Below are 61,690 nucleotides of genomic sequence, written 5' to 3'. Positions count from 1 at the left end.
CCTACATAGACAACCTAGGTGTCTAAAGTTTCGTCTTGGTAGCGATTGAGTTGCTTCTATTGGGATTTACGTTCCGTTGCATGGTTTAAGTGGAAATTAAGTTTTTGTGGCGAAAAGTGAAGCTAACGGTGGCTAACTTGCTAGCCACAGTCAATGACGCTACTTACGTCACTAACGTCACGAAAACTCGCGTGACTACCTCTAGCAGAACATTAGTTTAGCAGCTCGTTAACTTCTGGGAGATAGCTAAGCTAACTGCTTTACTGCAAGGCAGCTGCAGAAACGCCACAAGCAAAGAGGCCAGGGTGATAAGTATTTACTAATTTTACATTGTGATATGACACACAATTGTGACGTGTAATGTACAATATAAGCTGATTTTATTAAGGAAGTACATCTACTTTCGGAAACAGTAGTCTACTATGTCACTGAAGTATTAGCATCATGACATTAGCCTCTGTTGCCCGGGCAACACATACTACAGTGGTCTATGATGCATATGTTTTCAATCGTTAAAATAAACATTCCTCACAAATACATTTTCGTTGTAGGATTTATTATGACATTACATTACAAGTAAACGATTTGTGGGTGAAATTATAATTACCTGTGGTTTCAAACCAGTGTTGCTCACTGCAACGCTGTAGCCTACCCGAGACACTACAAAAACATCTACACAGCTGTAGGAAGTCAAACGGCGACAGAACATGTTCGGCACTCCCCTTACTTAAACCAAAAGTCTATCTAACTACTAACCTTAACTTCATTGCCACAGCCTAAACTTTGTCAATCTGTTCATGAAAATAATTAATTTCAGCCTAAACCGTACAACGGAACGTTAAATCCAATTCAACCAACGCAATCGCTACCAAGACGAACGAACACAGGAGTAGTCTAGTACTGTACCGTAGTACCGGGGCAGCTTCTCCACACAGGGCTATATCGCACTTGGCGTTGTTACTGACAATGATCGCTACCACTGAGCTTTTTATGAAAGCGATTTTCCACTAAATAAATGTCAAGCTTATTTACGTTTTTGGGGGCATATTTTCAGTTAGCAGATGGTACTGTTTGAATCGCGATTCCATCTTCTACTGCCGGTAACGTCGTAGAATAATCTTCAAAGGGGGTTCTTTATTCATGAATGAATGCAATATGAGTAGACTAAATTCCTTAAAATATCACGAGAAGGGAAAAACTTAAAAGGACGTTTAAGTCATAGAGATTAGGTCAATTTTTACACCGGTCTCCCAAATGTATTCGTTTTGATTCAACGATGAGGCTGCCTCTTGCAGGGGAAATGAGAAGACATCTATTTCATTCTACACTTCACTCGTATTTTCAGTTGTAAATGAGCAGCAAAAAAAAAAGCTTTTAAATCTATGTAATCTTTATAAATAATAAGTATGAATTTTTATATAAAATATACAGAAATATCAGTTGTAAAAATGTCATTCAAAAACGGACCCCTGTGCAACCGACGCAAGCAAGCACACCCTACAATTTCCCCAGAAATTGTACCCTCTCTAGTTATTGGGTGTGCTCAAGCCTTCGGCGAGAGCACAACCTTTGTTCTCTCACATATATATTATTGGGTGTGCTCAAGCCTTCGGCGAGAGCACAACCTTTGTTCTCTCACATATATATTATTATTGGGTGTGCTCAAGCCTTCGGCGAGAGCACAACCTTTGTTCTCTCACATATATATTATTATTATTATTATTTTTATTTCTTTTTGCCCCCCTAAAACTCAGTGAATATTTGGCCTACATAGACAACATAGGTGTCAAAAGTTTCGTCTTGGTAGCGATTGAGTTGCTTCTATTGGAATTTACGTTCCGTTGCATGGTTTAGGCTGAAGTTAAGTTTTTGTGGCGAAAAGTGAAGCTAACGGTGGCTAATTTGCTAGCCACAGTCACTGACGTTACTAACGTCACTACGTCACTAACGTCACGAAAACACGCGTGACTACCTTTGTCAGAACATTCGTTTCGCATCTGTTAACTTGGGAGATAGCTAGGCTAACTATAGCTTTACTGGAAGGCAGCTGCAGAAACGCCACAAGCAAAGAGGCCAGGGTGATAACTATTTATTACTTTGTGATATGACACACAATTGTGATGTGTAATGTACAGTATAAGCTGATATTATTAAGGAAGTACATCTACTTTCGGAAACAGTAGTCTACTATTTCACTGAAGTATTAGCATCATGACATTAGCCTGTGTTGCCCGGGCAACACATACTACAGTGGTCTATGATGTAGCGTTATCTGTTTTCAATCGTTAAAATAAACATTCCTCACATATACATTTTCGTTGTAGGATTTATTCTGACATTAGTAAACGATTTGTTGGTGAAATTACCATTACCTGTGGTTTCAAACCAGTGTAGCTCACTGCAACGCTGTAGCTTAAGCGAGACACACGACAAAAACATCTAACTTACACAGCTGTTTAGGAAGTCAAACGGCGACAGAACATGTTCGGCACTCCCCTTACTTAAATCAAAAGTCTATCTAACTACTAACCTGAACTTCATTGCCACAGCCTAAACGTTGTCAATCTGTTCATGAAAATAATTAATTTCAGCTTAAACCGTACAACGGAACGTTAAATCCAATTCAACCAACGCAATCGCTACCAAGACGAACACAGCAGTAGTCTAGTACTGTACCGTAGTAGTACAATTTACCGGGGCAGCTTCTCCACACAGGGCTATATCGCATTTTGCGTTGTTACTGACAATGATCGCTACCAGTGAGCTTTTTATGAATGAGCGATTTTCCACTAAATAAATGTCAAGCTTATTTACGTTTTTGAGGGCATTTTTTCAGTTAGCAGATGGTAATGTTTGAATCGCGATTCCATCTTCTACTGCCGGTAACGTCGTAGAATAATCTTCAAAGGGGGTTCTTTATTCATGAATGAATGCAATATGAGTAGGCTAAATGCCTGAAAATATCATGAGAAGGGAAAACTTAAAAGGACGTTTAAGTCATAGAGATTAGGTCAATTTTTACACCGGTCTGCCAAATGTATTCGTTGATTCAGCTATGAGGCTGCCTCTGGCAGGGGAAATGAGAAGACATCATATTTCATTCTACACTTAACTCGTATTTTGAGTTGTAAATGAGCAGCAAAAAAAAGATGCTTTTAAATCTATGTAATCTTTATAAATAATAAGTAGGCCCTATGCATTTTTAGATAAAATATACAGAAATATCAGTTGTAAAAATGTCATTAAAAAACGTACCCCTGTGCAACCGACGCAAGCAAGCACACCCTACAATTTCCCCAGAAATTGTACCCTCTCTAGTTACACTTCTTCTGCCATTGGAGTCTATGGCAGCCCCTAGAACCGTATGGTAAAATTTGGCACACTCATTAAGCACAGTCCCCTCTTTATATTCACCAAGTTTCATGTCTCCCATTGGAGCACTCTAGCGCCACCAACGGGTCAAAGTTGGACTTGTGTTTACACACGTAACTTTTGAACCGTATGACCGATTTTCAAAAATGAGGTACCATTGGATTCCCTGGGTCAAGACGAGTTCAACACACCCTATGGCGTCAGATTTTCCTCCATTTCCGGTTTTATCGAAAACCTTTGAAAGCCTACTCCTCCTACAATTCTTCTTTAATCTTCCCCAGAATTGGCACACATCATCACAAAGACACAAAGATTTTTGATTTTCAAATTTGATTGGTACAGCCAATCAAAATTGGCAACAAAGCAACCAAACAGGAAGTTTGGTCATATCTCAGCAAATCCTTGAGAAGTCAACACCAAACTTGGTAGGATGACTCGGAACCCTCTTCTGAGGATGTCCAATCAATTTGGTGTCATGTGATCACTGGGCGTGGCCGCAGGAACCAAAAATGTGTTTTGGCCAATAACTGTTGATTTGTTTGCCTTTATTAAGTGATTCCTTTGTCTCATGATATCTTGGGACATCCCGTGTGTGACACATGATAATTTGTGATAACAGCCGGATTGATGCGGCCGCCATTTTGAATGACAGAAAAAACACTTTTTCTCCACTCCTCCAACAAATGTTGTCCAATCTTCACCAAATTCGGCAGATATTATCTTGAGACCAAGCCTCACAAAGCCCATTACAAGTTGTTTTGATTTTCGAAACCGTTTGCCCGTTACAGCCAATCAAAATGTGCAGTTAAGCCTTCAAACAGGAAGTTGGGTCGTATCTCAGCAAATCTTTGATGGATGAATTTGATTCACACCAAACTTGGTATAGGGACTCAGAACCCTGTTCTAATGATGTGTAAAATGTTTTATGGGTCATATGACTGCTTGGCCACCTCATTGCTGCTTGCAGCTATATTTCTCTTTCTTTCTCTTTCTTCTTCTTCTACTTATTTTCTTCTCATCTCTCTTTCACAACAGTATGTGTGTTCCAGTGGCGGCTGCTGGTCTTTCAAACAGGGGAAGCTCATTTTCGGCCTACATCATATACATTTTCAGTTCACTGGCTAGTTCACCCCTACGACACTAGCCTAGCCTACTGTATGAATGAATGAACGAACGAACGATCTAACCAAAAAATATTTAAACCCGAAGGAAATATGGGAATTAGGTTCAACTGAAACAAGGAATGTGATGCATAATTGTATGAAATGTATGATGAAAATTGGCTAGCAATTTCGCCAAGCAAATACCAAGAAATAGGTTGCAGCCGTTTGTCTTTCAACTACAGTTGCAAAATCCGTGATGGGACTGAGCTTGAATAGCTTCGGCGACTTTTTATAGTACAAAATCGCTGTCAATCAAAAGGAGGCGCAGTCTTTCGACAGACCCTGCAATCATCACGCGGAAGCCCAGCGTCCAGGCCAGCCCACTCCTCCATTCACCCCCAGAGACGCTGAGTGTCCAGGGCGGGACATAATCGCAGCATTTATCCAATGCCCGTATAGTTTCGAAGCACTGAAAAAAACTGTTCAACGCAGCCCCATTGAAGTCCATGGAAGCTGAGCTTCAACAGGGAAATGCACTGTGAAGCTACAGGAATGTATGAGAAGGAAATCAGTCAGTCGACCTGCTAATATATGTAGCTGATTCTGAACAAACTCGTCTTCGATATGAACGTGTTCTAACGCATTTAAAATGTTAACACAATAGTAAATATTTGACCATTAATTTTTTGAAATGTTAGGGGAAGCTGAGCTTCCCTTGCAGTCTTAAAGAAATCGCCACTGGTGTGTTCTACTGAGCAGGGGCCTTGGGAAACTGACTTTGACCTGTCCAACTCCTGTCTGTCGTGGAGCCTCACACACACATACACACACACAGACTGCTGCTTTTTTTGGTGTGCAGTTGAGGCCTTGAGAGCAGACTGTTGAGGAGGAGTGTCTCTCATGCTAGCTGTGTTCTGGTGACAGAGGCAGCTCCCACTCTGGCCAGTCTCAGGACATGAAAGACACCTTTCATCACTTTTCATTACTTTTATCAGGGCCAAGGGCCTATCTGTATGAGAACAGAAATGCTTCACACTTCACAGTTTTTGTGTGTGTGAGAGGACATCACTCAGTATCGATGCTATCCAGGGTCCTGGGGTGTTTTGTGGGGACAGAAACTAGGATGGGAGAGAGAGGGAAAGAGAGGGTGCAAGAGAGAGACTCTCTCAAAAGAGAATCTCTCTTTTGTCTGGTTGTCTCTCTCTCTCTCTTTCTCTTTCTGTCCTTTCTATTTACCCCAAGCCCATGCATACATCAGACAGTCTTAGTCTGGGCCTAAACAAGGCCATTTGGCCACAGTCATGCAGCAGTAAAATAAATCTTAAACCAGGACTCCCTTGGTCACATCAAGGTTAGAGTACAGGCTAAATTAAAGTGACTGAAACACTGAGTGAGTCCGAGGCCAGAGAGGGTTACTGAGCTCACCCCAACACACATACACACAGATACAAGCAAACACACAGAAACACAAACACACACACACACTGACCATCCATCCAGTGTGTTTGGTCAGGGTGAAATCCATTCGTTCTACTAGACTTATCAACGCTTCAGCACCATTCAGAACTGTTGCCAGGCAATGAATGGAGGTAGCTTGCTCACTCCAAACTGCTCTCCAGTTAAACGAACGCAGAGCTGAGCTCACAAAAACAGAGATCTCTATGAATACATGAAAACAACATCCTAACAACAACATATTTATCACAGCACAACTAGGTTGGTCATTGTTATTATTAACGTACACAAAGGCTGCTGTTAAAGTTGAGTGCTGAGGAGAAGGGGAGAGCTGGTGTGTGTTAGTGGTGTTCCCCTGGCCTAGTACTGGTCTGAGAGTCTGAGATAGTGACCATGCTCTCTATACAGTGTAAGCACTCAACACAAAGGCCCTTCCAAAAATCCATGATATGTCTAAAATATGGGCTTGGCTTAAGGATATTTAAAGATATCCAGTACACAAGCCCTGACAGGAAGAGACATTCGAGACTGAATGACATTCAGCATGACCTTTAAGACCATTTCAGTAAATGTTATGGTAAGAGTAAATAGACAGTTTGAATTCTCATGTGAAGAAAACCTACAGAAACACACCACACACACACAGTCAGAAGCCCTCCCCCCAACACACACACACAACCAGCCATGTGTAAAAGGAGGAGAATGAAGCCCAACAGACACATGGCTGTTCTCTGTCACACCACGCAGACCTCAGCCCTTAGAATACTACAGTACAAAGACACACACACACTCACAAACAAACACACACAGGACAGGATGTGGTTTCCTCTACCTGTGGGGGAGGGAGGCTCCAGACCAGGGGGGGCCGGGAGAAGGGGCCACAGCACTGGAGAAAGACTGGCTGACTGACAGCTTCATGTGGACGCCCCTACTCTGTAAGTCCCTCTGAGATCGGCCCTGCTCCACTCAGGTCTGGTGTATGCTCCTCTCTACTCCGCTCCACTCCGCACTGCCCCGCTTCACCACTCAGCTCTGCACTCCCCATACGGCTCCAGCCGCAGCTCGCTAGCTAGCTCACACGCGCTCTCTCTGAGCCTGACTGGTGAATCTCCCCCCAGCCAGCCAGCCACACACACACACATGGAGGGGAGTGGCTAAGCACACCAACTCTCTCTGCAGACACACACATACTGTACACACACATACACACTCACAGAGCATACACACAATCAAACAAGCATGAACTCACTCACTCTCTCTCACACACACGTGCATACGCACACACACAGAAACACAGTATTAGTGTAATCAGAAGCCAGTGCTGAGTTATGCTGGGAGGAACTTCAAACAGTTACTCAGTCACTATTTTGTAGCAGACACAGTGGCATTCTACACATCAAGCCTTCCTCTGATCTCAGATCAGCCGTAGCTTTGAGGCTCCTCGGAACAGACACACCTTAGACTTGCTCCAAGAACAGCTTGTCTGAGAGTATCCAAAGCCCCACATTTCCTACTAATAAACAGCTTAGTCTTATTTAGCCAGGTGGCTTGTGTGTGTATGTGTCTGAGGGTGTCTGCTAAGTCAACAATCCCAGGATGCTGTTGGTTGGTTGGCTGGCGGGGTCTCCTCCGGAGCCAATCTTATTTGTACATTCCAGACGGGCTCATTCTCTCTTCCTGGTTCCTCTGGTGAGGGCTGCTACGGGTCAACTCCTCCGGGGTCAAAGGTCAAACTTTAAAGCGTTGAGTCACAGGAGCTTTGCCAACAATCAACATCAACAGCAATAAATGAAACCATTCCTCTTTAGGAATGACCTCAGTGGTCCTGAGAGTGACAAGAATTTCTGGTGGAACACAGAACTGATCTGGATCCTTCCACAACTTGACAGGGACCGTCTCTAGGGAACACTTCAGACACTAACACTGACCCCATTCTGAAATCGCCTCATAAGCGAAACCAGAGTAACCGGTCACACATATAGCACCGCCATAGTCAGCGTCTGGCCACCAAAGCTGTTAAACGCAAACAGGCATAGAATATAAAAGCAGCTGGTGTATTTAGAAAGTTAGTGGTGTTTCTGACATCATAAAGAGAGGCAGCTACAGGCAGCAGAGGAGACCAGCATCAGTTAGATGTAGATTAATTGTTTGAATTTAAAAAATGTTGATGAATATAGTTAGGTCTTGCCTAAAAAATTATCTTTTATTTTGTATGATGACCAAATCTGATTAAATCCGAATAATATACTTTGACAAGTTGTGTCAACTAGCCCCAGTCTCCCCTATTTAAAGTGTGAGAGGCAGCTATACATTTAGCTACACAGACAGTATGGAGGCAGTTTGATAGCCACATTCCTGAGCAGCACACCAAGCTTCCGCAGCCAACTGTGTGTGTGTGTGTGTGTTTGTGTGTGTACTGACATGACTTCTGCCTCAAAGCCAGAAGAGGGTCAGGAATTCAGAGCAACAAATCTCTCTACAGACACACACACACACTTTCCACCTCTGTTTGTCTCGCACAACAGTCTCTGCTCACTGATGGAGGGGGATTTAAAGAGGTGACACCGTTTCCACTGCCTGTGTGTGTACTCAGCTGCTTGGATGAGGACATTCCACTACTCAATCAATTAGTTACGAATGAAAATCACATTAAGACAAATCAAAACCTAGTTGCGAAGTTGTCCCAAGTGATGTAGCTCAGAGGCTGTGCTAGCCAGGGGGACCATGACCTGGTGTAGCCTGGTAATTACTTAGTTATCTAGTTAATTATATACCAGACCTGTAGTAGCCTGGTAGTTATATGTTTATCTCTCCAGACCTGTAGTTGTTAGTTATTTAGTTGGTTATATATATCTCCAGAGCTGTAGTAGTTAGTTGCCTAGTTAGTTATCTATCAGTCCAGAAGCTTCCCCAGGCCCAGGTCAACCATATGTTGGGATCTGATGTCCCTGATGTGATCTCAGAGTGTGTGTGTGTGTGTGTGGGGGGGGGGGAATTAGCTGGCCACACACACACATACAATCGCATGCAAACACACACAAACAGGCTTGAACGCACATGCACACACAGTACAGTCCATCCACGTTGTCACACATTGCGCCAATTCAAAAGGCACTCATTCCCATGCCCATGTGAAGGCACTTACACACAACACACACAAACACACACACACAACACACGATCCAATTTCAAAGGCGTCTCACAAACTCACACCCATGACAGGATATGCCTTTGTTGTCACAGATGTTGATCATTTCAAAATTTGCATTTAGTGCTTGCTCTATTGTCATCTCTCCCTAAGAGAGACAGGAAGAAAGAGTGAGAGAGGGAGAGAGAGAGCAGAGTGACAGAGCCATGAGGAATAATTAGATAATAGAACACTCATCCTTCCTTCCATTCATTCTAATCCCCTTCTCTCCAGCTCCTGTGGTTCAGTTAGGGTTTCAGTTTTAGAGGCTAGCGAGGTGACATGAATTCATTCTTCCTCCCTGCTTCCCTCCGTCACCTCCTTCCTCACACCCCCTCATTATCATACCAATGGCCAGAGGTTTGGGGTGTTAGTCCTCTTTGGGGGTAATTAAGGACTATTGTCTAAAGCTCTCAATTACCTTAGAGGAGGGTGAGAGGCAGCTGTACTCAGACCAGCCTGAGGAGCTGGAAGACAAAGCTGCTTCTCACAAGCATGCTGGGAGGCCTGAAGAGGAGGTTGCTCTTCTTCTGAGCACGAGGTCCACGGGTCGAGAGCTGTTTTGTAGAGGCCTTCACGTTTCTCTCCACAACACAGAACATATCTGACTGTAGCTTCTCACCCTGGGTGGACAACCATGCTTGAATAACATTCCTAATGAAGCTACAGTGTTTGTAAAATCTAGTCTCTTCAGTATATGTTTATAGTGTCTCTTTATAAGCTAATCTGAGTTTGTCTGGCCGAGGGTCATGCTACTTAAAGTTTCCAAGAGGATTCTGGGAGTTGTAGTGTTCCTGATAAGAATACACTTTTTTCTCTAGAGTAGTTTCTCTCCCTACTCTAGAGTAGAGCAGAAGAGAGTAGAGCTGAGCCAACAGTAGGCCTGGGGGCAGGCAAGCAGAGAGGAGGCTGACAGCACCACAGCACTAATTCACTTTATAAACACTCTCCGTGTTCTGGCTCTCTGAGTCCTCCTGCACAAAGGAACACTATTCTGCATGTTTTCTTTGACTGTAGTGTCTGTCTGACCAGACTGTTGTTCACTCCTGAGAAAACATTGACCTCTCTAGAGTTCATAAGATAGACTTTATACACCACTGTTATATTCACCACACAGTCACAATCATGCCTGCCTGCCTGCCTGCCTGTCTGTCTAACAGACTGCCTCTAGTAGGAGGAGTTAGGGTCTGTGCTAGACACAATATCAACACACAGATGCACCACTTATGTTCAGAAACACTTTCTCACACAATGTATCCAGTACTGAAACACAAAACACTTACTTGACAGACTATAATAAAAGCTCCAGTTCTCAGTGGACGCCAGTCCTCATCTGGTTCCTCACCCGTGTGTGGTGTGTGTGTGTGTGTGTCCCTTGTCCTCCCTGAGGTAAACTCCTCCTCCCTGCCAGTCAGTCCCAGACTTGAGCTGCAGTCAACAGGTACCAGACAGTCTGGACACTGAACACCTCTATCAGCATCCTCATCTCTCCTCTCATATCTCCTATCCTCTTAAGTCTTTGTCTTAATCTCTTTTTCCTCTCTCTCTTTGTTTTCTCTCTCCCTCTCTCTCTGCCTCTGATTCTCTTTCCTTTTCTATATATCTCTTCATCTGTCTCTCTCTCCTCTATCTGTGTTCCACCTCTCCTGAGCCAGACTCAGACACAACAGGAGGACCCAAATCTACCAGCACACTGCCGCCCACATTGAAGCCTCTCCTTACACACCTCAGACTGGGTGTGCTGTAGGGCTGTGTGTCTGTCTCTCTCTCTTTCTCTCTCAACATGTGCTCTGCATCCTCTGTCTCTTGCTCCTCTATAAATGCCTCTCACTGATCATCATCATCTGAATACTAATGTGTATTTGGCCAAGGGCCCAGTCTCCTGGTCCTAGTCACACCCCCCCCCCCCAACCACCACCCACACAGACACACACACAAATATTGCTCCATACACTACAATAGGTACCAGTGTGTGAAGTGTAGGAGGATGTGTTACATGTGCTAAATACAGAAACAAAAGAACAGAGAAAGAGAGTGAAAGAGAGTGATGGAAAAAGAGATACAAAGGGATACAGTAGAGAGATACAGTAGAGGGCAGTAATAAATAATAATGTCAGGACTATGTCCAGCCTAGACTCTATGACAGTGTATGTCTCTACCTCAGCACAGTCAGACAGAGCTGACAGGACGGGGTCTTCAGACAACGTTAGCATGTGAAAGACTGGCTGGCTGTGTGACTGTAGTGTCTCCTGTGACTGGGAGATGGGAGCATAGCCTGTCTGTAGTGGCGAAGGGGATCAGGTTACCTGATTACCACATCCCTGTCCCTGTCTGGAGCACTGCCCCAAGGCTGGGACCGGTCTGCATTCATACACACCACCACACATAATCTACACACTCTGATTACTCTGAACCAAGCCTGAAAGACACCCCGTCATACACACTCACACACACATATTTAAACACACGCACACAAACACACATTCCCTTCCATTCTTCTTACCCTGGAAATTACCTCACTGTGTGTGTGTGTGTGTGTGTGTGTGAGTGTGTGTGTGTGTGTGTGTGCATATCTTTGTAATGGTATTCTACATGCCTGAGGGTAGAGAGAGGCAGACTATGTCCAGACAGGTCGGACAGCATAGAGCTGCAGGGCAAAGCTGATGTCCTGAGAGGCAGAGCACCTACACACACACACACACACACACACACACACACACACACAGGAACCCCCCACCACACACACACATACAGATTTCTACACTCACACAGGCATCCACACATACACATACACACCTGCTGAAAGATAAAGAGCAGTCTGTACCCAGGCTAATGTAAGTAGCACTCGAGGTAGCCTGAGGAAGCAGTTCCAGGTGGACCATATCTCCCACAGGTGAGCACATGCCACACACCACAGGTATGCTGTCCTGCTTATTCATGTCCATTTGACTAGTATCCTGCATGGAGGAGAAGGCAGGATTGTGCTTTCTGAAAAGATGTTTTCGCTATATTTACGCAGTTTAATCCCCAAAAACACAGAATGACAATATCTCCCACCTCAGCGCCTGGAGCCTCCTTTTGATCTCTCTGCAGCACACACAGTCCAGCATGGTGCTTTCTGTGGGAGGCCACACCCTGTCAGGCTCTATCTGTCTGCAGTCTGTATCCTCCCCCATGACGCTAACAGAAGCAGACAGCCGCATTAATAAGTCAGGGCAGCCCCGTTGTTTTGTCAGTAAGCAGGAGACTGTCTGCCTTTTGTTTGGTGGAGCGTTGGCCTATCCTCTCCATCAGACAGAGAAGCCCCACAGAGCGCTGGGAGGTAGAGCAACTCTGGAGTACCTCAGACAAGAGTCCCTCAGACTGCAGTACCTCAGAATGCTGTATCTCAAACTACAATACCTCAGACTGCAGTCCCTCAGACTGCACTTCACCTGAAACCCCACTAGGGGGATTCGCTGCACTTCCCATCAAGGGAGATTAAAGTTTAAGTGGAGCAATGCTAGGAAATGTGTGTGTGCGTGTGTGTGTGACAAGATCTAACGCCTGTAGCACTGTATGCAGAGAAAAACAATCACTCTGTTTTCACTCAGTCACCCAACAATGACTGCTCTGTTTGCTGCCTGTCCCTGCTGTGATCCTATTGGTGGAATCAACATTCTCCTGGAGCACTTGGCAGGCCAGGGTTCTAATCCACAACAACACAAGGTCAGACTCACTGGTAATCTTTGTAATCTCTCAAAGGTCCAGAGCACTGGTGTGGACAGGCTAGACTGAATTCACTGTTGATCTGTCCAGTCTGAGATTTAGTATGAGTAGTTATGACAGGACCTTCAGCTGCCTTAAAGGGTGTGTGCTTGTGTGTAGCCTTGTTTAACTATTCTTGTGGGGACCGGAAGTCTCCTGAATGATACTAAACAAGGATAATTCATTTTTTTGGGGACATCTTCTTTGTCCAAGAACTTGGACAAGTTCCAGTGTTATTTCTCTGAGGATTTAAAGGGTTCAAGGTTAGGGTTAGAATTAGTGCTATGATTAGAACCATAGTATGGGCTGGGGTTAGGAGTTAGGGATAGTTTTAGGGTTAGGAGCTAGGGTTAGGTTTGGGGTTCAGGTTAGGTTTTTGGGTTATGGTCATGGTTAGGGTTGAGTCAGGTCATGTGACCTACCTGTCTGTGTCTGCGTGGCTCGTAGTGGTGTGCTGGAGCACCTCTTTGTTGGCCGGACGCTGTGTGTATATACCCCCCCCGCCGGCCGTCATGTAGCTGAGAACACACGCACACATACAGACACGCACTCATACATACACATACAAAGCATACATCCCATGCACACACATGAATATGCAAACACGCACACACACACACATACACTGCTGTCAGTCTATCGAACAACCTACACAACAACCCAAACAAGCCTCTAGGTTTGTCCCACTTCACAAAGGGTCACCCTCTGTTTCCCCAACAGAGCAGCAGTTAGAACCTGCATGAACCTGAATAAACCTGCGTGAACCCAACCAGAGCCTTCAGTTAAGCAGAATGAACCAGTTGAATGTTCCGGAAACTTCCCTGTTCTGAATACAGAAGGTGTAGGTGATCTCTTTCAAACCTCTCCAGTTACGTATCTGTCAACATGGACTCACCCACCACTGTTTACCCTCCTCAGTCACCTGCTTTGGTGTCCTGTTACCATGCCCCCAGATCAGGGATTACCAGGTTGGGATTAGAGTAAGATTAGGGCAGAGCCATTCATGTCTTGATTGGTGTAATCTGAAGCACGCTACACCAGGGTGACCCAGCTGGCATTGTCATGGAGTTGCACAGTGGTTCTAACCTGTGAAAACTCATTAAGAAGTCTGGTTCAGAGGTACTACCTGTAGCTAACACACAACTGGACAGGAAACCAAAACTAAACATCCAAAGATGGACTATCTCCTCCAAACAGATAAATATAGAACCAGTCACAGTCAAATCATCATGCACATCATTGTATAATCTCATGCTACTAATCAGTCTGGTCATATTTCAATTCCATTGACCATATGACCATTTCTAAATACCTCTGTGTCTGTCTGAAGATCCTGAAACATGCAGACCAGGACAGGCTGTGGTGAAGCACTGACCACAAAACAAGATGGTCATCCAACTAGTTCTTTCTTTCCATCATTCTTTCTTTCTCTGCTTACTCTTTCTTCTCTCTTGCTGTCTATCTTTTTTTCTCTCTCTTTGAATCTTTTCTCTGGCTCTCTCTCTATTAGTGTTTCTCTCTCTGTTTCTCACTCTGTCTCTCTGATGAGAGAGACAGAGTGAGAAGCCCTCCCCCACCTCCCCCCTCAGCCCTCCCCTTCATATCCCCCGTTATGGTGAAGGGGAGGGCTGATGGGAACTCCCCTGGGGTGTGTGTGTGGAGGGGGGGGGAAAGCGGGGGTCAGTGTGTATGTGTTTGTGTGTGTGTGTGTGTTGGGGGGGGGGGGGGGGTAGAGATTAGAATAGGCAGCACTAGCATGAAGTCAAGCCAGCTCTACTTCCTGTGATAAGAACAAGCCATCCCCCTTCCCTCCCTCCCTCCCCACTCCCCCCTCCATTGCTCCCCCGCCTTTCTATCTGCCTCTTTCCCCCTTCCTCCCTCCAACTTTCCCTTCCTCCCTCCCTACCTTCTTGCATGCTACCTCTTTCTTTCCCAACCTGCCTTCCTCACCCCCTCCCTCCCTCCTCCCTGCCAGCCTATATTTCTGTGTGCCTGTATATCTACCTCCCTCCCTGTTTGCTGAATCCTCCCCCAGTGCTGACTAACCTGCCCGGCAGGTAACAAACCATGATCTTTTAAGGGTGTGCTTGTGTGTGTGTGTGTGTGTGTGTGTGTGTGTGTGCTAGGTTTTCCCTGTAAACAAACCACAACCCTCCTGTGGGAAACACTGGCTAAGTATGATAATGTGAGATCAACCTTCTTTCCCAATAGACACACCAGAGGTGACTCACAGCACAGCTCATTTAGTTGAATGGCAAACTGTTGAATGTAGCTCAGTTGTAGAGTGTTTTACTTAGAGCAAGACGTAGTATAATGGAATTTCCCACTGTGTGTTGCATTGAATAAAAGTGTCTGCTAAATTAAAGATTTTTTTTAATGATAGTGGTAATAACCACATTCTCTTGCAGACATGTAGGTGACCAAACTGGAACATCAGCCCTCTTGATGATAGCAGGATGAGGACAGGCGAGGGAAAACATCATCGTGTCTCTAACCGTCTAATGATCCGATGTTGATGTTTCTGTTTCAAGGATGAAAGTCCATGAGTTATAGTCAATAAGTTGCAAGAGTACGCTTATTGTGTTGTTTATGTGTTCACATGTGTTCATGTGTGTGTGTTCACGTGCGTGCGTTCAAGCACGTTCATGTACGTTTCTGTGTGTATGTGTTCATGAGCGTTTCTGTGTTTGTGTTTGTTCAAGGCGTTTTGGTGTCTGTGTGTGTGTGTGTGTGTGTCTGTCTGTCTGTGGTCTGTGTGCGGGTGAGTTAGTGTGTTCAGGTTTACCCATTAACCCTAGTCACTAAACAGCAGGTTGGTTCGTGCAGCTTCAGAAGGCTGTTTACATTACAACCACAGACCCCTATGGGCCCTGACCTCTGAGGGCCATGGCTGAGCACACACGACCTGGCTCAGGTTAAAGGTCGCAGCTTGGCATCCTCTGTGGCGTCTATACTGTATCTGTCCTGTACTAATGAGTAGCTATGCTGGCAATTGACCCCTGGGTTGTGTCATACAGAATGTAGACCTATGGTATGTAGCTAGATACTGTAAGCAAAAACACAGGTATAAAAGCCTTGTCAACCACTAAAACATGACTTTGTTAGTCGCATGATCTTCACAGTTACACAGAACCTGGAGGGTTGTTGTCGAGCTAATAATGTGTTTATTTAGCAGACGCTTTTATCTGAAGCGTTATACAGGAGGGGATTCAAATCTGAACCCACTTGATCTACAGTCAAATGCTCTACCACTGAACTATACCCAGTGCAAGCAGGCAGGCAGGCAGAAAGGAAGGACAGTTACACAATTACACAAATGCTGGGGGGTTGTTATTGGGGTAAGCAGATACAGTCACACAAATGAGCTGCCTGTTTGAACATGACCACAGATGTGCAAGCAAATTATACCACTTATTGTGTCCCATCAGCATAGTGTGTGTCTTACTGCAGGTAAAATGTGTGTGTGTGTGATGACTATCTACAGACACATCCTAACCTGCTTTTAAATCTCCATTACATGATTCACCTCACTGTGGGGATTCATATGAACCTTTTAGACACCTGGGGATATGTAGACCTCTGTCTATCTTTCTCTTTCTCCCTATACTTCTATCCCTCTGTGCATGTCTATATCTTTCTCTTTCTCTCGTTGTCAGTCTCATATATACAGTATATACATAGTAGTTAAACAAAGAATGTATGTAAGTGTGTGTGTGTGTACAGCCTCCAGCTCCACTTCTGCTGGTGGCACAAAGGCAGAGGAAAGCAGGAACTTCTCTCTGTGTGTGAGTGTTGAGCCCTGGTTAACAAGGGGACTCAATACAGTATGTAAGTATCCCAGTACCCTGAGAGCTCGGACAGTCTCACACTCATCTCAGGCCACAGAACATATTTCCCATGACCCCCTTCTCTCCGCAGCACAAAGGCCAGATTATTTATAAATTCAATACCCTGTCTACTCTCCTTAGTGCACACATACACTTTTCTACCATATCTACACCCTCTATCTATACACTCTATCTACACCCTCTATCTACACAGTCTATCTACAAACTGTTTCCCCAGAACTCCTCTTGTGACAAAGACAAAAATAGGTTGATAATCCATTTTGTATTGAGCACGCTCCACACCAGTGTAAACATGGCTTAACATGCCTACAGCGTCCTGAGAAACATTGACACGCCACAGAGAGAAGCTCCAGTTTGCCTTTGTGTCACTAGCAGAAGTGGAGCTGGAGGCTGTACACACACGTACACACACGCACATGCACACTCACATGCACACACTCCTGGGTCAGCCCCGGGCTCGTAGGTCACACAGAACCTGTACTTAACTAGCAGTCTGACATTGGTCTCAAACCTGTTCCAGTAAGGTCCACCATTAGACCAAGAAGACTTGTTAAGTAACATGTAAGTAAGCAAGTAAATTACTTTGATAGGAGGTTTTTGAGCTGAAGAACTAGGGGTTTGTGCAGCGGAAGAGGCACTTGGACATAGTGGACCGACGTGAACCTGTTTGTGCCAGTTCAAGCCACCGTTACTTGATGTCCCAGTTATATGTATACTGCATGCATCAGGGCATATTTGCAAGGGCAGTTACAGTTCAAAGTACAAAGTACAAAATATGCATGACCCAGCCATTGGGTATTGTACTATCAGGATGAACTGTGAATAACAGGGGAGAAACAAGTGAAAAGGAATCCGCAAGATGCATTAGGATGGAATATGTATAAACACTGCCACCTAGTGTACTGCTATTACCAGAAAAGGACAACGCACTTGCCAGAGTATTTAATCAGTGGAGCTGAAGATACACTTAGTTATTTGTGCATATCACTGCTCCACTAACTAATAGAAACACAGATGATGGAATGCCTACTGATCCAACATTTATCACAATAGTGACAAAATGCATCGCCATAGTGACCAGGTGTGAGACCACAGCAGTGTCAGACTCACCCGCTAGTCATGTGATCCATCCTGGCGTTCTTCCCCAGCAGTTCCCCGTCGCTAACGTACCCCGTTGTCTGCACGGTGATACCTTCCAGCTCCTCCATCTTATCTGCCAAGAGGAGGGCATGGCCGGGGGTGAGGTCATCTATGTCCCGCCCCGCTGGCCAGTGTCTCCGCAGGTACCCCCCCTTAGGGGTCAGAGCGCGACTAACTCCACCCCTCGCCGCCACCCCGTAGCCGCCTCCTGTTGAAGGGGCGTCGCCCGCCTGGAGACGGGGGCTGGACCCACCAAGTCGCCACGGTAACGTGGAGGCTGGGCGAGGGGGCATGTTGAGGATAGCCTTTCCCCCTCTGCTGATCTCCGTGGTTACGCTGTCGTCAAAAGTGGTCTCCAGAGTGCTGGGGGGACACAGGAGAGAAAGAGATGGGAGAGAGAGAAGTAGAGGGGGAGCGAAGAAAGGGGGAAGGAGGAGAGGGAGAAATGTTAGAGGGAAAGAAGAAGAGGAAGAGATGAGATGAAGGGAGTGTGAGTCTTGCAACCATCTGACAGCTTTGGCAGTGAACCCAGCCAGCCAGCCTGCCAGACACACACCACCCCCTGCTGCTAGTCCTCCCAGCCCACAGAGAGGAGACATTTCTGTCACTGTAAAGAGAAGGCAGTTCTTTTCATAGCATCCCACCATAACAGCTTTCTATTCTTTATTTTTTATCATTTCTTTATTAAACCTTTTTTTCATCCTTCCATCATCGACATGGGGTGGGGACTCCTCCTGTAGCCCAGTGTCAGGTGACTCCAGGGGGCCGGCTCACGCAGGACCGTGAAAAGAGGTCCAGGATGTGGGCGTCCCAGAGACACTTCAGACTCATCAGGGTCAGAAACAAAGCAGGACACCCGGCCCCTCCGTTCCTGCCTCCCTCCACCCCTTTAGACACACACACATACATGCACATCTGATCCCCCGGTCTAGCTGTCAATCACCCAGGAGACTTGTGGAGTCCCCCCCCCCCCCACCTGACTGGCTCATGTTAACTGTTCTAGAGCCAAAGGCTGACACCAACAACAAAACAAACGCGTTTTAAAATGCTCCTTTCCCACATCAGTCTGAATTAATGTCATGTTGAAACTTCCCCCTTCTGCTCCGCCACTGTCCTTCTTGACTGGTGGGTCACTAGGTGAATTTGGGGCTGCGCTGGCTTTGTGTGACCTAAAGGGGGTGACATTCATTCTAAAAATAAAGAATGGGCAGAAGTAAAAACACTTCAGTGCGCTGAGAAGTCTCTCTTCAGGGTTAGATAATTTTAGATCCTTAAGTTGGACCTTTCCCAGCATTAAAATCACTGTTATTCTAAAAGTGCAGGACACATACACACACAAAACTCATGGGTGCTGTGACAACCAGAGATTCAGATGGCTGAGCCCTCTCTCTGAGCCCTCTCCAATCTGACTGTAGAGACGGAAACTATTCGTTACAAATTGCCGCCCACGCCTGGGCTGTCAGGCAGCTTGGACTGCTGATCCTGGTCTGACCCTCTGAGGATGTCACAATGCACAGATACACACACACGCACACACACACACACAAGCTCACACAGGCATACACAGACACACACACACAGGGGCCTACCTGTGGCTGATCTGCGTTCCTCTCAGACAGGACATGGTCTCCTCCAAGTTCTGTCTCAGGTCAGCGATGTTCTTCACAGTCCGCAAGCGACGGGCCTCCGGATCCTCACCTAGCAGTAGCAGGTAGAACCGCTTTTAGAACATGCTAGAACACACGCCAAATCCATGGCTCTGTTCTGATGTTACAGCATCCTCCCAGCTCCTGTAGAAACTACAACTGCAGCACCATCACACACAGGACCGCTGTGAGAATGTGGAACAGCAGCGGCCGATGGATCAAACACCTGACAGGCTTGTCCAGACATTTAGTATGTGAGCTTCCTCTGAAAAGAAAACTATTAACACTCAAAGTAAAACACAAGCCTGTCCATGGCTTGGATAGAGCATAAACTACACAGTACTCCTTCAGGGCAACAAAATCAAAACTTCTTTACGACGCTGCAAAATTGCCACATTGCATATCTCTTCTGAAGAGCAACGCTGTTTATATACATTTTACATTTACAAAATTTAAATGTAAAATTTATATTTAGACGCTCTTATCCAGAGCGACTTACAGTAAGTACAGGGACATTCCCCCCGAAGCAACTAGGGTGAAGTGCCTTGCCCAAGGACACAACGTCAATTGACACGGCCGGGAATCGAACTGGAAACCTTCAGATTACTAGCCCGACTCCCTCACCGCTCAGCCATCTGACTCCCATATATAGGTCCATAAAATACCTTTGCAAACAAGTTCTTGTTCCCCGTGCTGTAGAATTAAGCCCTCAGGCTGAAAAAACGGTAGGGCTGCTAATCACCAGAGCTCCTAACACACATGAGGTGTAGGTGAGAGGAGGGCTTGGCTGGGGAGATTAATATGTACTTTCCTACAATGAGAGGGGAGGAGGGAGCTTCCAACTACATAAACACACACACACACACCACATACATTCATGGACCCCCCACACACAAATATTAAGCTGTACTGGCTTGGCTCCCATAGTGGCGTGGAAAAACTGTGTAGAGTGGTGTCCTGAGTGTGTGTGCTTAGTGTCGAGTGTCTGTGTGTGTACGTGTACATGTTTGCGTTTGTGTGAGTGTGTGTGTGTGTGTGCACTCCCTGTGCAGGCATTCCAGGAGGCTTGCGGAGCACAAACAGCTCCTTTCACAAGGCTTAACCTGCCTTTTGCAACACAACTAAACCCTGCTACCAGACAGGCAGCAGGCTGGGGGAAAACTGAGATGGAGAACCTCTCGCTCCTCTCTCTCTCTCTCCTGTCTCTCTCTTATCCCTCTGTTGCCTGTTTCTCTCACTCGGATCTTTCTCTGGATGGTGTCACTGTGGGAGTGGACAGATAGAGAGAGATTCTTACTGTCGTGTTTCTCGTAAATATCCAGGACAGTGAGGAGGATGTCCTGGTTGATCCGAGCGATGCCGTCCCAAGCACACATGTGCTGTAACACACGTGTGTGCTGCAGGTGCACCTGGAACACACAGCTATGACTGGACCAGTCTTCCAGCTCCTCCTCCAAGGCCACCTGATTGGTCCTGGCCCTGACCCCTGACCTGGCAGTCTCTGACAGGGTCTCAAGGTCACCATGAATCCCTTCACCATGATTCCTCTCCACACCCCTCCTTCCCTGCCCCCCCAACAACTTCCTCCAGTCTCGCCCCAGACCAAGCTCAGGTGGTTCAATCCCAGTTGCTTCAGTATCCTGGGGAACACACTCCTCATAACCCTCCCCCCTACCCACACACCCTCTTACTGAAGTCTTTTCAGACCAGCCTAGTCCTCTGACTCTGCTTCCTCCTACCCCTCCTCTTGCTTCTTTTCCTCCTCGTCCTCCTTCTCTTCCTCCTCCAGGCTGGCTGGCCCATCCACTGGCACTGGCCCCTCTCCCCATCACCCCTCTTTCCGTCTCTCCCACACAGCAAATTTCAAAATCCAGATCCGATTCCCAAACTGTCCCACAGCACAGGTCTTGGCACTGGTCCTGGTCCTGGTTCTGGTCTTGGTCCTGGTCCTGATACAGACTGGACTGAGCCCGACTAACAGTTCCCAGAGCTAGGCTGCTTGTAGCACTAGTTCTGGTTATGTTGTGCCCTACCTCTTCTTCCCTGATTTGGCCATCTGATGGGATCATCTTCCTTTCAGAAAGCATCTCTGGATGTAGGTCCCGGTTCTCCAAAGGACTAATATTTCCCAAACCCTGTCCTGGTGATGTTAGATCCTGCAGAACTTGACCTGGGAACATTATGAGCATTGGTCTTCCTGGGAACCTGTCAGTCCTGTGTCTTATTGAGGAAGAGGAGGAGGCTGGTACAGCTTCCTCTGCTGCAGCTATGTTCTGCCTTCACAGCTATCTTACAGAGAAGAGAAAAAACTTCCAGTCCAGTCACCCTCGAAATGAAATACATGAACACACACACAGTGACACACACACATACTCACACACAGTCACACTAGGAGCCTTGGCAACTTGGTGACATCCATAGCCTTTAACATGTAGATGAGCTTTCTCGTTCCATTCAGTCAGACCCAGCCCCCATGCCCTCTCTCTTTTTCTCTTTCCTTCTTGCTCTGTCCATCTTGCTCACTCCCTTTCCCCAATAGTTCCTCTTTCCTCTTCACCCCTCTCTCTTGCTCTCTTTCTCTCTTTCTTGGTTTGAGGCACCTTGGCACAATGTTACCAGCTAAGCGTCAACAGTCACTTCCACAGTCAAAACAAACCTCTCACCAAAGGCTGACCCTTCTCAGCACAGCCTGATTTCAACACTTATGGTTTGCTTCAACTAGTTTGCCATGCGCTACAGAACTAATGGGGTACTGCCAAGAGTGGCAACTGGTGTGTCTTTGTTCAATCAAACACACTTTCAGTCTGACGCACACAGTACACCACTCCATCGGAAAACAGGATTTCACATTTTTCTAAGAGCTCTTTTTCTCTGTCAATGCATGGCAGCCATCTTCAGTGTGCAGTGTTCAAAGCAAGGATACCTGCAGCACCATTCCACTGCTGCAGAGTCTTACTGGTTAGAGTCCCCTGAAGCTGGCCTGAGGTTTTTGAGTTGTTGTGTGAAAGGCTTGTGACATTTAAATACTAACAGGTGACTCTGCCTTACCTGTGAGGTCCTCTAGAGAGTTGTGTGCTGATTGGCTGAAAGCTACAGGCCTTCCATTCCCCTCCTGTGATCCTGCCTCCAAGAGTATCGCCTCGGTAACGTCTGGCTGAGACCTTAACACCAGAGACAAGAAGGAAGATTACTCATGCTGCATCTCTCTTTCTCTCTCTCTCATTCCTTTTGCCTCTGCCTCTCTCAATATCACTTATTCTCTATGCCCTCTGAGTCTCGCTTTCTCTCTGTCTCTTTTTCTCTGTATGCAAACTACAATGAGATAAATTGTGTCAATACTCCAGAATATACAACATAGAGTACATATATTGTTTACAGACACATCCCCTCAGCAGGTGTACCTGTACATGAAGGGAGCCACCGTGGCGGTGTTGGGGTGACTGTGGAGCTGCTGAGGACGAGGCAGCTGGATGCTGGAGGTCATCAGCGTAGCACCCTCACTGGCCACCAGGGGCACTGCAGCCCCACTGAGGTGGTGGGGACACCGGCTTTCTGAGGAGCCCAGGCTAGAACAAGGGCTGGAGCTCCTGCTCTCTACATGAGCCCTGTGGACAGACAGCCCGCTGCTGGCTCTCACTCTCCCCCGCAGTTCCCCGTCTCTGCCACCAGAGGGAGCGCCGCAGCCAGAGGCCTTCCCTGCCTTGCCTCCAGGTTTGGGGATGCCAGTCCCGGCCAGGGCTGAGCTGGGACTGGAGCTCTCTTTCGTAGTGCTGCCGATCTTACCACCCTTAGGGATGAGACTGGAGATCTTGGTGTTCTTCTTCTCTGCCTCAGAGCCCACCCCCTCCAGCCTGGCCCCCTCCCCAGGTCCCTCTTCCTCAGGCCCAGCCCCGGCCCTGGAGCTGCCCCCTCCGGCCCTGGAGCTCCCCCCTGCCTTGTCCCTCTCCTTGGGCCTGGCCTTGTCCTTCTCCCCAGGCTTCAGGGAGCTCCTTCTGGGGGTGAGGGCTCGGCTGAAGGTCCTCTGAGCAATGCCTTTCAGGGCCAGCTTGGGGCTGGAGGCGGTGGAGGAGGTAGAGGTGGGGGTGGTGGACCTCGCTATGGCGCTGGGGGGCCTTGAGTTGCCCTCCACCTCCAAGTGTAGCTCTAGGCCGGGGCAGCTTTGGCCCCTCTGCCCCCTCTCTGGGTCCAGGCCTGGTGGGGTTTCTGGCCTGGCACCCACACTGCTGCCTCCTCCCTTAGAGCCTGACTTACTGTTAAACAGCTTCAGTTTCTCCAGCATGGACTTCTGAGCAATGACCTTGGAGGGCACCTCCAGGGGGGCCTGATGGGGCGAGGCCTGTGGGGGCGGGGCTTGGCAGGGCGGAAGGTCCTGTTTGACGGAGAGCAGGACGGAGGTGGAGCTGTGCTTGGCGCTGAGGGACTTGCTTCTCCAGGCCTTGCTGCTGATGCTTGCATTGGCCTGGGAGGAAGAGGAGGAGGAGGAAGAGGGAGCTGGAGATGGAGCCAGCTCTGTCATGATAGGAGAGGCGGTGGTGCTTCTCTCTGTGGAGATACACACACAAGTACGTGCACACACACACTTTAACATATCTAAATACTACATACTGTACATATACATGCATGTCTGCATTTCTGTAACATGTCAGAAATAGTCAGACAAAAAATATAAAAATCTGCATCCGTTAAACATTTACATTTACATTTAGTCATTTAGCAGACGCTCTTATCCAGAGCGACTGACAGTAAGTACAGGGACATTTCCCCTGAGGCAAGTAGGGTGAAGTGCCTTGCCCAAGGACACAACGTCAATTGACACGGCTGGGAATCGAACTGGCAACCTTCAGATTACTAACCCGATTCCCTAACCGCTCAGCCACCTGACTCCCTGTAAACATCCATGGTTATTCAACTCAAAAACACATGCTAATGCCTCACAAGGTACATTTACCAGACGCTCTTATCCAGAGCGACTTACAGTAAGTACAGGGACATTCTCCCCGAAGCAAGTAGGGTGAAGTGCCTTGCTCAAGGACACAACGTCATTTGGCACGGCTTAGAATCGAACTGGCAACCTTCAGATTACTAGCCCGACTCCCTCACCGCTCAGCCATCTGACTCCCTAACTTACAAATTATAGGTAACTTACAAATTATAATATACAGAATTTAAACTCCATTAGTATACAAATGTTTTAGTGTGTATAACCTCCATAACACCAAGCACAGTAAGTACGACAGACATAGTATTCCTCACTTAGCAGACCTCAGTGAAATGATCTCTCCCAGTCAGAGACCTGCCCTCCAGAGAGATCATCTCTCCCAGTCAGAGACCTGCCCTCCAGAGAGATGATCTCTCCCAGTCACAGACCTGCCCTCCAGAGAGATCATCTCTCCCAGTCACAGACCGGCCCTCCAGAGAGATGATCTCTCCCAGTCACAAACCTGCCCTCCAGAGAGATGATCTCTCCCAGTCACAGACCTGCCCTCCAGAGAGATGATCTCTCCCAGTCACAGACCTGCCCTCCAGAGAGATGGTCTCTCTACAACAAACCTGCCCTCTAGAAATATGGTCTCTCAAGAGACCTCCAAAAAAATCTCAAAAGATACAGACCTCACGGATGTAACACAAAAACTCAAGTGAGAAAACATGACCTGCTGCTGACAGCTGCACACCAGACAGATTCAGACCCTAACTGCCATCTGAGGGCCGGGAGTGTTTACAGTTGGAGTGCAGTTAGATAGAGCCTTGCCTGTCACTCATGCAAAATGGTCTTTTCAAACTACTGTAGTTAATCATCACTTACTACCCCCCCCCCCCCCCCCACACACACACACACACACACACACAGACACACACAGAAGCACACGTATACAATTTTATACATGCACACACACACACACACACAATATACACACAGAACACACTCACTCCCTCACACACATACACACCCACACACATACATAGACACACACACAAACCCACACCAACAGACACATACTCATATATACCTGCACAATACACACACACCCTGAACTAAGTATGTAGACGTTTGTGCAGACCAGTGTCAGCATTCCTATGATAAGTGACCATCTAGATTTTAAAATATTTAATAATTTATACCTTACCTTCCCAACACCCTAAGGCTAGGAAAGGAACTCAACCACCTCTCCTAAACAAACCTACACATTAACAGTCAGAGGTAAATCAACAACCACAACAAATAAACATAAGCGTTCACCTACCAGTTAGAGGTTTGTTTCTAATGACTCAGCAGTGCAGCTGTCTTGAAGAGTCTGAACCAGAGACTGTTAACACAGTCATCTACTTCATCTACAGCACTCTGGTAGTCATGAGACGTTCATCTGAGACTCACTCCCCTACAGCCTACTCCTCTCTCATTCCTTGTATCTCCTCTCTCCATTACTTTTTCTCTCTCTCTTTCTCACTCCCCCCTCTGTTTCTCTCTCTCTTTCTATCTCTCTCTCCCTTACTCTCTCTCTCTTTCTATCTTACTCTTTGCTTCTCTTCCGGAATCTTGCTCTTCTTCTCTTTTTCTCACTCTTCCAACCTCAAATATCCCTCTCTTTCTCTCCCACTTATATCTCTCTCTTCTCTCTCCCTCTTCCTTACTCTCCTCTCCTCTCACTCTTTCCCTCTTTTAGAACAAGAGGGTTCTGTTTCTTCTAACACACTCAAAAGACATAAACAGTCATCATAACAGCATGTCAACAGAAGCACCCTGAAGCTGAAGTCTCTCCTCTCCCTACTCAGAGGACTGTGGTCTCTCCTCTCCCTACCCAGGGGCTGTAGTCTTTCCCTGCCTGGGTGGATGATGTGTGTGTGTGTATCCAGTTCTCTGAGACAGGCCGAGGGCACCAACACACTGCAGAACTTCTGTAAATATGGCAGACACCAGACGTTATGTTCTCAGACAGAGAAGTATTTTCCCCTCTTTATTATGGATCTGTATCAACATGAAATGATCCTGCTGACAGCATCCTCGTGATTTCTAGTGTTCCCTGGGTCTATACTGTTATGACATTATTGCCAGATAAGATAGCTGGTAATTACACACCTGTAAGACATTACTAACATATAAGAACCATTCTGTGTACTCACCTTCCAGACTGTCCGGTGATTGCAAGATTAAGAAATTCTCAGTAGTTCCAAAGGAAGTTACACAACCATTTAATGTGTGTGTGTTTGTGGCCAGAACCGGTGTAACCTGTCCTGAGACTGACTGGCTGGTTCTTCAGATCCACAGAAGTAAAAACCTTAATTCTTCTCTCTCTCCTTCCTTCCTTCATTTCTTCATACAATTGACCTAATTCCCTCTTCACCACATTATTCTCTCTGCTCCTTCCATCTCCCTCCCTGCCTCCCTGATCTCACTCCTTTCTCTCTCTCTCTCTCTCTCTCTCTCTCTCTCTCTCTCTCTCTCTCTCTCTCTCTCTCTCTCTCTCTCTCTATCTCTCTCTCTCTCTCTCTCTCTCTCTCTCTCTCTCTCTCTCTCTCTCTCTCTCTCTCTCTCTCTCTCTCTCTCTCTCACTCCCTCTCTCTCCATTCCTGTCTTTCTCTTTCTCTCCCTATTTTTCTCCCCATCTCTCTCTCGCCCCTTTCTCACTCACCTCTCCTCTCACACCCCTCTCTACCCCCTTTCTCTCCTTCCCTCCACCACAAGCACACTAATTAGCGCTCTGTCAATGATCAGCTAGTTTAACCATAGCAGCCTCCACTGACAAAAAACCTTTATGCTTCCAGGTTTCAGAATAAAGTGTCTGTATATGAGCAGCAGTTTGTAAAGCAACATGTCCATAGAAGGGCCATCTGTCCACAAAGCTTTCCCTCACAGTATACAGTAACTGTGAAGCCATGCTGTCCACATCCCTGTAATGACCTAGCCTTTCTGCACAAAAACTGGTCTCCGAGAAGTGATAGATTTGTTTGTGGGTCAAATGGAAGCAGCACTTTGTCAAAACAGATGTTATGAAAATTATAGGTGTTCAAAATGTGGAAACTCAAAAAGCACACGTACTTTGTGCTTAGTGTGTGAATGTATGGGGGGGGCAGTGTACTGTGAGTGTATGTGTGTTTCTGTTAGTGTGTGTACTTTGTCACTATGGTGTGTGCGTGTGTTTTTGTGTATGCATTGGTGTGTATTTCTGTGTGTGTGTGTTTGTGTGAGTGTCTACACTAAAGGCAGACCCAGCTCATGTTGAGGTGAAGCAACTGTAATGGTGTAGCTGGTGACAGTAGAGTCATCAGGCTATAAACAAGTCGTTAGCAGTTAACAGCTGGTTCCCACCTTCCTCCCGAACCCCCCAAAACACACAGCTACACCACCACTATTTTTAACCTGACAAGTTTACAGTTACATAACCTAATACTGGTTACATAAATAATATAATGTTTAAGATCACCCTAAAAAGCAAGCCATGTTTTTTATTGATGTTTGAGGTACAGTAGATAGTAGACCAAGCGCTCTAACTGACCTCTGTCACAGCTGCTGCTGGCTGTGTGTGTGCCGGGTCGGGGCTTGTCGTAGATGTGGAAGCTTTGACTGCGACGGTTACTGGAGGCTGAGGAAGAAGGGGAACCCCTGGGTTGACCCTCACTGCCCGGGGCACACACACGCATGGTGGGGGCTGGCAGTCTGACACCACAAAATAAAAGTTATAGTTAGAGTAGAGACCACAGAAGAAGAGGCACAGTCAGAGTAGAAACCACAAAAGAAAAGAAAGAGTTCAGTACAGGCCCTCTTAACAGATCAGTCTTTAACATACAGGCAGTTGGTGACTACGGGAGGTGAAAGGTGGTGGGTATCATTATAATATTGTAGTAAAACAAAGCCTTTAAGGAACAAGTTATACATTCAGTACACTAGATGGTGCTATTGTTTTAATCCAGACTATAGTCAGAGGAATAACAGCACTATGGAGAAACACCCAAAGCAGGTGTGAGAACAGGGGGGAGATAAGGTGGAGCTGGAGTCTGCAGGTCAGGATATGTGGAATGCATGCAGTCACTTTGATTGAGAGGGTGAAGGAGTGAGGAGGAGGAGAAGGATAGGGAGAAGGGAGGGTGACAGGATGAGGGTGACAGGGTCAGGGGTGAGGGTGAGGGGGGTGAGGGAGAGGGGTAACATTTATAAGGTTGAGAGGGAAAGACATTGAAGCTGACCTAGACGTCTTTCTCTGAACCACAGAAAGCTTTAACCCTTTACTCTGGGATGACGTCTTGGATGAAGGACTGAAAGAGTAGAAGAGAGAAAGAGAGAGAGAGATAAGAAATATAAGGATAAATGGAAAGACGAAAGATATTGGGGGAAAAGAGAATGTTTGGAGCATATTAAATGAAGAGATGAGAAGTAGCTTGGATGTCCAGAACTAAAGACCAGCAGCTTCTAATCAGTGCTCCTGTATTTCAACCAGATTTGAACAAGCAACCTAACAATCTTTGTTAATGCAGTCTAACTCAAAGCCTAACCTCTGTTTCTCTATGTTACCCTAACCTCTGTAACTGTAAGTGACTCTAACTCTAACCTCTGCTACTCTAAATAACTCTAACCCCTGTTACTCTAGGTTACCCTAACCTCTGTTATGTTAGGTAACTCTAACCCTAACCTGTAACTCTTGAAAACTGTACCTGATAGAAGTAGGTGTCTTACCTGGACAGCATGTCTGCTGCTACACCCTGAGCTGGGACAGTGCAGCTGTTCAGATGGCCCTGGACCTGAGCTTGGGTCCGGATCTGGGTGCAGGCTGCTGTCCCATGGGGCCCAGTCTGGGTAGGGGTGGTGGTGCGGCGCACAGGGCTGGGACTGGGGCTGAGGTGATCCCGGGCTGTGGCTGGGTGAGAGTTCTGCTTCAGAACCTTCTGCTGCTGTTGCTTGTACCTCGACAGACTGAAGAACAATCCAAGAATGCTCGTCAGGTTCCCACAGCAGATCTCTGGAAGGGATGGGAAAGGAGAAGAGAGGAGTGGAGAAGAGAGGAGAAGAGAGAATAGAAGAGATGAGAAGAGAAGAGGAGGATGGGGAGATGTACAGAGAAGTTTATTGATTTCAGTAAAGTTCTTAACTTGCTATATTATGAATTGTATCATCATTTGGAGAGTGTGATCGTGTTTTAGCATTCTGTGAGAGAGCAGCTCTATCCAGTCAAACATAACCCACCTTCAGCACTCAGACCCTGGATGTTAACCCCTCTACTGGCCAGGAAACACAGACACGTGTCCACATTCTCGATCTGGGGAGGAGGAGGGAGGGAGGAGGAATGGAGAAGAGAAGAGAGGGGGGTGGAAATATAGATTAGACTTGACTTATGCTCTCATGCAGAACATTTTAAGTTTCAATTGGACCCTTACTGAAAATAAAAAGCCAAGTCAAAAGAGGATTCAGTCCATTACATAATTCACCCCTGTATTGTTTCTGCCTGTGTTCTTTCTTTACCTTGATCTCATACTAGTTTCAAACTCAAAGTTTAACACGTTTGGCTTAGGTTAACAACCTTGGACCACCATCATGTCAACATGCTTCAGAAGAAATCTAGCCAGTTTCCCACCAATAACTGCAAATGTTACAGAGTTCATGTTGAGGCAACATGACTCTCAAAGAGCTCATTCATAAAGAAACTTATTATTTTAATAATGACCATATTTTCTTGATTTCAGGCCCACCACAAGACCAAGGCATGTACAAACACATGCTCTGTCATTAAAACTGTGGGTGGGAGTGGGAGGGAGAGAGGGAGGAAGAAAGAAAGAAAGATAGAGGATGAGTCAAGGGGAGAAAGCGGAAAGGAAAAAGAGGGAGGGAGGGAGGTTTTAACACACTTGTATTGGTCTCTTAAGGTTGACTTGGTATTACACAAGCCCACACCCCTCGCCCCTCGGCTTGAAGCAACGGCCCCGGTGGATGTAGGTGGTATTGCATTTCGTGTTTGACTTCCGACTCTTCCGGTCGTTTTTATTCTATTAACTAGAGTCAACATTTACAAAACTATCTCCCCCAATAATTTTTGTTCGATTCTCGAACCTGGCTCATACTACTAGCTTTCTCATAGAAGATTTTTTCCTGATTTTTGCTAAGTTTGAAACCAATCCGAAATGGGTAAACTAGCACCCCATTTATTTGCTTACGTCAATAAAAGTTGAATGCAAATGTGCTCGCGGATACTAACAGGGCACGAACACAAAAGTTCACATTGGCCGATAGCCGATTTACCTGGAGCTGAAAGAAATGGCTTGAGTTGCCTGCCCTGTTGTAGCAAGTTTAGGAAATGGTTGTCACACATACATGAAATGTTGTTAATATAGTTTATTCCCGTTATTTTAAAATAGATTTGATTTTTCGTAAAAACGTTCATGACATGATGGCAAATATTATATTATGTTAAGCGTGAGCATAGATTGTTGACATGTCTGGAGCAAAGACGAAGATTAATAGTACTTTAACTGATAACCACAATAGGAAATGATATATATATATTTAAATAATATTAGTCTTGCCTTCAGAAGCTTTTGTTAAACACACTCATTATTCTTTTTTTGATCGTGTCAAAGCCAGACTGCTTTTGTGGGACCATGAAGGTCCTCAGTGACTATGTTTCACCCCCACTTATATCTGATGGAAACGTCTTGTATATAGTTCGGTTAATATGCCCCTTTCAAAGGCACGTTCAATAAAGTAGATTATATTTTAGACACACTTCTCAATTTATTACATTATTACCAAGTCTTGTTAGATCACGTTATATCCATTAATAGGCGTTTGGGTTAACCCTACAAAACCAATTGGTTTTGTAGGTTGAACATATAAAACACAAGCCACATTTCTACACTGATGTTAAATTGAAGGCAGTGTGATTTTCGTGGCATTTCGTTTGAATATAAAGTTGACAGTAAGCTATGGTAAGTCTGCATTATGGAAGATTTCTGTTACAAAAATAACTATTAAGATTTCTTTGCCTGGCGAGAACAACGACGGAGCTAAGTGTTCATGTTAACAGTTTATTTAATCCGATACAATGCGTTGGAAATCATACTCAAATCACGAAGAAAAAAAACAACATATGTGATGAGTTCCATCTAGAATAGCCCTATATTTAGCCCTATAGCTTCTAAAAAACAAGTGAAAGGAATACTATAGTGACAGCATACATTTCCGTAAAGTTTGCATCATGTCTCTGATTCTTATCAGCTAGTTGCAAGCGTGCACGAGGTCTCGGAGCTAGGGAAAAAAAGAGCCACTGTTTAAAGCTAGACCGGAAGAGTCGGAAGTGGAAAGATGGCGCGGTCCAGTTTCGTACTCTCGCTTGCCTCACTGCGCCACTGAGCACTTTTCATAGAAATGAATGGGGACGCCATCTTGGAAGACAAGTTGCTTCCTCTAGTTATATTAACTCTATAGTATTACACTATGCTCCAAAAAATGAAAAATGAAACCAAAAACACAACAGGAAGGGATAGAGAGGGAGAGAGGGAGAGAGGGAGAGAGTGAGGGAGGGGAGGGAGGGAGGGAGGGAGGGAGGGGGGGAGAGAGGGAGAGGGGGAGAGAGGGAGAGGGGAGAGAGAATGCCAGAGACTGATAAAGAGAGTAGGACCAGGCAGCCTGGGTTTAAATCTAAGGAGAAGATTAGAGAAGACTGAGACAGGAATGCTGTAGCCTGCTGAAGAGCACAGAGCGCTAAAAACGGTCTAAACAACAATACATTAACCACAACGAAATAAGCTGACCCCTGGGGATGTGGGGCTGATGGGGGTGGGGGGACTGAAGGGCAGATGGGACTCAGTGGGGGGACAGCCTCTCTAATGCCTCCTCTCCATCCTGCTGATGTAGCAAGGAATCCCAACAGAGGCCAGGGGATTGTGTTCAGCCAGGGCAGCATCTCAATAGCCTTCACTTTCTCCTCAACCTCCAGTATTGTCACCTCCTATATCCTCAAGCTCCAGTCTTGTCTCCTTATATCTCCTCGACCTCCAGTCAAAGAGAAGGACCTCAGGTCCCCTGAGGTTTGGAGAAGAGGAAAAGAGAGAGGAGTTGTGTAGAGAGGGGCCGAGGAGAGGATGTTGACACACAGGGCTGGAGAAGAGAGCAGGCGATAACTCGTTGCTTCACACACACTCACCATCTGAGTTTGGCTCTTGGGGAATCCATTAATGGCAGCTATCTTCTCATTGGCTGGAGTGGACAAGAAGGAAGTGCATGTCAGTTCAATGCAACACACATCATATTGTCATCACCCATGTCATCACACAACAAATGGCTGTAGTCATACTTTAGTTTGAGAACATTGTACATATGAATATATAATTTACTTGGCAACAGTAGCCTAGACATCAAGCCAGAAATTATTAAAAACCAAGACCCTGTAGTTGCCCAAAAGTAAACACGAAAAGCAAAAATATTGCCAACGGTCTCTAGAAATCAGGGGCTTGTCCTTACCGACCACCTGTATGATCTCAGCCAACAGTACTCCATCAGTGACATCATGTTGCAGGTCCCTCACCAAGCGCTTGTGACCAGACCTGGACAGGTAGTGATTGGCCCAATCTGTGTAGATCTGCCCGGCAACAGAACACACAAGTTCAGGATCTGTCCTATGATAACACAGCTAGCAGAGAGTGTACATCAAAAGTCAGAGACGTTTTAGTCTAGTCACTCCTTGACTCCCTGAGAGAGAGAAAGAGACAGAGGGACAACAAGTAAACATTTTAAAGACATGAAAGTCATCACAGATTAAGAATCTCAACAGAATGCTTAAAATAATTTAAGTGTGTGTAATCTATGTTTGTTGTCAAATGAATGTTTAGGCCTCCAACATCAAGTGCTTGAATGTAGCCTCCCCTTCTGTGCATGAGCCTGTCTGATCAGACAGCATGGTAGGGGTGGTTCGGGTCACCGGGGGTCAACCCCAGACCCCCCACCAACAACTCCAAGAGGACAATCTTTCTATTTCCATTTGTTTCTCTCTCTCTTACACACAATCTCTCTTTCCCTCTCTCTCTTTCTCTCCCCCATCTCCCCCCCCGCCCCCCTCTTTCGGTTTCTGGTCCTGACAACCCAATCTGTCTGGTCTCTCTCCATCCTCCACTCTTGTTCTATAGCAGAATAAATCTTAACTGAAGAATCCAGTTGAATGTTGAAAAATGACGTTTTTAACATCTCACAAATCAAGCAAAGGGAAGAGTAGTGATCTTCTGTATGAGGAGTGGCAGTGCCACCACTAGGGGGCAGTGGAGTAAAGTGATACAACAGGCAGTGTCCCACCAGTGTGTCAGTGGGCCACAGGTCAGGTGACACAGCATGTCACTACATTCCTCCTAGGACACATCTTCATCTATACCCACCACCGCTCATTTACTATTTTTCCTATCCCCGTTTCCTAGCTCTCCTTCTCATCTCTCTTCCCACCATCCTCCTCTCTCTTACCAGTCTCCTTCCTATCCCTTCCTCATCACCCCTGGACCCAGTCCCAGCACTGGCCCTAGACCCAGCTCTAGCCTTAGCCCTAGCCCAGCCTTAGCCCAGCCTCAGCCTCAGCCTTGGCCTTAGCCTTAGCCTTAGCCTTAGCCTTAGCCTTAGCCCAGCCTCAGCCTCAGCCTCAGCCCAGCCTCAGCCTCAGCCTTAGCCTTAGCCTTAGCCTTAGCCTTAGCCCAGCCCCAGCCCCAGCCCCAGTCCCAGCCTTAGCTCAGCCTTAGCCCTAGCCCAGCCCAGCCCAGTTAAGCTTTGAATGGTTCTGCCATTCCAAACAGAGTTGGAGAAAGTAAGCTCCAGACCACTGCTCTCTCTAATGCAGTAATGAAAGAGCCTCGCTGGCCTGCCTTTTATACTCTTCACCACATCAAGCTACCCTGCCCTGCCCTGCTCTGCTCTGCTCTACTTCACACATCATAGCACACACTTACAGTGTACACACACACACACACAACCAGGACAGAAATACATATGGTTATGTTATGTTTACCATCTAATACTTTTTTCCATGCAGAAAAATATACATTCAAACATGAACCTTCCACAAGCCCATTTTCTCAAGACCTGTCAGCCCGCATACACGCATGCACACACACACACATACACACAGACACACACACACACATACATGTATTCACACAACCATGTTACATTTACATATGTGGCAGCTGGTGTGTCCATCCTTATCACACCTCACAGAGATCAGCCACCAGTTATAGACCAGAGCAGGTGAGAAGATCTCTTAAGCTCATCTGTATACCTGTCTATCTCTGTCTCTGCCTCTCTCTGGCTTGCTGTCTATCAATTCAGAATAGTTTATTTACTGTCCCTCAAGTTGTGACATTATAAGACATATCTGGCCGCAATACTCGCTGTACGTCCCTCACCCAGAAATGTCCTTAGCTTCTCACTTTCATAAACCTTTGTGTAGTTTTTAAATAATTGGTAAAATTCGAAATATTACTTTATTATATTTTTATATTTGCAACATTTAAGGATAAAGGGTATCTCCGTTTCAACTTCACCTGACAAAGTGACCACATATTCTGTATTCTTTTGATAACCATGATTTTTCTGTCTGTCTATCTCTACTTCTCTCTGCCTCTTTCTGTCTGTCCACTGTATCTCTGTCCAACTCTTTCTCTCTACATGATTTTCTCTGTCTATCTCAACCCCCCCCCCCCTGCCCCGTCTCTCTCTCACACACCCAATCAGACTTTCTCTCTTCCACCTACTGAGTCAGGTGAATGAGCGGTTGGGGAATCGGGCTAGTCATCAGAAGGTTGCTGGTTCGATTCCCGGCCGTGCAAAATGACGTTGTGTCCTTGGGCAAGGCACTTCACCCTACTTGCCTCGGGGGAATGTCCCTGTACTTACTGTAAGTCGCTCTGGATAAGAGTGTCTGCTAAATGACTAAATGTAAATGTAAATGTACTGAGCTCTGAACCACTGAGCTACCCACTTCATCAACTACCATATGGTCCCAACTGCTGTGGACAGCTATTTTCGCTGGCATTTTCACTGCCAGCCATCTCTCATCACACACACACTTAAGAGGTAAGTATTAGTTGTATAAGGTATAACAGACTCCAGAAAGTCCTATTTTGTATTGTTTACCAATGGTTTGCCAGTGACTGGTCATGTTTCCTGTAAGTGTCACAGATCACACTTCTGATGAACTGAACTCCTGTGCTCTCTGAGCCTGAGGTGACATCTGACTAAAGACTTTAACCTGCACCATATGTTTGTAACTCTGCCTGACACACACATTCACATCATTCATCCTTCAGGCTAACTCTCTGTCTTAAACACACACTCCTCCTTCTGGAACACCTGTTCTCCCTTCACTCATCACCAATAGTGGTAACACTTCTCACACGCCATCCCTGGTTACCGTCACGGCAAACACACACTCGAAATCACCAGCTCCAGTCACACACACACACTCGCCTTTGCTAGCTCACGTTAAACAAACACCATTCTGCTAGACCACTCATAAACAACTGAAACTCTAAAAGTTGCTAATATCTTCACAGAAGCCTCTAGAACAAAATGTCTGCCCAACGTCAGTCAAACCAACCTGAGGGTCCTCTCCGTTCCTGGTTGTCTTTTTAGACTGTGGCCCCTCGCCCTGCCCCTGCCTATGCCCATGCCCAGGTCTGAGGGGGGCTTTAAGGGGGGGTTTAGTAATAGGGGCTTTGAGGGGGATGAGGCTGGGCTGGCTGGGTCTGTGGGACCTGTCTGTGCAGGCAACAGCAGCGTTCTTCTGAGGGGTGGGCAGGGTGCTGTGGACGGGTCTGGGCTTGGGAAGTCCCGACTTCATCTTGGAGACCCCCAGAATGGCTGGCATCTTCTGCTCTCACTCTCCCGCCCCGTTTAAGAAACGACTCCACACAAGCTCACATACACTGTCACACACAGGCAGTGTTGTTCTCTCTCTCCCTCTATTCCCCCGTTTCTTTAAGGTTGGCAAAAAACTAGGGAACACCCATACACAGACGTTCCACAGCTGGCGTACACACACACACACATGTGAATACACAGAGCAAGAAAAACACTTTTCTCTCTCTCTCCCTCACATACTCACACACACACACACAGGATCCAGGAAGTCCCCAAGTAGTTCCAGGGATGAAAGCGGTGTTGTGTGTCTGGCTGCCAGTTCACCCCCCTAAGCATTCTAACAAGACTGCCAGTTCCCCTGGAATCCTCCTGCCAGGTGTTCCTGCTTCAGACAGGTAGAACGGTGGAACCAGAGTAGTTTAGAAGAATGTAGGGATGTTCCTTTAGGGGTAAGCTTCATAGATCCTCTGCACACAGTGGAAGTCCAGGTAGAACGAGCGTATGAAATGAATGGATGGATGAAGAAAATATCAGGAAAGGAAAAAACTTGCTCTCCATGCTCCTGAGAAGCTGTGCATGTCTGCTCTGCTCTGCCACTCACTCAGCTCTGCTCCGTCCCCCCCAAAAGATTAGCAGAGTGACAAGCAGACAGGAAGGCGGAAAGGCAGGCAGGAAGGCAGACAGACAGACAGACAGGTAGGCTGACATACAGGTAATAGCTGTGTCTCTCTTTGACTGCTGGTGAACTCCAATTCCAGTGCTGTGGCATCACCTCCTCTCTCTGACAGAGGACTGCTCATTGTGGCCAGCAGCCTGCTTAAACTGTGCAGTCAGCACAGCGCACATTTTCACACAAAGACACACATACACACTAACCACACTGCACACTACACACAAAACACCCATAGTGGTGCAGTGGGACCGGTCAGTGGCACAGAGTGAATCTATTTCAAATACTGTAAGGTCTTAGTTAAAACATGTTAACAAGTTAAATGTAGAATGTATTTAGTGAATGGAGAGTGTATGTGGGATTTTAATGAAAGGTGACGTCAAAGAAAATGTCCATTCTGACAATAAAGTTTTATATTCTTTATTTTATTTCTCTCTTTCCCTGCCTTTTTCCCTATCTACCCTTTCCTCTCTTTCCCCGTCTCTCTCCAAACCTCTCTTTCTCTCTCCCCCTCCCTCTCTCTGACCCCTGCCTGTATAAGGAGAGAGTAGCAGGGAGATAACACTAAGAGGCAGAACAGCTCTGTCTCTATTAGACAGTAGAGAGGATATGTTCTAGTTGGCACTGTGCCATGTCTGTCCTGTCTGGGGTTACTGAGTGGATTTTGCTGACCTTTGCAGTGTAAGTGTGTGCAAGTGTGTATGCGTATGCGTATGCCTGTGTGTGTGTGTGTGTTGTGTGTGTGTGTGTGTGTGTATGTGCGTGTGCACGTGTGTGTGTTGTGTGTGTATGTGTATAACAGAGACAGACAGAAAGAGACAGAATGCATGTGTGTGTGTGTGTTACAAAGCCTTGACCTTGCTGATCCCAGTTGACTCAGTGACCTGCTGTGTGTTCAACTTTACAGCAGGGCTCTAGGGTTGCAGACAGGTCATTGAGGGGGTGGGTATGTGTCTGTGACCCCCCCATACACACACGTGTGTACTCACACACACACACAGAGCAGGGAGCCATCAGATCAGCATCAAGATCTCAGCTCCGATAATGTCAGCCCATTTGTGAAAATCGGATGCAATCTAATAGTGTGTGTGTGCACGCGTGTGTGCGTGCATGTGGGTGTGTTTCTGTGTGTCCTCCCTCTTTAATGTAAGCTCTGTTGACCCCTGTGTGTTACAAGCCCTGCAGTGATAGCACTATCTCCCTTGCTATATCCTGTTCTTCAGGACTTCAAGTACTTCAGAGCTTTCTCCCTCTCTCACATACACACACAGTTCTGAAATAGTCCATGGAATTCTTTATCTCTCTCTAACACACACACACACATACACATACCCAACCCTAACGCCTAGTGTATGCTAGGTACTGTAGTTTTAAAGAAGCTGTAACGGAAGGCAGAAGGCAGTCTGATCCAGCAGCAGTGTTTACATCTCTCTCTGGGTAAATCCCATCACTAGATTACCAGCAGAATTCCCAGTCAGCAAACAATCCCCTTATAGACTTAACAAAGCAGGATGGCAGGCTGGTACTGACAGCATGGTGGAACACTAGGTAACTACACCTGTCTGCGTGCCTGCCTGCTTGCTTGCCTTTCGGCCAGTCTGCCTGTTTGTCTGTCTGCTTGCCTGTCTGCCTGTCTGCCTGCCTGCCTCACTGTCTGTTTGTGTATCAGTCAGCCTGCCTGCTTGCCTAGATTTAGATTTAAATGAAAAGTGACCAAAAGGAAAAAGCTTCTTCATTTACACATTAATCTATGGAGATTTGCAGTGCATCATTCATCACATTCCTCTACAGCCTGGTTCTGGTCCAGCTCACAGCACCAGCCAAGAAGCCGTCATCAGTGAGGAGGGCTGTCGATAAAGTTGGTATAAATATAGGACTGGCACGGAAAAGAGGGCATTAAGGTGGCATGCCAAGGTAACAGAATGAAAGGAAGCAGACCTGTATTGTACTAGCCGGTACTAGCCCACTTAGACCCTGTACTAACCTTCACCCTGTGTTGACCTTAACCCTGTACTAACCCTCTCATACCCTGTACTAACAATGTCCCTCTTACAGAACGTACATGGGCTGTATGTTGTGCAGCCCACAGCATGGGCTGCGTAAATAAGATAAATAACATAAGGCCATTTAGTTTGTTTAATAAAAGAGCAAGCTATAGACCAGTTTTATAGGAAAGGTAACCTTAAATGACTTATTTTGTGATCTGGCGCTATATAAGAAAGAAAAAAAAAAGTTGCAAAAAACATATATTTTTTTACATGACCTTCCAGGGGGGGGGGGGGGCGGGGGGTGCCGTTGGGGGTCGGGGCGCCCCTCTAATATAATGGTAGGGGAAACACTGGTGTATAAAAACATTAGAAAAATCTACGGAGCTCAAAGAGAAATGCAGCTACAACTGTTGAAGGATGCCCAACACAACCCAGCATGTGAGAACCACTCAGTCTTGTTGGCCAGAATGGCCATATTACAGTCCACACACTCACTCACTGACACTCACACACTTGCTTGCACGCATGCACACACGCACACACACACATACACACTGTCTGAATTAAACTCATACCCTCAGCTATGTCACTTCCTTTTCCCACTGAGACCTCCTCTCACAGACCATTCAGAGTCAGTCTATTAAAGTAATGACAGGAAACACAGTATCCTTTAAAGGTGACATGACATGAAAACTTCACTTTAGGAGGTTATTTGACATTAATATTAATAGTTCCCCTAGCCTGCCTTTGGTCCCCCAGTGGCTAGAAATTTCAATAGGTGTAAACCAAGCCCTGGGTATTCTTCTCCGCCTTTGAGAAAATGAGAGCTCAAACGCTCGGTTTTGAAAATACCATATTGTGACGTCACAATAGGGAAGGTTACCTCCCCTTTCTCTGCTTTACCCGCACAGAGAATTTGGCCCACCAATGAAAAAACGAGCTACGACCTTGCGAGCGCGACATTGTTTTTTCCTTGAGACATCATGGCTTGCAAAGACCGAAGCATGGCAGTTAGCCCCGCCTCTTTCTTCCTCACAGCATTTAAAGCTACAGAAACAGCGCGTCCTGAGGAAAGCTCATTGTCGGACTGCTCGTAGTGCCTGTAATTCTGCATCAAGGCTGAATTTCGGGAAAAAGACAGAACCAATTACTTTTAGCAATGGCGGACGTGTGTGTGGTGTGTGATTGTGTTTGTGTGAGTGTGTGATATGAGTGTGTACGTGTGTGTGTCTGTGTGTGTGCGTGAGTGTATGTGTGATTGTGTGTGTGAGTGTGACACCCAGGTGACCAGGTTGGGTAGAGAACTTTAGGGCTGAGTCTGCTGTTCAGCCAGGCCTCCCAGGAACCACAGCTGTGCTTTATAAAACACACACTACTCAACATGAGAAATGACAGAATTAAGCTTGGATGTTTGACATAAATACATTCTGGTACCACTATGGTGTGTGTATTGCCAGACTTGTGGCCACAAGTGCTGGGCAAGCTAGGGCCCCTTATAATAATGACAGCTATCCAGAGGTCCTGTCCACAAACTAAACTATATCCACTGTGAGTTGTACAGTAACTTAATTTATATTTGTACAAAAATGTGCTATTTGCAAACACACTGGATTTGAGCATGTCAATATCACTATTGACCAGGTGGGGGCAGCACTTATTCTTCCCTCATTGAGCTGACAGCTATGACTAAAACTTTATCTTACATTTACATTTACATTTATTCATTTAGCAGACGCTTTTATCCAAAGCGACTTCCAAGAGAGAGCTTTACAAAGTGCATAGGTCACTGATAATAACAACAAGATAGCCCCAAAAACATTGCGAGTAGCCAAAACATGAAGCACATATTGTGAACAACCAAAATAAGTGACAAAGGGAAGAACCATAAGAGCATGTAGTTAAACAAGTTACAATTAAACAACATGAATCGCTATAAGTGCAAGTGTACCTGTAGAAAAACAAGCAACAATAATAAAAACAATATATCACAGCAAGTACAAAAATTTAAATCAGTTACCACTAACCAAAAGAGCAACAAGTCTCTAAGCAAGAGTCATTGTGATCCTTGAGGAAACTAACATCGGGTCAAGCGAACCATTCCTAAGTACCGTTGTACTCCCGGAACAAGTGCGTCTTGAGCCTTTTCTTGAAGGTGGAGAGACAGTCAGTGTCTCTGATGGAGGTGGGGAGTTGATTCCACCACTGGGGGGCCAGACAGGAGAAGAGCTTGTGTTGGGACCGGGCGGTCTTGAGCGGTGGGACCACCAGGCGGTTGTCTGAAGAAGACCGTAGGTGACGGGTGGGGGTGTAAGGCTGCAGGAGAGACTTGATGTAGTCGGGTGCAGTCCCGTTCACTGCTCGGAAGGTCAGTACCAGGGTCTTGAATCTGATACAGGCCGTGATAGGTAGCCAGTGGAGAGAGATGAGGAGCGGGGTAACATGGGAGCGTTTGGGTAGATTGTAGACCAGGCGGGCCCCTGCGTTCTGAATCCTCTGAAGAGGGCGGGTTGCACATGCTGGGAGACCAGCGAGCAGCGAGTTGCAGTAGTCCAACTTGGAGAGGACAAGTGCTTGGACTAGCAGCTGGGTAGAGTGCTCAGACAGGTATCTCCTGATCTTCGGGATGTTGTAGAGGATGAATCTACATGACCGGGAGACTGCAGCAATGTGGGCTGTGAGGGAGAGCTCGTCATCCATGGTAACCCCAAGGTTCCTGGCAGAGGATGAAGGGGTCACCGTCGCAGATCCCAGGGTGATTGAGAGATCGTGGGAGATGGAGGGTTTCTTATTAGCCAACTCAGAAACTTGAAAAATGCAGTTAATAGTGAGCTTTCTCTACAATCCAGAAGTGCTGCATGGTAGGACCATATGTTAATCTAAACAATACAGTAGCCTAAATCACTAAATTGCAAACTGTCAGTTTTCATAACAACAATCAATGCAATAATTACATTTCATCCACAAACACTGACTGAACACATCCCCATCCCCATGCAGCTGCAAGCCTCATGTAACCTCACTCCCACATGAATGTATTCACTAAACAAACAAAGAGCACATACATTAGCCCTGGTATGAATCATGCATCATCTTGTGTCTGAGCCTCTGCAGCCTGTAGTCCGTCCTGTCACCTCGTCTGCCTCAGGACTCATCTATTATTAACCTCTGCAAACCCTTAGAAAGGGGGGGGGGGGGGGGGGTGAGGAGGGAAGAAGGGGAGAAGGTATGGGGAAGGGTAGGACAGGACAGGAAATGGGAAGGAGGGTTGAGCAACATGGGGGGGTTGCCCTTTGAAAACGCATCTCCATGAGGTGGTCTCCCTCCCCTCAGCCTTCTCTCCTTTATTCACACACTCCCTCATTTATTTATTAACAGGGCAGCACTCATTCTACCACCCTGAGTGAGAGAGAGAAAGAGTATAGAGAGAGAATACAAAAAATAGCAAGAGAGATAACGAGGAGCGAGAGATAGAGAAAGAGAGTGAGCATGAGAGATACCCTTCATGACTTTTCTTGCTTCTGCATCACTGAATAACGGAGAATTCTCACTCCTTCCTCTCTCCTGTCCACCCTCTCTCACTCCCTCCCTCCATTTCACCCCCCATAACTTCCTTTCACCATGCTACATCCGTCCATCTCTATTCCTCTTCCCTCTCTTCCTGTCTCCTTCTCTCTCCATCCTTCCTTTCCTGTCAGGGATCGATATTGTGTCTCCAGAGCAGTTTACACATTTGGAGAGGTGAGTTTGAGTAGAGCCTCTCACCAACCCAGTCCCTGGGATCTGATGGTAACCCAGAACTGCCAACATCGTTGTGCGTGTTTATGTTTAGGCACCACATTATTGATGTTGTCTGCTGCAGCAAAATGGAATTAGTGCCAACCAACAATTGTTGACAGGGAATTAGGAACACCTTGATCAGAACCATCACTATAATGACAACATCAACATGCAGCTCTAAGGTTAAACTGTGATAGTAATTACGTAACGTGTGCTGGTGGAGAAGCTGTGATAACAGTTTAACATATGGTCCTACCATGCAGCACTTCTGCAGTGTACTGGTGTCTCCAGGCTCTGGACAGAGCTCTAAATACCAGGTCAGCACTGACAAACCAGATTACACACAACACACTAGCCAATATAACAGATTACTGTGCTAATCCAGTGTCTCCTGGCACTCCACAGTTCTGAAGGTGATCCTCTGATAGGCTAATCTCAGTGACAGCTTCACTGATACTCCTGGGTATTAGTTCACATGAACGATAAAGATATGCTATATACCAATAATCCATTCATAACGCACTACAACTAAAATGTTTACACAAACACAACATTTATCAAAACACACATACATCAAACAGTTTCTCTCTCAAACACATACACAGTGAACAGCTTGTCTGTCGGCCATAACCCCTGGTATTAATCCCTGAAAAAATACGGTGGATTTGCATATCAATAAGAAGAGAGAGAATATGGCGGTGGAGGGAAAGACAGAGTGAAAGAGGAATACAAAGAGGGAAGGGAGGGAAGGGATACAGAGAGAGAGAGGGAGAAGAGAGAGTGTGGTGAGGTGGGGAGAGAGAGAGAGAGAGAGAGAGAGAGAGAGAGAGAGAGAGAGAGAGAGAGAGAGAGAGAGAGAGAGAGAGAGAGAGAGAGAGAGAGAGAGAGAGAGAGAGAGAGAGAGAGAGAGAGAAAAAGAGAGAGAGAGAAAAAGAGAGAGAAAAAAAGAGAGAGGTAGGGGGAGGACAGACATGAGTGAGAGAACGAGTGAGGAAGAAAGTAAGTCCTTGAGTCTCTGAGGACAATTGATTAACCATCTCTCTATCCCTGTCAGTCTCTCCATGTCTTTCCATAACTCTCAGACTCCATCTCTCTCACTTTGTCTCCAACTTCCTCAATTTCTTTACATCTCTCTCCGTCTCTCTCCATCATTCTAAGTCTCTCTTCATCCATGCCTGTCTCGATCTCTCTCCATCTCTCTCTCTGTTTCTCTCCTGTCTGCAGTAAACCACAGCCCTCTGGGACCCAGGCCTGCATAGCAGAGCAGAGCTACCCACAGCCTCCCTACTACTCTCACTGCAATATTGATAAGGAGATGATGTCAGGCACCCCCTGCTGTATTGTACTGTGCCGTTCTGTGGTTCAGGGCAGAAAGGGTTCCCACTCTGGAGAGCCCTGATCCAGGTCACTGCTGAGGACAGGAGAGCAGAGGAGCAGCCCTCTGAACAGACACATGTGCTTGTTAGCGTTCTAGGCTGTTAGCATGCTAGCTTATTCAGTCTGCTAGCCTATTAGCCCTTTCACGCCCACTGACGTGCCCCAGGCTTAGTTTGTCTGCCCTAGTGTTTTCCCTGTGTTCTGTGTTTATTAGTTCCAACTGTGTCTTGTTGAGTGTCTTTCAGTGGTGTTGTTAGTGTTGTTGCGTTCACCTTGTTCCTGGTTTGGTTCGGTGTATTTAAGTCCCCCGTCATTTGTCTTGGTCAGTTGTTGTTTCATGTAGCTCATCCCTGTTGTTTCCACGCTCCCCATTAAAGCCCTGTTATTTTGTGAATCCTAGAGGCAGCAGCAGGGTGATAAAGGAGCAGGCCCTACACCTGTGGGGGAGAGGGGATTAGAGTTGCCCCCCCAGGTTCATCAGATCAGTCCTTCCACCTGGCCTTCTGCTGCTCTTGGCTCAGCTCACTAACACAGAGGGGTTGAGAGAGAGAGGGAGAGTGAGACAGAGACAGGGAGAAGGAGGGAGACAGGATGAGGCAAAGAAGAAAAGGTGGGAGTGGAGAGAGACAGAGAGAGATGGAGGGAGGGAGGGAGCAAGAAAGTGTGGAGGAGAAAGAGAGAAAAGAGGGAGGGGGTATAGAGGAAGAGGGAGAAATAGAGAGGGTAGGAGACATCTCAAGACCTCACAGATAAACTAAGATTGACAACCATCAAAATGGAGAATGCGTGACCTAAGTCATAAAACAACTAGCTCTTTAGGAATGTTGTAACATATGTCAACATCTTTACATAATACTGCTGCTGCTTTAGGTAACAGAGATCAGTCTATCAACTTATCTGATAGATGCCCAGCAGTTCTTCTGACTGGCCAGAAGCCTTATCCGTTTATCCCCTTCCTAAACAGAGAACTGACCCAGGTCTTAGAGGACACCAATGGTTTTTCAATCAGGAGAGAAAATGTAAATTAAACTGTCATTAATCACCCAGTCAAGCCAAGCGTTTGATGTGTACATTATCTTTGATCACCGGAGAGAGAAAGAGAGAGAGAAGTGTGTAGAAAAGAAAAAGTGTGTGTGTGTGTAATGGAGATAGCTGCTGGGTCTAGTAACTTTATTCGGAATGAAAACAACTCTTGACGATGATGAATGAGGATGTGTGCACTTTCATGTCACAGGTGTACAAATACACTCTGCCTCTGCCATCTTCCACTTTCTGCATCCATCCATATCTGCCAGGCCCTACACACTGGTAATAAAGAGACAGGGTAACACAGCCACAGGGCAACTCACTGGTAACACAGCTACAGTGTAACTCACTGGTAACACAGCTACAGTGTATCTCACTGGTAACACAGCTACAGTGTAACTCACTGGTAACACAGCTACAGTGTAACTCACACTGGTAACACAGCTACAGTGTAACTATCACTGGTAACAGCTACATGGTAACTCTCACTTGTAACACAGCTACAGTGTAACTCACACTGGTAACACAGCTACATGGTAACTCTCACTTCTAACACAGCTACAGATATGCTTCAACTAAACACATCAAAGTAACCCTTCAACGGTTCAAACGGTTACAAGTTCAGCTCCTGGAAAAGTTCACAGATTCCGGACTGAATCTCATCTCTGGGCTGTCGGGGTGTGGAGTCTAACTGTGTCTGACAGCATCAGTCCACAGACCTCAATCCAGCCCTGGACTACAAGCCACCATCCACCCTAGCTCTGGACCACGAGCCTCACTCCCCAGACCCTGCTCACTAGTTAAGTTCACTGTCACAGCCTGGCTGATGGAGCTGACAGCAGCCCAGCTCACTGAGGTCCCTCACTGCAGACCCACTCAACCAGAGAGGAAAGAGCAGGGAAGGGGAGGGGAGGGAATAGAAAGAGCAGCATAAGCACAAGACTTCCTTTCCACTGCAAAAATCCCAGTTTCCACTGGCCCAGAGTCTTGTGTTAAATACAGCAAACACATTAAGCCACACCAGTCAATCGCTCTGTATGAAGGAGACAGTCAAGGAAAGGGGGATAGAGCAGATACCAGTCATCTATACGCCACCACATGGCCAGTCGGGCTTCCTTCTGGAAGAGCTACAGTAGTACACAATCACTCACAGCAGATTGAGCATCATGAACATCATCTGAAGACTGGGTAGTCCCCGGCCTTTAAAAGGCAGTGCCCAACCTCTATAAGGCCATCCATGGCCTCTACATGGCCGATGTGGGCCGAGGTTATTAATTAAAGATGCTACCATCACAATCAGAGATGAAAAGCACAGTGCCCTGGGACATGCATTATTCAACAGTGGGGGCAAAGCTGACATTTGGTCAGAGTCTCAGGTCTCCAATGTTATTACATTTGTTCGTACTTAACGAGTATGAGTATTGAAGTCTCCTTTAACATGCAGTTCACATGCACCCTTGGTAGAGAGCAGTGAGCAAGCTACTCTGGGATGATAATCAAGTATTGAGCTGAGTTCCCATCCAGCCATTAAGCCTAGTCAAACCGAAGGAGACCGTGGTAATGGAGAAAGCCCTCTGAGGTTCACCCCACACAAGAATGAGTCTCATAGAGTCCAGGAAATCTTCTTGTTAAGTAACACTGTGTAACACTGAGTAACACTGAGTAGTACATGTGAATGAAATAGAGGGTAGGTCAGAGTGAGATGGAATTAGGCTGACAGAAGGCACTGGAGAGTGAGAGAACGAAAGAGCAAAAGAGACCGAGAGAAAGAGAGGAGAGAGTGAGAAAGAGACCTAGAGAGAGAGGAGAAGTGAGAAAGTGTGTGAGAGACAGAGAGAGTTAAAAGAGTGTTAAATAGAGAAAGACAGAGAGGGTAAAAGTAAGAGAGAGAGAGAGAGAGAGAGAGAGAGAGAGAGAGAGAGAGAGAGAGAGAGAGAGAATGATAAGAGAAAGAGTAATAGGACTACTCTAACACTAGGTTCAGAGGGACTTTCTCCCGCTGTGTCATTAGAACCAATCACACGAAGTCGTCTGGGTAAACGACCTAATCTCCCTGACAGCCCCTCTGCCAAGCAACCGTGCTTCACTATAGCGTGACCAATAGGTTAAAGGGTCCTAACGATGGGGACAGGGGCAGCAGGGTCTTCTGAAGTGCACCCCCCCCAACACTACATCATAGTAACAAGCTGGAGCAGATGGAGAGGGATACCCAACAACAATACCACTCATAAAATATACATCAGCATCTCTGCATACAGTGTTTATGCATGGATGTGTGAGTACCCACTAACTACAGGTCATGCATCACTCACTAATATTCACTGTGATCCTCCAGACCAAACCACTCAACCATCAGTAGTGAAACATTTAATAAAACTGCACATTTTCCATAGAATACCGTGTAGTGTAGTACATTGTGATTAAACGCAGTCTGTAAATTCCAGTGTAACTAGTAGTCAAAGAAATTCAACACAGTGAAAATATATAGTAAATTAGCTTTCCTTCTTCTTGGTCACCTGGTGGTCACCTGGCCAGTAAGTGACTTACTAAACCTACCTGTTTCTGTTCAGTCAGACCATGGCTCACCGTAGTCTTCTTCCTGTGGGAGTGATGACGGTGATGGTGATGATGGTTCCCCTCTTCCATCTCAGGGTGAATGCCAGATATATCCCCTCTTTCTTTATCTCTACCCCTCCTCTCTCTCTCTACCTCTGTGTCTATTTTTCTCTCTATCACTTTCACACTTTAACCCACGAGTCGAATACCAGTGAGGGAGAGAGAGAGATGCCTGACTGATCCCTTCCCACGCGCCTCTCAGTCCATCACATCTGATCTCTCCCGTAGGATTTGGGGTCTGTGATGAGGTCACTTGTGTAGTCAACCAGAGTGGCGGTGAGTCCTCGTTTAAGCCCGGAGGTGGAGCGTCGATGGATGGGTAGAAGGAGAGGCTGGTTCCCTGAGGCTGCTGGAAGTCTCGGATTCATGGTTACAATGGGCACGAATCTTCTCCAACAGTCACAAAAACGGCTTATTTCGAAGTTTCAGGATGAACTTATTCCAATTGGTACACCTTTCTTTCAGAAAACAACATCCTCAACCTTAACCACGGGCAATCAGCTGAGTCTTCAAGTAGTTTTATTGCCATCACAGACATGATCAACTCATAGCGGACTCACTATACAATTGCGATTTAGAAAGTGTCTGATCAAATGTACTTGCACGCATCGTCCATTCATTGACCGAGTACAGGCCACCCATCCTCCATCAGAAACCGGAGAAAAGCTCTCTGTTTTGATGAAAATGATCACGTCAGCTGATTTATTGTACCAAGTGCTTGCAGTAGATCTTTAAACAAGCACCGCTTTCTGTCCCCTGACGAGTAGTTCTCGAGGAAACTTTTCGGAACGAATCGCCTGCCATCTACTGTCAAGAAAATACACCACCGGCTATTTTAGTAATAGGACACAACTGGAGAGGATTTCCGCCTGTGGCCATAAGATGGCGTTATTGTCAATAGTTCATTAGAGAGCTACAGTCCCCATAGATCTTGGAACATCCAGGTACCCTATCTGTCTCTTTGCCTTTTTCCACAATCCACATCGTGATGGATGTAGTGAGACCCCAAGACTAAGAGCAGACACCAGGATGACATTGAAGAGAAGGAGGAGACAAAAGAAGCTAAGATGAGTAGAGAAGAGGTTGAAGGATGAGGTATCTGGTAGTCAGAGGAACATAGGAGCATAGGAACTATCATCCAACCATCTTCAGACATCTAACTACATTCATCCTAACTTGTGGGTTTGCTCACAAATGTTTAGAACATGTAGAATCTAGTGATTAGTGAGGTCTGAATCAAACAGTTCTTCCCATTCTGAATCACAAACGGGACAGAAGCACAACAATTCAATCAGTAAAAATCTTGCAATTTTATTTGCATATAAAGTCAACTAAATTCATCACAATAAAAAAAGATGTTTCAAAAACCAGGAAACTAAACAGGCATTTACAATGACAGAGAGGACGACCAATGGCAACTTCTTTTTTGTGCTAGCAAGTTTGCTTTTTCACACAGTGCAATAACTTGGGAGGAAACAAATCAATGAAAGAAAATTTAGAGTTTTCCAACCTTGCTTGGACAAGTATTCAACATACAAGTCAGCTGGTGTTAGTTGAACACAGATATAAAATCTGAAAAAAGAAGATAAATGCTATAATCTGATTTAGTATTAGCGTTGAGAGACAACCCTTCAAGCATGGCTTCGCTGACTTCTAGATCTGAGAAGATTGGTCAGGTGCAACATTACAAAATTATAACTCAATAACTTAGAAGTTAATGGCCAGATGCATGTTCTATTATCGACATACAGGCTTGTATGAGGTGAGGCATGTCTGATGAGAGTACCTTTCCCAGGCAGAGCAGCTGCCTACCAGTCTAACTAACAGCTTATACTGCAAGTACCACGTCTTTATAAGACAGCTTAATAATGGTGTGAGCTGGAGGCACCACGCCAGAACAGCGTCCCTGCTGGTAGACCAAGCTATAGCACCTGGCAGAAGGGAAACATGATGATCATGATGATTATAAGGGTACATCAAATGGACCTGGCAATGCTAACAAAGTGGAAATATAGTTAACCCCTTGTTTGGCAGCCTGATTTCAGCTGGCACTTACCAAGTATTTACTCAGTCATTTGGTTTTTACATTGGTCAATTCAAATACTAGGTAAAACATTTTTTACAAATTGCAAAGAAACCAAAATTGTATCTGTGCCATCATCTGAAAAATTACCATTCCTCGATATCATTCCTGAGTAAATACATGGTTGGAGAAGACTGTAAAACCAAGCATTACTGAAACAGCTGTAATATTCACAAAGCTCCGATCGTCAATCAGCATTACCTCCACAGACCAGAATTATCATGCATTTATCTTACAAGCAGGTTTACAAAAAAGACAAATATCTTGTAGATATACCATAGAGTACAAGTCTTCATCTGATATAAAAATGCTGGTTTGGTGCGCTGTGTTGAGGCTAGGGGTTGGGCAGGTCGAACACAATGGGGGGGTTGGTAGGCTGGTAGCTGACTGTACAGGTTGAGGAGTTGATGAAGGTCGTGCATCCGTCCGTCATAATGCCATACCCTGGGAGGAAGAAAGACAGCAGAATCTGGCCTCAACTGATAGTACGGGGTGTGCGGCTTTATTTACAGTCATTCCAGAAAAGGGGAATAAAAAGATGGGTGCGTGCACAGACACACAGACAGGTGGGCCCACACAAACCCACACGGACACAGATACACACAGGCCCGATGGACACACACAGGCATGCCAACACATAAAGACAGACACACACAAACAAATGCTCACACAGACAAAGGCATGCACACACAGCTCCAGATCCCTACAGCCTGTTCAGATGTTCATCATGCTGCTCTCTAGTTGTGTGGGACCAGTGCTAACCTTCATGTATCCCTCCGAAGGCGTGGAGTTTGGGCTGGACTCTGTGCTGCACCGTGTTCAGCAGCTCCACACAGCCCACCCTCTGCAGCTCCTTAGGGACCCAGTCCCTGAACCCTGCAACACACACATACTGTAACCCCAACCTGAACTGAACACTGTGTGTGAGTGCTTCTATGTGCATGTGTGTGTCTGAGAGTGTGTGTGCTTCTATGTGCAGATGCGTGTGTCTTACCAAGAGGAGGCCCATGGGTCATAAGGATGTCGATGTCCTCTGGAACCTGGTTCCACTTGTCCAGCAGAGACTGGCCTCGAGATAGGTTGAAGCCCCAGCCGTTGAACCACGGCGTCCTGAACACACACGTTTTATTTGGGAAGAAAAAACACATAAGATTCCAATCCAAAGTCTGTCACACAAAAAAGATAGACACTGTTAAAATGAGCAAAGAGAGAGAGAAAAGAGTCAGATGTATTGTCATGTGCACAGTATAACACAGGGTCTTTCTGAACAATGACATTCTTGTGACATGACAAACGACATAGTGGCATAAAAAGGAAAATATACACGAGAGACAGAGAAATAAATTGAAATATCAAGAAAGAGAGAGAGAGCGCACGCTTGGGAGAAATTATGGATGTCCCATGTGCTTATGTTAATCACAATCAATAGATCAGCTACTTGTTAAAATATTATATTTTACAACACCTTTAAATACATGTGTTCCTATTTAACCAATACTGTGCAGCAATGACTGTCATGTTGTTACCGGTGGTCAGGCCTAAAATACATTCTGCGGGATGAGGGACAGCCTTCTATGGGCCGGATGGAGACTGGTATTGGGGTCCAGGAAACCAATACACTTGAACTTAGGGTCTAGATTTTAAGAGTCTTGATATGGTAAGCCGTCCTGAAGTACTGTGGCTGCCGTATCCGTGATGATGATCCCTGATTGAATAACGAACACCTGTTGGCTGTTTGTTATCTTTGTTTTCTGTAGTCACTATACATTCCGTTCTCTGACCTTAATGCCTAAGAGAGACATGTTTGAACGCTGTGTCTGAACTGGTTATATTTGTTGTTGAGGTGTTAGTTAACTCTCTCCAATTAGCTGGTTGTGTACTACTTAAACACCCAGAACTTGAAACTAAAGGTACATTGTATTGTGGAGACAGGCAACAATTTCTCCCTTAAAAGAGAAAGAGAGACAGTAAGAAATAAATAAAGACAGAGGAAGTTAGTCGGTTGGATGACATGGACAGTGATTGTGTCTCTGCCCAGACTGAGGGGGACTGGCAGAGGTCGAAGGTCAGCCTAGCTGGGAGCAAACTGATGAAGCTGTCAACATCAATGAGAAGGAGAATTTTAGTAAGAGTTGGACATCCCCCCCAGAACTGAGTTGCTGACACACACACACACACACACCACCATAGTCTATAATGGGGGAGGGACAGTCAGGGGAGAAGGACAACCCCTCTCCCTCCCCCCTTTCTCTCTACCACTCCTCCCTCCCTCCCCCCTCTGACAGGCAGACAAGAGTCATTACAGACCTTCAGCCACCCCCGTCTGTCTGGATCTGATCAGCTGTCACACACACACCTGATTTGTGCCATCAGCGTGGTAGGTGTGTGTCATTGTCCTTGTCTGCTGAACCTGACTGTGAACACAGACAGACACGGAGCAGACGGCCTGACCTCTCCCAGCCTCCACACCGGAGTGCAGCCTCCTACAGAGGCCAGCCAGCTCTCACACCCTGCCAGACTAATGGACCGCCTGGCTCACAGCGAGGCCAACCACTCCCTCTGGTCGGCTCTAACAGGACTAGAGAACTCCTCAAATATTTATCTGGTATAGGACTGAGGAGAGAAGAGGAGAAGAAAAAAAAGAGGAGAGGAAGATGTCCTGGCCAGTGTGTTCTCAGTGCCTCTATAGGAAGCTTTAACATTACTACAGCAGATGAGGAACAAACATTCAGCCACAACTACAGCCCCCCTTCCCCCTACACCTCTGGACCCTGCCCTGGCCTACACATGGGACCCCCCACCACCACCACCGTTTTCAGAAGGACACAGTTATCCGAACCCTCTATTCATTCACAACCTGCATATTCAAGCTTACACGTGTGTGGATTTGCATGTGTGTGCACATTATAATTAGTGGGCTGTACACAGCATCCGTGGCCTTAGATGACCCTGCTTGGTAAATAATGAGTCATTAGTATTCATGGTGCTGGAGACCAGGGAGCTGATTTCACAGGTCGTTAGGTGGAGGTGATGGACCACCACATCACAACCACCTCATTAGAACACTTATGATCTGTAATGTCTAGAAGTCTCTGCAATACAAACACTTCCCATAAACCATGCAGGGAATGCTGGGTAATGTAGTCATAAGTGCTGTTGGCAGGCTGGGTATGGTTTGGCTGGGTGTGGTTTTGGCAACATCAGAACTGTGGGTTTATTTCCCACAGAAAAGGGGGAGGGGCATAGCCCCAAAACACTTCCTCCTGTGGGTGTAAACATACTAAAGGGAACACTGAAATACTGTTACAGCTATGCACGTCATATCCTTGGTTTACTGCTGTTTTTGCTATGTGCACTATTTGTATGTGGCTTAGGATAACGGATAAAAACAGATAAAAGCATCTCCAAAATAAATAAAACCCCTTCCCTTCCCCAACATAGACACGTTTGATGTTTGGGACTGAGCTAGCTACAGTACACAGCAGGAGGCAGTCACCGTTATGCAGCTGTTTCCATGACAACAAGGAAGGACCAGGCCTTGCAGACTTTCTCCTGATATGACCCAAGGGCATCACATGACCTAGGTGTGCTGGGGTCACATGACCCATGTGTGGCGGCTGCTGTAAGAGGATTAGTGGAAGTCTTTGATTCTCCACAGCCAGACGACTTCTGTCTACCCATTACACACTACCACTACACTCCTCACCCTACCCACACTGCTAACCACTAGTACACTCCTTACCCTACATACTAACACTAGCTACTCTACTACAGTGCTCAAGTCAGAGCCAGAAACACATTAAGCCTTACACAGTCAGGCCCAGACACAGATCAAGACCCAGGTCCAGACCCAGACCCCCAGCCTGCTGTCCATCTACGGTCTTCTTACTAGTTCCAGGTGGTTCACTCTAACAGTCAGGACACGCTGCTCTGTTGCTGGTTAAGGACTGTGGAAAAACGTTTTCAGGGTGTGTTTGTGGTGTTAAGATGTGGACTCCATGAATTAAGGAGTATCAGACCAGAGGGAGAGCTGCGATACTGAAGCATGAATGATTTGTTCATAGGTACGAGGCCACAGTCAGAGTGCCCAAAATCATGTTTTATGCAACAGTTCTACAAGCTCCATTTATTAGTTAACAGTTGTAAGCGACAACAGATTTTGATTTGTTTATTTAAATCATTTGGCTACGCTAACATAGTTCCACAACTAGACAGGGAACACTGTTGCCAAGCAACACAAAATGTTTCTGCACAATAGCTTACTACTTTTATATATATATATATTTATATATATTTTATATTACCGCAGGTCAGATCATTTGCATCATGTATAATTCTCAAATGTTTATTTGTATAAACTAAAACTATGTTCATCTTTGCGTTGCAAAGTTTGTTACATTCTAAGATAACAAATAATTGTTAATGTAATTAATGGTTGTTAGAGCACCTGTAAAGCGGAGGGATATTTGTTCAGTTAAAAGTTCCAGTGCTGTTATACTCTATATCAGCTCATGGAATGCCTCTTGTCAAATCAAATTACTTTGTTGGAACTAACTGTTGTATAAATTATGTTATAAAGCGCTAACCATGCCACTTTTAATAGTGAGGCCAAGTCTGAGAGCTGTGTGGAGGGGTCTGGTGCAGGAAAGTGCTGGCAGGCAGTCCTTACAGCAGGTCAAGGTCAGAGCCTTTGAGGGACAGACAGGGACAGACCACTGGCAGGGCAGCAGGGCCCAGGGTCAGGCCTGAATGACCTCTTTGTGGGGGTTGGAGGAGGTTGTTCTGCAGGATCACTGGGCCTGTGGGAGTCTCTGTGTGTGTGTGTGATGAAAGGCTGTATGTGTGATGTAGGGCTGTGTGTGTGATGTCGTAGTGTATGTGTGTGATGTAGGGCTGTGTGTGTGTGTGATACAGGGCTGTGTGTGTGTGTGATGTAGGGCTGTGTGTGTGTGTGTGTGATGTAGGGCTGTGTGTGTGTGTGTGTGTGTGATGCAGGGCTGTGTGTGTGTGTGTGTGATGCAGGGCTGTGTGTGTGTCGGTGGGGGGGGGGGGGGGGGGCTTGTTCACACGGGTGTTCTGGGACTAGTCTCTCCCTGGGGAGGGCAGAGGTCAGGGTCTCAGGTTTGATCCTCACACCAGACAAAAGGACCAGGATGTGTCGGAACAAAGGCCACTTCCTGTAGGAGGGAGGGCGGCTGGGAACATCGCCACGGCAACGGTGGACAACCCAAGATCTCTGACAGACCTCCCATCATGCCTCACTCACGCACACACACCTACCTCTCCAGCACCCCAGCCAAAAATAATCTTTTTATTCAGTCCTGAGTGAGTGAAAAGCCTGTGATTCTGGATCTTATTGTTGCTTTTTTCTCCCAGTCTGCATTGTAAGACATTCCTGCAGCACCAGGAGGATCTTGGTGTGTCTTTGAAGCGGAAAATACATGATTAAACATGGTTAGAAGGAGCTGCTGCTTCAAAGCAGGGTTTACCACTGGAGTCGAGGGTAGTCGGGTTCTGAAGGGGACTACCCAGGGACAGGGACTACAGATAACTACAAGGGATGGGTTCTGTACAGAACTAACCAGGGTTGGGTTCTGCAGAGAACTACCATTGCTGCAGAGAACCTAGGCATGGGAAGCACAGAATTCCACCATCACAAAAAGAGAACAACAGACAGGCATGGTAAAGGCAGACAAATAGGCAAGCGGTCAGGGAGGCAGCAAGGTAGAGAGGCAGGGACAATGGAGTAGTGGTTCACAGAGCATCATGTGCTAAGAGGACTGAGCAGACCTCTGAAAAGAGGTCAGACAGAAATGGAAAAGTGTTTGTGTGTGAGTGAGTGTGTGTAAGAGAGAGAAAACAAGAGACAGTCATACAGCCAGGAAAGAGGCCAGGCAGAGGTCAGACAGAAACACAATGTTGGGATTCCCTGGGCTTTCAACAGAGCCCTGCTGTGCTCTACTCTAGTCTTCAGCCACCTATACATGAAGCACTGAACCAGGACCAGGATTGGAGGATGAGGGATCCTGTAGAGGTAGACCCCCAGCACCCCACGCACACATACTGTAACTATCTGCAGCAGAGCACTGTGATTCCATGCCTCATGTCTCTATATCACAGCCTGCTGTCTGGGTCTGGAGAGGAGAGGAAGACCTGACTGAACCTGAACTTCTGTAAAAAGATAGGTGACACCTGTCAGAACAAATCCCCTCCTACCTCCACAAGTCCATCAGAGCAGTCATGGTTGAGGAAAGAGACTTAGTCACCACTATGAAGCCTTATCACGTAGCAGCTAGATATCTAAAACACCCAACTCCATAGCAGACGAGACCTACACACCCCAGATCCTCCAACACATACCACCAGAGTGTAACATAACACCCACCACCACCTGTTTGCTCAACCCCCTGACCCAGAACCCCATGCTCCAAAACCCTGAGGTCGCCGTCTCGTTACCATGGCGAGCCATAGATCCGGAACCCCTTGACGGTGATCTCTGAGTCCTGGAGGTAGATGCAGTTGGTGAGGAGCGCCTGGACGTCATCAAAGTCCTCCGGACGCAGCTTGGACACAGAGGGGAACCGGTAGTAATCCTGCTTCACCAGCTCCGACATGAAATCCTTATCAAACGTCAGCTCGTGGTTCCCTGCTATCACCACCTTGAACTCATACGGCAGACTTCCTGTGGGGGGAAGGAGAGGTGAGGAGGGGGGGGGGAGAGGTGAGATGGGGAAAGGTGGACAGTGGGGGTGAAAAGTAGAGAGTAGAGAGAGTAGAGAGAGTAAAGAGAGGAGAGAGAGGAGAGAGGGGAGAGAGAGAGAGACAGAGGTGAGTGAGCGAGCGAGCGAGAGACAGATGCAGAGGATGATGCAAAGGATGATAACATTAGCTGTTACGTATGCAATAAAACTGAAGTTGTGTATCCATGCAATAAAAAGAGGCACGATGCGGGAAGCAATAAAAAAAGGTAAGGCGCTTATGTAATGCAACAACATACACGTGTCGTAAAACATGGCACAGTAACGTGATGAGTCGTGTTTACCTAGCCAGTCGTTGAACTTCTTCACCTCCGAGGGCAGTCCCAGCTCGGTGAAGTCTCCAGTGTGCAAGAGAACGTCTCCATAGGGCATCTGCATGCCATCCGTCCGCGAGTGGGTGTCCGACACACACACGAAGCGAGTGTGACCAGAGGGCTTGGGGGAGTCGTAGGGAATGGGCTCCACCCTAGCAACAAGACAGGTATAATATAACACATTGAACAGTACACATATACAGTTTATGTAAATATACAGTACCAGTCAAAAGTTTGGACACATTTTCCTGTGTCCAAACTTTTGACTGGTACTGTATGTACTGTATATATATATGTATATATGAAAATATATAGTCTTTATCTGTGTAGGTGGGAGCATGGGAGGACAGAAAGGAGACGTTGAAAATGAGAGAGATGCAGACGACGGTAGAGAAAGAACTAGATCACTCCAGAGATAGAAATAAAAGCACTGACAACTTGCTGACACATTTCCATCAATCAGGGCTGCACAATTCACCTCAAAGCTAATCTGAACCATCAGCCCTCTGGCCATCACAGATCTGGAGATTACAGAGCTTAATGCACACCCGCTGCAGGGCTTCTTATGCATGAAGTGTGAATGCAAAGAAGCGCTGTATATTTAACCAGCTATGCTAAAAGCAATGGAAGGAAGGTTTTATACAAAACTTAGGTGACTACACTAATACATAGCACAACCCTACATGACAGTACACAGCCTACACAACACAGTCTACACAACACAGTACTCAACCTACACAACACAGTCTACACAACACAGCCCTTCAAAACACAACACCAACCTAGACAGCACAACCCTTTAGAACACAGGCCAGGCCTACTTGTGGCCAAGCTTGTGTCGCTGCTAAGGAGAAATCTGTCCTGTGTAGACAAGACTCAGACTGTCTGAGCAGGTGGGGCAGCATGGTTAATGTTGGACTGGTTAACCACACTAGAGGGGTGGCCAGGCCAAGCTTCTTAAAAGAGACCAGTATGACATCTGGCCAATACCTTTGTCTGCTACAGTGTGCGTGTGTGGCGGCAGTTAGGTCAATAGTTTTGTAAGTCAGTCAAAACCCATGTCAGACTCAAAAAGGGCACCTGCTTTCTCTCTATCACTCTCACACTCACACTCACACTCACACTCACTCTCACTCTCACTCTCACTCTCACTCTCACTCTCTGTCTATCTCTATGCAACCCCTCATTGCAGACTAATGATCAGGAGTCAATAAGCCTGTAACAGACAGATGACTGACCTCTGACTCAGCTGCTGTTAAAGACCTCATAAAGCCAGATGACCTGTGACCCCTCTTTAACAACGTGGAACGTACCCTCATACAGGGAACCCCAAACAAACCCCTCTATAAAGGTTCAAACTAACCCCTCTTTAAGGTCCAAACTATTCACTATGTAGGATTCAAACTAAGGTCCATGAAGATGTGTCGGGGGAAAGACTACAGTCTTCACTGTGTGTTTGTCTTTGTATAGACCAGAGAAGCTACCAGCAACAGATTGGGACTCTTGAAATAATTGGGCGGACAGATGTCCAATCACTTGCTTTTGTTTTGAGTCTGCCAATCCGTCAATTAATTGCATCAATAGTTCTATTCTAGGCATTGTTGCTTTATCAGGTCAGTGGAAGCTTCAGGCTGCCAGTCTGGGGTGAGTGTGTGTGTGTGTGTGTAGGCTGCCAGTATGGGGTACATGTGTGTTTGTGCAGGCTGCCAGAATGGTTTGCCCTCAGCTCTGCCCCCAAACCCCCGGTCTAACATCTACCACCGGGACGTGGATGTACTTGAGAGAGGTAGAAAGAAAAGGAATGAGAGCAAGAGTATACAAGAGTATGACCTAGCACTCTAGATCTGAAGATAATTGTTTTCTAAAAGGTTTGATGATAACTAGATAGGGTTCACCTAAACCAAGTACAGCAGGTTGCTTTGAATAGAAGAATCTGCTGAATGACTGCAGATGAAAGCAGTGTACTCACATGTGGACGTGCGGGGGCTGAAACCTGCTCTGGTTGATGTTGTAGTGAGTGAATGCCTGCGTGGGGTTGGAGCTGTACTCATCCACTGCTACAGTCACCTTGCCTCCCTGCGAGGGGGGGTTCCTGTGTGCCATGGCTGCTTTGGCCGCTCGGGCATGGGACACGAACACCTCAGCTCCTCACCAGGTTAGACAGGACCCTTCCAGCACCCTGGCATGCTTCAGAGCTCACACACACACTCTCAAAACACACACAGCCTGCCTTTGTCTCTCTTATGCACACACACGTACTGGGACTCCTGATAACCCACTACAAACAAAAAACGGAGAGATGAAATAAGAGGTCAAATTCAGTTCGGTTTTGTTTTTATATTTTGGTAAAAACAAATGTCAGAGGTTAGGCCACGTTTATAATATCTGCAAATCACTACATTCATAATAAAACTTTCCTAAATAATCAAAAAGATGCACAAAGGATGTCCATAGCACAATGTGTTGCAGTACAAATGCTCTATATTGCTACAAAACCCATTCAAAGACAACATCTTACATTTCGACATATATTTGCTGCCATTGGATGAACAGCCGCTAAGAAAGTGCTTGTAAAATGTACGTAAAAAAATTACTATATTAGTTAACCAACAGCAATCACTTACGATTGGGTCACAAATCTGTAAACTGCAATACATTCCTGATATATTTTACACTGGTAACAAATGCTGATTGACTGAATGTTACAATGTAACGAAGTGTAGGTTACGTAGTTCCGCTGTTACAGCATGGAATTCCTGACCTTTGACCACAATAGTTTGCGAAGAACTTGAGACAATATCTAGATATGTTGAAAATATCTAAGATCAACGAGACAACTAACATTTGCAAGTTATTCTCAAACAAGACCTAGACTACCTTAATCAGTCTGCTTGGCGGTAAAATATAAATAAACTACGAATATGTTTCAGGCAGCATGCTCATATTCAAAAATGTGCAGGGTTACAAAGACCTTTCTCCACAGTAAATGGAGAATTCAACATCTGACATCGACATTTCAAGACGGCGTTCTTCCTAGTAGGCTACAGTAATGGCAATGTCGAACAATTTACACAGAGGTCCAATACAACGTTTCCGTATTAACTTAAGATAAACGCTCTCTCATCCCTTTAAGTAAAATATCAGAATGAAATATATTGCTTCATTAACCTACACTCTGCATAATCGTATGTATCTTTACGTCTCGTAAATGACAAGACAGCCACCTCTAACCCACCGCTTTGTGCCTCGCAATTTTTTCCCAGCGATTTTCTTGCCAAACGGGAGGCGAATATCTTGTCCTCCGGCCGATATGTGCTCCTGGTTAGCGGTATGTTTAGTCAGAAATGTTTTTTCGTAGATATTGTTGAAAAACTGAAGGGGCTTCGAAGGTTGAGGTCGTGGCTTTCAGGGCAGAACCTTCGACCCTTCGAGACCCCGTCGTCTGGCTCTTGAGGAAATGCGACAGACAGACAAGAGCGGCGAGATAGGCAGGCAGCCTCGATGTGGTAGCAAGAGGAGGGGGGAACCCGGGAGAGCAGTGCAGTGTGCGAGGACTGCCACCGGGGTCAGGGAGCATGCTCTACAGGAGCACGAGGTGTGTGACTACTGGTCGGAATTTCTCAGTATTTCGTCTCGAATTAAACACATTTTTACTTAGTGTTTATGTGACTGAGTGTCACTGAGACAAAGCTCCACTCTAGCAATGTCGTTTTGTGTGTGTGTGTGCGCGCGCGCGCGCGTGCGTGGGTGTGTTCTCTCCGTATTCCAGTATTGGTCAGACTGAGGGACAGACTGAGGGAGCTCCATGGCAACCATTAGGCTGTGCCAAGTAACTTTACAGGATTGTTTGTGCACATAAATCCGTGCTCTCTCACAAAGCTGAGTTGTGTTCAAGGTGGAGACAGTTGTGCCAATCTAACAACTAGAGATTGCACCCAGAACCTTTCATCAGTCACAACCACCTACAATTACGCCAAAAGGATATCATCATGGTCAATATCATCACTATGGCAGGTTCCAGACCACCTCTGCAGGAGTCTAACCAATTCGTTTTCACGACAGAATAGTGAACTCCAGCCCTGTTTCTAGACTGCTTTGTCCAGAGGGCTCATAACCTGTTTGGATTTGCAACACCAAAAACAGACCTACTGTTCTATGACAATCAATTGTTTCATAATGTTCTCTGACCATCGATTATTTCATAAATACTAGAGGGTTGGAAGTGTATGGATCTGGAGGTATAAAAACTAAACATTTTGGAGTGAACAGGTTGACTTTCTAAACCTGATGTCTCAAACGTAGCTCTGTCATACACAGTGGTGTCATGAAGTAGAGGTAAAACTGAGTAAATCCACCAAGCACCTCCTCCTTCCAAGAATCACTGCTTATTTTGGACATAAAGGTGATCATTGATCATTGTGGGTATGCAGCGTATGCATGAGAATCAAGAAGACCATACCATGGGTTGGGTCAGGTGGCTGAGCGGTTATGGAATCGGGATTGTAATCTGAAGGTTGCCAGTTCGATTCCCGTCCGTGTCAAATGACGTTGTGTCCTTGGGCAAGGCACTTCACCCTACTTGCCTCAGGGGAATGTCCCTGTACTTACTGTAAGTCGCTCTGGATAAGGGCGTCTTCTAAATGACTAAATGTAAATATAAACGCTTCTACAGATGCCAGCCCCAGTGACTGGACTGGCCTGGCTGAACAGCTCTTATCTTCGCGACCCTCTCCTAACTAATGATGTGAACAGATCCATAAGGAG

General features: G+C 46.1%; 2 protein-coding genes across 2 annotated transcripts; both read right to left on the bottom strand.

Annotated features, from left to right (window-relative positions):
- Nucleotides 1–9,566: 9,566 nt before the first annotated feature.
- On the bottom strand, nucleotides 9,567–37,094 carry LOC134020624 (neuron navigator 2-like). The gene is made up of 16 exons (XM_062460781.1): nucleotides 36,055–37,094; nucleotides 32,943–33,060; nucleotides 32,626–32,678; nucleotides 29,673–29,745; nucleotides 29,166–29,448; nucleotides 28,679–28,747; nucleotides 27,991–28,151; nucleotides 22,900–24,040; nucleotides 22,547–22,659; nucleotides 19,442–19,550; nucleotides 17,823–18,215; nucleotides 13,287–13,382; nucleotides 12,175–12,297; nucleotides 11,747–11,801; nucleotides 11,277–11,396; nucleotides 9,567–9,740 (listed from the first exon to the last, which is right to left on the bottom strand). Exons 1-16 carry the CDS (start codon nucleotides 36,322–36,324, stop codon nucleotides 9,567–9,569), a joined length of 3,351 nt encoding a protein of 1,116 aa, XP_062316765.1. The 5' UTR covers nucleotides 36,325–37,094.
- Nucleotides 37,095–49,057: 11,963 nt separating this feature from the next.
- Nucleotides 49,058–60,546, bottom strand: LOC134021055 (metallophosphoesterase MPPED2). Its single transcript, XM_062461501.1, has 7 exons — nucleotides 60,162–60,546; nucleotides 58,896–59,204; nucleotides 56,897–57,078; nucleotides 56,311–56,536; nucleotides 50,849–50,964; nucleotides 50,617–50,730; nucleotides 49,058–50,298 (listed from the first exon to the last, which is right to left on the bottom strand). Exons 2-7 carry the CDS (start codon nucleotides 59,027–59,029, stop codon nucleotides 50,189–50,191), a joined length of 882 nt encoding a protein of 293 aa, XP_062317485.1. The 5' UTR covers nucleotides 59,030–59,204; nucleotides 60,162–60,546; the 3' UTR covers nucleotides 49,058–50,188.
- Between the last annotated feature and the right edge of the window lie 1,144 nt (nucleotides 60,547–61,690).

Source organism: Osmerus eperlanus, chromosome 5 (assembly GCF_963692335.1).
Source record: "Osmerus eperlanus chromosome 5, fOsmEpe2.1, whole genome shotgun sequence".
Classification (NCBI taxonomy): Eukaryota; Metazoa; Chordata; class Actinopteri; order Osmeriformes; family Osmeridae; genus Osmerus; species Osmerus eperlanus.
Note: the sequence above shows the minus strand (reverse complement) of the source record. Positions and strands in the feature narration are given on the sequence as shown.

Coding starts and splice junctions, on each gene's coding strand:
- LOC134020624 (XM_062460781.1), bottom strand. CDS start 36,324: ATGCCAGCCATTCTGGGGGTCTCCAAGATGAAGTCGGGACTTCCCAAG. Junction 28,748..29,165: donor GCAGCAGACATGCTGTCCAG/GTAAGACACCTA, acceptor CTACTCTTTCAG/TCCTTCATCCAAGACGTCAT. Junction 19,551..22,546: donor CTCTCTAGAGGACCTCACAG/GTAAGGCAGAGT, acceptor TGCTACTGCTAG/GTGAGGATCCGGAGGCCCGT.
- LOC134021055 (XM_062461501.1), bottom strand. CDS start 59,029: ATGGCACACAGGAACCCCCCCTCGCAGGGAGGCAAGGTGACTGTAGCA. Junction 50,965..56,310: donor CGGATCTATGGCTCGCCATG/GTAACGAGACGG, acceptor GTGTGTGTTCAG/GACGCCGTGGTTCAACGGCT. Junction 50,731..50,848: donor GACCCATGGGCCTCCTCTTG/GTAAGACACACG, acceptor TGTGTGTTGCAG/GGTTCAGGGACTGGGTCCCT.